Raw genomic sequence first — 71,704 nt, 5'->3', positions numbered from 1 at the left:
AATTTGAAATCACCAACACATAACTGGAATTAAAAAAAAAAAAAAAAAAAAAACTCAATATAAGTAAGTCTAATAAAAAGGGATCTGCAGAACAACCCATTAATATTGTTGTCTATATTGCTAATAAATGAAGCTTTTGATATTGAGCCATCTACTAATCATGCCCTAGCTAAAAAAAGAAAAAGGGAAAATTTCACTTTGGTGCCCTAAACTTTCAAGTCTCTCACTTTGGACCCTCAAACTTTCAATTTTTATCACTTTGGACCCCTTTGTTAATTTTCAACGTTAAACTCAAACGGTTTGACTTTTTATGTCCATTAAGAGTATTTGATGTAAAATCAACGTTTAACTCACGGTTTGACTTTTTATGCCCTTCAAGCTAACTAGAAAGTACCATAGCTTGATGATTATGTACATTAGCTCTAAAAAATTATTAAAGGGTAATTGACTCTACCATGTCAACAAAATAGAAAATCAACGTTTCTATTTCAAGTTGTAAAGAGTATTTTATTTATCAAATACTCTTCCACAATCATCAAGCCCAACTAGAAAATGTGAGCAGTGGATTCACATTTTCACTGGTAAAATATTGATTTTACATTTATTTATAGGATTCAGAGACTATTTAGGATTCGGAGACGAGAGCCTGACGGGTATGTACAGTACGACCTATATGAATCGTAGAGTCAACCTTTGAGGCCTGGAGGCATTTTGTAAAGAAGTTGGTAATTGGGCCTGTGTGCCCCTTTCGATATGTATGCCCTACGGGTTTGTAGATGGAAAATTGTAATGTAACATATAAATGCTATGAAATGCATTAAAGCTATGGTATTTTCTAGTTAGCTTGATGATTGTGGAAGAGTATTTGATTAAGAAAAGAAAAACTATATATAGTGCCTTTAGCTATAATGTTACAAGGTAACAGTGATATATTAGCACCACATGAGTTTAGGTAATTTTTCATTTTTTTTAAAAAAAGGAAAGTAAATTTGTGTATATATATTTTAATGTCCTTTTAAATTAATCAAACCACGTAAATGAAATCCAAATATGTCATCAACGATAATGTTGGTGTACGTCGTTTATCATAAAATGACATCAACTTTGACAATATGCATCGTATGCTTAACATGAAGCGATTTGTAATTTAGACCAATTACGTGAATTGACTTTTGCATTTATCATTTTTTAGTAGTGTGCTAAAACAGTTTATTTTCATTAATAGTTTTATTTAGTTAACAAATAAAGCCCTTGCAGAGCACGGGTCTACAAGTAGTTTCAAATATATATATATATATATATATATATATATATGTATATTTCAAGAGTGACATAATAAACAAAATGAGTAGTAATTAAAGTTGCTATATATCCGCATGCATCTTGTCTAAGTTGCTGCTAGCTCACGTGCGACGTCGTCTTGCACAATTTGAAATCGCCGGCCAACGCATAGCTGGAATTAAAAAAAGCTCAATATAAGTTAGTCTAATAAAAAAGGATGTGTAGAACAAACCCATTATATTGTTGTCTATATTGTTAATAAATGAAGCATTTGATATTGAGCCATCTACTGATCATGCCCTAGCTAAGAAAAGAAAATTAAATGTTACATAAAATGAAAGCCTTGTTCTAATGTGACAGTAAGAAAATTGATAAAGGATGAATCTGTAACACTCCGATTTCATATTGAGAAGATGAGTAATTTACATAGAGAGTGAGTGGTTTATAAGAGATGCTCATGAGTGTTAATCTCACATTGCTTAGTTATTAGGTGAAATTATGCTTTATAAGTGATTTTAGGATACATCCAAATTGACTAATCATTTTGGGGTGATTGCACCGATATAGCTGGCCTTTTTTCTTGATTTGTTACAACTGATATTAGAGTCACCTACTATTGCTCATGGGTGCTAAGTTAGGGATTTAAGTGGGAGAGTTTGTAACACTTTGATTCCATATTGAAAAGATAAGTAGCCCACATAAAGAGTAAGTGGTTTATAAGAGATGCTCATGGGTGCTAAGTCTCACATTACTTACTTACTCGGTGAAATTGAGATTTATAAGTGATTATAGTCACACATTGCTTACTTACTAGGTGAAACTAAGATTTATAAGTGATTATAAGGAAGCTCTAATTAATTGACTAATCGTTTTGGAGTGATAACGTAAATATGGCTAACGCTTTTTCCTAGGCACTATTACAAATGGAATCAAAGCCATATAGTAATGCACCATGTGATACTGTCATCACTGTATGATGTGGCCTTGATGAGGATGCCAGAGGTTTAAGGTGTTAGAGTCTGTAACACTCAATCTTATATTAGGAAGATGAGTAGTCCACATAGAGTCATAGAGAGTTGGTGATTTATAAGAAATGCTAGCTCATAGATGTTAAGTCTCACATTGCATACTTATTAGGTGAAACTGTGGCTTATATGTGCTAGTGCAGATGTAACTAGCACTTTTCCCTAGTCATTACAGTATATGTAGATAATATGCTATCCATGTGTGTGTTGAAGCAAGAATAGAGATTAGAGAGTAGGTACCTTTTACCTTATTCTGAATTTGAGATGATACCTTAGTGGTGCCTTTTGATGTAAACTTCATGATATATTTTCAAACAAGTTGAATAAAGCCGGTCCTCTTCCTCAAAAGCTTTGCAAAATGAATAGCACTCTTTAACAAGTTTATAGGCTGGGTCACCAGGGATAGCTTTACTGAAACAATTGAGAAATGCAAGAAGAATGCAACGGTCGTATAAATGTGGTCGCAATTTTGTTTTCTTTTCTTCACAACTTTCAAGTCTGGTATCAATGCAAGTAGTTAATGGACTACGAACATTATTATGAAGGTGAGAAGGAGCTTGAAGAGGATCACTAGCTTGCACCTTAATAAGTATGAGTATAATTAACTCCATTATCACTATAATTTCTCTCATATATTTCCCAGCCATTGAGTTTTTCTCACACTCTATAAATCTTTTGGTTTAATTGAAAATTTAACAAACAACAATTTATAGGGCTTAAAGCCTTAAACCCTGCCTTACATTGCCATTGAATGGTCAAATATATTTCAAACAAGAATATTTTATTTTGTAAGATTCGTGAGTACTTCTTGTTTAAGTTGTCTTTTGTTTAGGGTCATGAGAATTATTATAAATTAATATATGATTCATAGCATAGCTAGGCCAAGTATGTTGTAAGAGTGTAATTAATATTCTAATAAACAAGTGTAGAAGGATGATCCAATAGTCACAATTTACTTTCCCATTTAGAAGGTTATTGGAAAGAAAAACATAATTTATTAAAAAAAAAATATTGAATTCTTGCATACTATGGAGAGATATTTTTAAAAAAAGAAATAAATTTACTTGTTCACGTTAAACTATTTTGTGACTTAGCTAGAATGTGAATATATATATATATATATATTTTGACATGTCCGCACAAGAGGGGGAAAGGGAATTCGAACTATAGACCTCCGCTTCATCAGGCGTGGTCTTAGCCGATTGAGCTACCTTTTAGAGACAGAATGTGAATATATAATATAGATGCATTGATTCCATGCACTAAACAAATAGAGTCGTGATTCACTGCACGCGGTGTGCGTAGCACGCCCGTGCAGCAAATTTTTTTTTTTTTTTTTTTTTTTAAATTTTGGCACGCCGCGTGCTCTTTATCATTACACAACCAAATAATATAGCTAGGATGTGAATATATAATATATAATATATATAAAATATGTTACAACAGTTTTCAAAAATATTATTTGAATAAAAAGCCATTTGAAATTTGTGACTTTTGATCAAATTAATAAGATAAATCTTGAGTTTATAAGCTATTATTTTTTTAAAAGAAATGACAATGGGTTAACGTTACAAAGCAAGCTCGATCCCCAAGGAGTTATAATATAACTTTAAGTAATCCTTAGTAACTTTAAAAAAAAAAAAAAAAAAAAAAAGTAATCCTTAGTAAAATTGTTTTTAGCTATATATAGATTTTACGTACTGTCGCCGCCCTTTGGCCAAGCATGTTTGTAAGAGTGTAAATAGGATCCAATAGTGACAATACAGTACTTTCCAATTTAAAAGGTTGTTGGAAAGAAAATATTAGTTTAAAAACGTAATTTTTGTTTTATTTTATTTTTTTGTCCAATTTGAAAGAAAGTCATTATCAAGTATGTTATTTTATTTTTTATTTTTTGTTTTACTTTTATATATATATATATTTTATTCCAAAGGACACGCATCGCAATATTATTAGTATAATTGACATGACATAGTAACAGATTCCGTCCAATTTGATAACCGAGATATGTCTAGGGACCTATTTGTATTTTTTACTTATCTCAAAAAGTTTTTAGTCATTTTCTTTTTTTTTAAAAAGATATAAGAAATTAATTTCAGGGTCTTGGTGGATTTATTTTGAAGAGTTAAAAAAATAAACAAAATGAGCAGTAAAAGTCGCTCTAATATATCCGCACTGAGTCCAAGATCCTGCTAGCTCTCACATGCAACGCCTTATTGAAAGTACCAACGCATAGCTGGAATAAAAATTTAAAAAAAGAAAAAGAAAAAAAAAAAAAAAGCTCAATCAGTAAGTCTATATTGTTAATAAATGAAGTATTTGATATTGAGCCATCTATATATTGATGCCCTAAGAAAAATAAAATGAAACCATTCTTCTAATGTGACATTAAGAAAATGGATAAGGATGTATATGTAACACCCTCTGGCGTCCTACATCAGAGGATAGAGATGTACTTATATGTATACTTGCATCATTCTTGATAACAACGCGTTTTGAAGCTGTGATGGTAAAAACCTATCAAAACTCCATAGTTAAGTGTGCTTGTGCGTGAGTAGTACCAAAATAGGTGACCTTATGGGAAGTCTCGTTCGAATGAGCCAAAAGCGGACAATATTGTGTGTCATTGGGGTAGAGCTACATGGCGCTACTATCTTTACATACAATCGCAGTAGAAGAAAATATGTATACTTTTTTTTTTTTGTTAACAAAATCATAACTCACTCATCATCATATAATACGTACCATAACTTTTATCCGAAATAACATATTATAAAATTATCCAAAATTTTATTACAACAATATAAGACTAAAATTGTCTTGACATCAAATCAATAGATGCCTCAAGGGCATTTATTCTCATAATTTAAATAGACTCAACATGAGTAAGTTATTAGAAGGGTGATAGGCAGCTACTGCAAGCCTCGTAAGCCAAAAGCGTAGACAACATAAGTTCGTCATCTAACTTCTTGTCACCAACATTAGTAAAATTACCACCATTTTACAGGGAGAATGTGTGAGTCCACAACTCAATAAGTATAAAATATGCTGAGTACTATCTGTGTGTGATGTGAGCCCCTCTTTTTCATAAAAGTGTTTATTTTCTAAAACTTCATAGTCGTTTTGTAAATCATGTCTAGAGTTTTGTTAATAAATACCTATGAAAACCTCAAATATTTTCCTTTGAATTTAATATGTATCAAACCCCACATATCATATTATGGAATAGTAAAACAGTGTAATTAAGATAATGAAAAATACAAATTAAAAACATAAAACATATTATGGAATAGTAAAACAGTTTAATTAAGATAATGAAAAACACAAATTAAAAACATAAAACAATATATATATATATATATATATATATATATATATATATATATATATATATATATATATCATATCACGTGTTTGATTCACATAATATAATATCAAATTCATTTATCAGATTCCATATTTACATGCTCATTTTTCATTTCATCTTTTTTGTATGTCAAGTGTATACTTCCACTTGGCCGCTAGAGTTTGCTAAGTGTATACCCCCACTTAACCCTCGGGTTGGTACAAATTTATCTCTCTTATAGCTTTGAGGTGTTAAGTTTATAACTCCACTTAACCGCCAGGTTGGCTAGTGATTTTTATTTCCCCCTTACTAGCATTGGAGTGCTAAGTGTTTAACCACACTTAACTGCTGGGTACCATATTTTACAAACTTTTCACTTGTCTTGTATAATCATATTTCATTTTCCTTTAAAACTAATTTTCTTTTAACACATTTATTTAAACACGTGTAATATATAATGGAAACATAATTATATCCTAAAATATACAGGCTCAGAATCACACTAAAAATATTATACAGTTTATGCAATTAAACATTAAGCGTAAGGTCAGTAAGTTTTATATTTATTGGCTGGTGGACTCACACATTTTCCCTATAAAATTGTAGTAGTTTTACAGATGTTGGTGACAAGAAGTTAGATGATGACTCTTATGCTGTCTAGGGTTTTGGTTCATGAGGCTCCCAGGAGGCCTCTCACCATTTTAATAACTGACTCATGTTGAGTCTATTTAAATTATGAGAATAAATTCCTAAGTGGTTAGGGCATGTACTAGGGTATGGGTTTGAATCTCTGCAATGGAGAATTTTCACATATGCCTGATTAGTATTAGCCACCTTGGATTTTCATTAATGCCCTGGTAGGGCTGGGTCAGACTATGGCTCAGTCGTAGTTGAGTGAGCACTTGTGGTTCCCACTGTCTAGGCCCTTACTATGCGGCTCCCATCGGGTAGGTGCTACTATGACCACGCCCAGGTAGGATAGCCATAATTTGCCTCCCCGGCCTACCCTTTTTGTGATAATAGTACAAATGTGGCTAACGTTTTTTTTTGGGTCTTTACAGTATATGCATATTGTTGTGAGTGCACTTGTGAGTGTTGAATCTCATATTGAGAAAGTATAAAGAAAAAGAGTACTTAATATACTTAAGTGGACCCAAGCCCATTAGCTTAGACTTGTGGATTAGAGTGATATTCAAATATATATATTAATGCAGTCTTGGTAAAAATTTCCAAACCGTTTATCTCTCCAATACATATAATATGCTATTCATAAGTGTCTTGAATCAAGAAGAGAGATTAAAGAGATCACAGATGGTACATATAGATGATACCTTAGTAGTGCCTTTTGATGAAAACTCTATGATATACTTTCAAACAAGTTGAATAAAGCTTATTTATATCAGGGTGCTCCACCTCTTCATATAAAGTACCGCAAAATGCAAAGCACTCTTTTAACAAGTTTATACGCTGGGTCTTCAGGGCTAGTTTTACCGAAACAATTGGCAAAGGTAACATGAATGCAACTGTCGTATTCAATAGGTCGCATTTTTTTTTGCCTTTGTTCTCAAATTTTAAGTTTGGTATCAAGGCAACCAGTTAATGGACTAGGAACAAAATTATCAAGGTGAGAAGGAGGAAAGGCTAGGGACTTGTAGAGGATCATCACTAGCTTGCACCTTCATAAGAATGAGCATAATTAACTCCATTATCACTATAATTTCTCTCATATATTTCCTAGCCATCGAGTTTTTCTCACACTCTAGAAATCTTTTGGTCTGAAAATTTAACAAACGACAATTTATAGGGCTCAAACCCCTGCCTTACATTGCGCGCAATTGAATGGTCAAATATATTTCATACAATAATATTTTCTTTTCTAAATTTATTTCAAGATTCGTGACTTCTTGTTTAAGTTGGCTTTTGTTTAGGGTCATGAGATTTTTATAAGAAGGTTATTGGAAAGAAAATATTAGTTTGAAATGGACACATGCATATTTTCTAATGATCCTTTTGAGTAGTCAATATTTTAATACGATTTATAACACCAAATATTTTGTTTTGTAATGCCTCTTCACTCTTTAATGGGAATTAATACCGATTGAACACTTACAAGTTTGAAAGAGTTTTAGTAAAAATTATTTCTAAATTACTCTCTCTCTCTCTCTCTCGGTTTCACTGGGAATGATGGTGACAAACTTTTACAGAAAGTCAAAACATCTCTAAGAACGATCAACGACGTGATGGCATGTCATTCAAAAAGAAAATCAAGCATTAGAGGACTTTGTGGCAAGTTTGGGCCATTATCCACTGCCAAAAACAATGGATTTAATTTACTAGTCAAATATACATGTCATGTTTTTAGTATGTGATGTACAAAATATCCATTCAACCAACTTCAAGGTGGGAACGCAAACTTGGACGGGGTAATTGGGTTCAAACCATGGATTTTGAGGGGACGGTCAAGCAAACCAACTCATTAGCATCATAGCATGTTATGCAAATGACAATGGGAAGACATAATTGCCTGCCCTGTCACCTCATCCTAACTATCTCACTATTCTTAGTACGGAATCAAGCAACATGTAGCACTACACGACAGCTGATAACAGCCGCGGCCTGCTAATAAGCATGAAAGTCGTCACTATTACTTTTGGCAAGACTTTACCTCACCAGCGAACAACACCTGGCACAAGATCATGCCTCGTTAGAGAAAACAAATTAGACGTCAAACCTAACTAGGGTTGTACCCTGTCAGATGACGAAACCTGACTGGCTAAAGCCGTACAGGGAAAAAAGCACTCCACATAAAAAATGGAAGGCAACCATCCCAGTCCCAAGTATATATATATACACAGATCACACCCCATTGTTGATTACGTAAATTTCTCTTAGAAACACACAAAACTCCTTACTAACTTAAGTATCAGAGCTATCTCGGCCGTTTTTGTTTAAACATGATTGGCATGAGAGCGGTTTGAGTTACCCTTAAGCAAGAGTTAAGAGGATTGGACACGATTTCTCTCCATATACACAAAATCGATCTATAGTGAAAGAAGCAACCTATCAAAGTGTTGTCCTTTCCACAAGACTTCTCATATATGATGGTCCATATACATAATGAGCATTATATGGAAAATGCAGCACATTTTTTCAACACATCTAGACTGCACATGCACCACTTTCTTACGTGAAAGCGAAAATGTCTTCCACTAAACGTTTTAACTTTCTGGGATGCTCTCATCTCCCAACATGTGTCTTTGGGATTAGACCTAACCAATCCAAATGCAGCACATGGTTTTCCTGAAAATCTGTATGCCGCCGACAAACAAAACATACAAGCAACAAATTGACTTGTACAATCCCTTTAGGAAGACGGTCAACAAAATGAATAAGATTATATTCTTTAAGAAACATCCTGGCCAAGCACTAGATTTTGGACATTCTTCCTAGTTGGGAGACTCTTTTGTTATTTTATTGTCTAAAAAATGAGATGTGTTGTGGTTTCTGGTCGTAGAAAATGACATTCAAAGTTTGAATTAATTTAGTGTTAAAGGGGACCCATTTTGAATGAGTTGTGGTCAGTCCAAGGGAGTCAATTAATGGAGAATTAACTTCCCAATTGCGTCATGCATGAGCTGCTAGTCCATGAAACAAATCTAAAGATATAGTTTGAATTATTATAATAAACATGAATTTTTCTTATATATATCAAATCGGATTTGATTTGTTTCTTGTTTTTCATGTTGATAATTATGTTGCTGGGAGAAATTGATTAGCTAGTATTAAATTCATGGATATATGCCAATTAAGAGACCAATTGTTCTTCAAAGAAGCAAGTATATATGCACCAATATAATATAATGCTCCAATGATGCAGCACTCTCTAGGGTTGCTGCTGCAACCACTCATGGCATGATAATTAATTTAGGCCGATAACTCGCAGGCGGAAAAAGCAGGGTAAGAGCTTTTACACTCAGCTAGTCAAAGGTTATTTTGGTTAGTCGGGTGAAATTGTAGCTACATCCGGTTAGCTACGGTCTCGTCTAAAAATTGGTGATCAGTTGCACAAAAAAAAAAATAATAATGAAAAAGTGAAAGTGGATAGTTTAAATAGAGGGTGAGATGTAGGTGATTTGAAAAAGTAAATAGCTATAATGTAAAAAATAAAATAAAATAAAATTGTTGAGCCGAATATAAATGCTCTAACAAGAGTTATGCACAATAAATCCAAATGATTTTGAAACTAAGAGCCTGTTTGAGATTGCGTTTAAAAAATAGAGCTTTTAAGTCAAGTACTTTTTGACAAAAGCTTCATTTTTAAGCCAAAAGTACGTTTTGACAATTTTTAGGCTTTTTGGACTCTTAAAAGCGCTTTCAATTTTTTTTAACCAAACAAGTACTTTTTTTTCAAACGGATTTTTTGAGTGTTAAATGCACTTTTAAGCTTCTCAAATGCATACCCAAATATGCCCTAACTCGAAAGATAACTAGAATAAAGAGAAAACTTAAAAAGAAAAAAGAAAAAATCAATAAAATACAATGAAAACAAGTCCATATACATATAGCATGCCTTTATTTAGGTTACAAATCTAAATATAAGATTACTAAAAATCCTAATATACAAATTAAATATGAACTCCTAACCCTTAAAGGGATAAGATCAATTATTAATTATTAGAAATAGAAATAGAGACTTTTAAATCTTAATGAACAAGAACTCCTTAAAACATATCCTAAACCAACTAAAACTCCCAAAATAAATCCCTTGATCCTCTTGTGATCAATTATTCAATTCTCTCAAATTCTTGTGGCCTTTGATGTATACATATGCCCTCTTGTACACAATTTATTTCTCTTAATTATCGAGAAACTTTTCCTTACTCTTATACATATGACAAAGCCTTATTTATAAAGAGCTCATCCTTTTTCCCTTTTAATTGATAAATTTGCAGCTAATCGTTGGCAAGAAGAGAGAGTTGTTCAAGAAGTAGCTAGTTTAGTCATTTTGAGATATATACGTAATTATTGTTGACTGTATATATGTATTATAATGCTCCATATGCTTTTCATGAGAGGGACTAAACATCATGAAAGCTTCAATATGTGATGGAAATGAAAAGGGGAGGAATATTTCTTGAGATTTCATAGATCAGTGATTACACCCTTGACCAAATTGCAGCCTTGCGTAGGAGAAGAAATATGAGAAGCACATGGGATGAAAAGGGACGAACGGGTGGTTCATATATTGCTTCTGCTTTCTTTATCAAGTCAAGGTTCCTTCTGCTTTTGGAACTTCACCTAAATATTTCTACTTCAACAATTCTTTTCCTTAATTTTTTGTGCCTAAAAGAAAAATACCAAGTCTTAATTAATTCAAGTCAATTTGTTAGGAAGTTTGAACTTCAAATTTCTTCCAATTAGCCAATCATTGAGCAACTAATTCTCCAGAAAAATGGTCACTCTCATGCCTAACATGCGCTTCTTGATATCGATGTTTTAATTAGGAAGTTTGAACTCCAAATATCTTCCAATTAAGCCAATCATTGAGCAACTAATTCTTCAGAAAAATAGTCACTCTCATGCATGCCTAACATGTGCTTCTATCTAGTTTGTATTCTTGTACTACATATCACATGCTGTGGGGAACCCATGATATAAATATAAGCAGAAATATATTCTAAAGTTGATTTTTCCACGCATGATCAAAACCATTAATATTGCTCATACATTGACCGCACGGAACACGCCAAGCACAAAAAAAAAAAAGTTGAAAGAAAGACAAAAGGTTAGAAAGGTCAATCGGATGTCTGACAGAATGATCATCTCAGATACTTAAGTAAGTGAGAGTGGGAGAGAAAATAATTTGACAGAGTTTAAAAGTATACGAAAGCGTATATGGAGAACGGTGAATGGACATAGAATCAAAGCAATAAATACGTAATGAACTTTCTTAATTAGAAGAGAAACCAAACTTTTGGTAAAATTTGTGATAGCATGTGACATCATTTATTCTTGTAATTAGCAAATCATTGGAAAATTAATCCGTGTGATTAAGTGGCTACAACTTCTGTATATCAACTAACCTTTCAAAAACAAAAAATACCCATGCATGAGCCGAACATTATGAAAAATTTGGCGGCATTGCCTGGAAGTGAATAGAAGGTGGGGAGATATATATGGGTTTGCGTGGCAGCGCTGCCACTCTGTTCTGGTTGAGGTGGTTGCACCGCTACTATATAATACTACTCTAAAAATTATATTCACTTTTATAATACGTCAAAACACTTTTTCAAAATTTTGCATTAAATTTGTCGAAACGCGAGAAAATCCCACATCAAGTGGAAACGACAGATCATGAGTAGTTTTTGTATAACATAATTGAGCCTAAAGCCATAGATGAAGGTGGTATCTCAGCGTGTTCTATCAAACACTCTGATGATGATGTCTAATTACAAGATGGATGATTGGAGCCCTTTTACAAACTTTTTAACTTGATTTAACATAACTATGGGTTTACACCTTTGTGAAATGGTTAATAAACTCCCTTAATATGAAAAAAAAAAATAGATTATGTTGTAAAGTTGAGTATTATATTTAATTAATTATGTTTTCACTTATCATTTAATTTGTAACTTCATTCCAAATAGAAAACTTTGCTTCTTTTAGTTTTTTTTTTTTTTTAAAAAAAATAAAGTTTTTTTTGATACGTTTGTTGATCTCTTCCTATCTTTCCAAGTTGTCAAGAAGAGATAAGTATTCTCTTTAATTTACCTCAAGGAAAAGGTGGAAGATAGAAATGTAAGACGACAAAAAAAAAAGAAAGGCAAGTAGGATTTGTGGCTTTTGGATTTTGGCTTAAGGATGGAAAGACACAAGGAGACATTGATTAGAGAGGAATCAAAGTGGGGATAGGGAACATGATAAGAATAATTAATTATATTCTCAAAGGTTTTGTTTTGAGCATCCTAAATCAATTTTGTGTCCTAACAACCCCTCCAAGCACAGAACTTTTGTCTTAGTGGCATGATGATGAGGATGGAGGCCCTAGCTAACGTGGCTTCACCCACTTGCCGGATTATGATTCGTCGGTCCTCAATCTTCGGCTAGCCAATCGTACTCTCGAGATCGTGCTGACATGGCATCCTCATGGCATTTTGTTGATTCATGATTTTACTCGACCATGATCAATGGAAAGTGCAATGGGATCCACTGTCGCCGCCCTTAGAACCCTAAAAGGACACATGTTTATTAATCAAATTCAACATTTGCATTCCACAAATAAAGCATTTGATCAACATGTGGGGCTCCTATAATACGTGTAATTGGATGCTCTCACATCATTTCGTCTCTACTAATATAGCCTTGATTTCTTTATTAGTAGTGGTCGGTCTCCTTCTAGAAAGGGGTGCAATCAAATATTAGGTTTTTCACCACAAAAGAGAGGACAAATGTTACTAGGGTTCACACTTGAAGATCATACAAACCCCATCAAGGGAGGAATTGAGTGCAATATCTACATCAAATTCTAACAATCTTAATTTTATATTCCTACAAAAGAAGACTTGTTTGAGATTAATTAATAGAGGCCACCAATTGCCCTCCACAATGTGGTTTGTAATCATGTTATCTTCCTTTATACCATAATTATGTCTTGTTTTGATCCAATGAATCCTCCCAAAAGATTATGTGTCTTCTTTCCCTACAACTTCTAGCAACCAAGAGGATATCTTGCTCTCATTCTCACTCTTTAGAGAAGGTAATCATGCACCATTGAGTCACTAAGCCAATAATATTCTCCTACCCTAATCCCTAAAAGGAAGCCGTAAAATACCACTAGGCCTTCTAATGATGTATTCACACCACTCATACTACCACAAACCATTTCTTGATTAAGAAACACCAAAAGTTATGGGGGCACAAGTACTGGTGTAGAAGCCAATGAGATGGCAATAGTTTACCATTTTGTTTTAAAAAATTGTCCTCCCATTCCCTGGTTGGCACCATTGGATTCCAACCACCACGTGAGGGGAGAAATACTATAGTGCAATAAAAATACAATTTTTGGCCCATAAAAGTCTTAGGTGACAAGAGGCCACAAGCCCCATCCGTAGTTGTTGTAGCTCCACCCACTGATGGGACCTATGACCTCTCATCACCTAGGACTTTTATAGGCCAAAAATAGTATTTTTATTGCACTAAAGCATATTGTGCTGGCTAACATGGCAGTGTCACGTCACATGTCGTATCCATAAATTTTTTTGGAAGGCTGACATGATATTGTTACTTCGCGCTGCCACATAGGGCAAGAGTATAGAAAGTGGCCGTATATACAACATCGCATCGTATTCCAAACAAAGTATATCCTCCCATATATGCTGGATTTTCTATTGGCTGTGCATGACACCTCTCCACTTGTAAGATGTTGTCCGCGACATATATTTTTCTAACAGAAAATGTTCCTCAAAATGATGCATGTAGATTCATTGTCATCAGATCCATTTTTTTCAATCATGAATGCTGATGCCAAAAGCTAGCAGAGAAGATTTTGTGCAGAAAAGATAATGTGCTAAGCGATTCTATCTTGAGGACCACAAGTAAAAACTATTACAGGATTTTGTGCAGAAAAGATAATGTGCTAAGCGATTCTATCTTGAGGACCACAAGTAAAAACTATTACAGGACACAGTTTACTTTCAAGAACAGAACAAGTATACAAGAATTTTTGATGCCAAAGAAACAGGAGGTGACAGATTAATTTGCCCTCAAAAGGGGAAAGGGGGGAGATGCTGCTTACTCATGGAGTTGCAGATTTTCTATTGGTGGCTCAAACAAGTTGCAGCAGAAAGTGGAAAAGTGATAACTGCACTAGAGTAAATTAATTGCACACAAAAACATTTAAACAAGAGAATCTGACATAAGTGAACAAAAACATTAATTTCACATAAAAACATATAAACAAGAGAATCCTTGAAACTTGTCCGATTGATGGGAACCAAGGCATCAAAGTAATAGCAGAAGAGATAAGCAAAAGAGAAATCTTTCAGTGTTTCCTCCCTGCTGTTATCCCCATGTTCACTCTTCTAAAAAGGGTCCCAACATAACCAATCATCGTCCTTCCCCCCACAAAGCACACATCATCCATTTGAATTTCACGTGTTACATGGACCCTTGATACCCCACTGGTCCATCTCTCTTCCTGAGAAATGAATCAAGGCAGGCCCGCTAGTCTCTCTCATTCGATCTGAATGAAGATTCAGAGTGTCAACATTCCGACAACAATGGATTCAGAAAGAAGACAATCATCATTCATGCGAGTAAGACACGGGTATGGGCACACAGGTCATCAGAAGCAGAAAAATACGCCTTCTGGCAGAGAGGCTACTTTTTTCTAAATAAGGGAAAACTATCCTTAACTTGGCTAATGAAAAAAAATACACGAGACATGTTTGTCTTTGATGGAAAAGGTGCGTTTGTGGTTGCAACTGTTAGAAAAAGTGCAAAGATCTGTGCAATCTTCTTTCTTGTAACTTTTTCTCTCCAACTTGGCATATGTGTGATGGCTTCTCTTATAAACAAAAGGGCTTAAAAAGGAGAACTAAAAGAAAATCCTAAAACTATTCCACCCAAGTAGGCAGTCTTCATACGGATTCTCGCAGCCGAAGATACGTTGACTTAGCCAACCAAACCTTCCCCTTTAAATTCTCTCCCCAACCCTTCATTTCCTTGGCTCTTCCAGGCCTCTCCTTTTTCTTTAGCTCACAAAGAAACAAAGTTATAGGATTAAACTTCTTTCACCTTTGCTTCCCCCATCTCTTCTGACCAAAAAAAAAATATGGGATACCCACCAGCTAGCTTCCTCAGACGAAACAACATTCTTCTCATAAGAGGCTTCATGATCTTGTTCTTAAGCTGTGTAACTATCAGAATAAACCTTTCTTTTTCCAGCATCCCTTCTACATTAAGAGCAATTCCCCTTGATGGGCATTTCAACTTTGACGAAGTTCACCTTGCAGCCAGAGATTTTGGCAACAGGTACCAGTTCCTCCCAGCAGCAGTACTGCATCCAAAGTCAGTTTCTGATATAGCCACAACCATAAAGCATATTTGGCAGATGGGTCCTCATTCAGGGCTCACAGTTGCAGCGAGAGGCCATGGCCACTCACTCCAGGGCCAATCACAAGCACATCAAGGAATTGTGATTAACATGGAATCGCTCCATGGCCCAGATATGCAGGTTTCCGCTGGAAATTCTCCATATGTGGATGTCTCTGGTGGTGAGCTGTGGATAAATATCCTGCATGAAAGCCTGAAATACGGGTTAGCACCAAAATCATGGACAGACTACCTACATCTAACTGTTGGTGGTACGCTATCTAATGCAGGGATCAGTGGTCAGGCATTTCGCCATGGCCCCCAGATCAGTAATGTCCACCTGCTGGAGGTTGTAACAGGTTCGTGAAAAATAAAAAAAAACAGGCATACATATATATAAGATACAGAAATTGTGGGTGGCCAGGTTACTTCATTAGGTGGTCTTCACTTGACCTGAGTTTCATGGAGAAACTTAGCTATTAGTCATGAATTAATTTTCAAGATTAATGTTTATCATTTGCATACAATGGATACTTACTGAAAGGTGGAGCCAAAATGTGTGCAGGAAAAGGGGAGGTTGTAACTTGTTCGGAGAAGCAGAACAGCGACCTCTTTCACAGTGTTCTTGGAGGACTTGGCCAGTTCGGCATTATAACCCGAGCAAGAATATTGCTGGAACCAGCACCTGATATGGTAAAAATAAAATCATTTAGGCTAATCAATTTCAAAAGTAATGCAGTGTATTGTAACGACTCCCAATTGTTTGTGACACAATTCTCCATTTTGAACAGGTAAAATGGATTAGAGTGCTATACTCAGATTTCACGACATTTGCAATCGACCAAGAACATCTTATATCTGTAGAAAAGACGTTTGATTATGTTGAAGGATTTGTGATAATAAACAGGACCGGTCTGCTGAATAACTGGAGATCATCATTTAATCCGCAAGACCCAGTTCAAGCCAGGCAGTTCAAGTCAGATGGAAAGACTCTCTTCTGCCTAGAGTTGGCCAAATACTTCCACCTAGACGAGACCGAAGTAGCAAATCAGGTAGGCATGCAATGGCCCACCATCAGGGTAGATTTCCTAAAGTAACAGAATAAATGAACTATTAAATTATCAACAAATTTATATAAATCATTGGCGCTCACATATGTTTGTTTAATTATGCAGGAAATTGAGAACTTATTGTCTCAATTAAGCTATATTAAATCAACACTTTTCCAATCAGAAGTTACGTATGTAGAGTTCCTGGACAGGGTGCACGTGTCAGAGGTGAAATTACGGTCAAAAGGCTTGTGGGAAGTTCCACATCCATGGCTCAATCTTTTCATACCTAAAAGCAAAATACACAATTTTGCAGATGAGGTCTTTGGCAATATCCTTACAGAAACAAGCAATGGCCCTATCCTCATCTATCCAGTGAACAAATCAAAGTAACAGTTTCACAATACAAATCATTATCTAAAAAGATTCTCATAGCTTTTGCTAAGTGGTTGAATTATTTAATTCTGATTTCAGGTGGGATAACAGAACTTCTACTGTCATTCCAGAGGAAGATATTTTCTACCTAGTCGCATTCCTTACCTCTGCAGTGCCCTCTTCAACAGGAACTGATGGATTAGAACACATATTAACTCAGAACAAAAGAATTCTAGAATACTGTGAAACTGCCCATCTTGGGATGAAGCAATATCTGCCCCAATACAGTACACAGGAAGAGTGGCGGGCCCACTTTGGCCCAAAGTGGGAAGTTTTTGTACAGAGAAAATCTGCTTATGACCCATTGGCAGTACTTGCTCCTGGCCAAAGAATATTTCAAAAGGCAATAATGTTCTCATGACAGCAGCCGCAAAATATAACTTTTCTTTTTTAAAAGAAGAGGCCCTTACAGCATGTGGGAAAAAATGCCTCAGCCATAAAAATTGGTAAATATCATATTCGTACGACTTTTCATGTAAGATGAGTGTAACATGGAGGCTGCAGGGGCTGGTAGAAATTTCTTCAACAATCAGCTATTGATATGAATTATAGCTGCCACTGTGAAAGAAACTGGACATCACCAGCCCTATTAAAGGGTGTATATATCGAATTTGTAAAGACCAACTACTTCCTCCGATAATCAGTCTCAAAGACAAGATTTAATATTGTTTTACTGCAAAGAAATGTAACATACTCAAAACAAATGAAGGGCTAGTTCACGCAACACCAACATAAATTCAAGAGCGCGCAAAGTTAAAAACGGGCATATCCAAATGCCAAGAAGAAATTTATCCACTTGTTGCAACTTGCAAAATTTATTGTGGTTAGTCTAAATGCGCATATACCTATATGAAATAATTCAGTCATATTTTAACTAATTAGTATTTTCGCATCAACTTTTAGTTAACCTTAACCAGCATCATATTTACCATAGTGTGGCAAAAAAATCAATGGCAACTACAACAGTGATCATTCAGATTTTAAGCTAACAGATGCCTCCAACATTAACTTCCCCCAAAGTGATTACACACAACATGAAATAACATTAAATCAGTCCGCTCTTAATCAACCTTCCTTCTGTTTTATTATGTACAGAATTTTAATCACAATAATCAAAAGGACACTGATTGTGTACTTGGGTTGATTCCTGTAGGCGCTTTATAATGAATTTATCTATCAAAGTAAAAATCCTGTCAAAAAGACACATTTAATTTCTTATATTGGTGCTGTCAGACCCAAGTAATTCTGCATACTGTTTATCTTTATGAGGTGCAAGGTAAGGCAAAAATTCAATTTCAAGCAGGAATCTTAAAATATGCATTAGAGAAAGTAAATAGATTATCAAAATATATAACATAACCTTCTGGAGGGAAATGACAACAAATAAAAGAGCTTGTACTTATTAGTAAAAAAAAAAAAAAAAAGGAACGAAGAAGATATTGTGAACCTTAAACATTTGGATGAATCAAGTATAAGAACAGATTTAAAGATTAAAAATAAAATAAAAAAATTGTAAAAACTATATTCAAGACAGTGAATATTTATAATTAATGAAATTCATCTAGCTAAGAAGGAACTGAAGCAACTTCATTTTCCTTTTCACTCTCTTTTTTATTTATTCCATTCAGTCATTTGTAAAACTTGCAAATAAAGCAGTCAAAAGGGATAACCTAACAAAGATCTCATACTGAAACCGATTAATTTGATCTTTAGTCTCTCAGAATGTGTAGGTCTGTGTTTCTCTGGCCTTGCTAATAAATATTCTCCACGTTTTTCTTATCCTTGCCTTCTTAAGTAACTATCATCAGTGGAATGAATTCTTTTCACTAAATTCACATTCGGGAAAAAGAAAAAGATCTATCTCGAAAAGTGAACTCAAAAAGGAGTAATATTTCACTGTTGAAGAGAAAAGTGTTAAATTGTTCAAACAGTGCATGATAATGTTCAGTCACTGTGCTGTACCATTAAGTGTAAAGCTAGTGACACACATGGCTACCTTCAGAATTCCAGAATGCACTGGTTTGGGATTCTGGACTCTGCTGCTGAAACCACTCAAACTACCAGTGACACTTGAAAACTATAGTTATGACGTCATAAAGTAAGGCCCCAGTTTTCCACTGAACACTGAAAGCCTAGGCTTGGGAATATTCACAAGAAAAGGAGCCTACCTTATATAGGGTATGACAGTTGCTAAAGAAGAAGCATCTAAGTGGGTGTGAACGTAATTCAGTGGCAAAATCAAAGAAACATTGAAATTATTCAAGATGCTGATATGTTCTTCTATGATATAAGTAATCTTTATGTAAGCAAATTGGACTAGGAGTAGCAAGTTCTCATCCTATGGGAAGTACTCATCCATCAACATGAAGACTGAATTTGCAACATTTTTGTCCATAAATACCAGAAGCTAAAAATAACCAAGACCTACACGTACCTTAGAAAGTATGCAGTTTCTTGCATAAAGACATTGCTAATTTTCTGATGTTGCTTCTCTGGTGACAATTGCATGGGCTGTTGGAAAATCAGACACTAACAGAAAGGTCCATTTTCTTCAATTGTCAAAAGCACCTCAACTCAAACATTTAATCAGTGCCAGATTGACTAAATGGTACTCATAGCTATGGAAACAATTATTGATGATGAAAACAAAGCAAGTCTAACTCTCACAACTTCCCTCAGAACCCAACAATGGGCCAAAGAGCAAATATTCCCTCACTAAGTACACATCACAATCCAGAGGTCAATGGAATATGAATGACTAGTTTGCTGAACATACCATGTTCAAGTTGCCAATACAGAGAATTGAATTTAGTCCAGATTCCTATAATAATTGGATGGTGCCTCAACTGCACATTTTAATTTAAATCTATGAATATGCATATAGTCTGACTGATATTGTGATAGGAAACCCACAGAATGGCAATAAAATCCCACTGTATCAAGAAAAAAAATAACATCATATTAAACCACAGCCTTAAGATCCAAGCATCCTAGTGAAACTGAATTATTATTTGCACTTCTCTTTAAAAAAGGAATACATGGGTGAAAAATTCAAATAGTATTGTGAACAAGAATTAGAGCAAGATTTACCATTACACCAGTAATGTTCTAAGCAGATTATCAGAACAGCCGCCACACCCTCAAAACTCATACTCCTGCGGGTACATACTCTTTTTAGATAAAAAGAAATCCTCAGAAGAGTTGAAGTATCTGGGAAGTTTGAATTGAATTAAAGATTGAATTACTTATTAAAAAAAAAAAAGTATCTAGGTAGTTTCTTACAGTCCACTGCCTTTCCTAGCCCTCTTTAAGGTCAGCTTATGAAATTCTTTTAAAGTGTTTGTTTATAATTTTTTTTCCCAAATTCCACCTTTTTTTTTTTTTTTTTTTTTTTTTTTTGCAAAAGGATAGTCAAACTCAAACGGTTTCAACCAGAATCGTCCCTCTAATTGTCAAAATATAATTTATGACTCACTCCTGGCTTGCCAAAGATTTCCCATCAACAATTTGGCTCCAACAGCAAACATATCCAGCTGGCAACCATGAGGCCATACTTTCTTTCTAAGGCTCCAAATGTTTTTGGGGAAAGGAAAAGGATTTACTGTGGCATAGTACTTATCTATAGCTTCAAGTAATTAATAAGGTTTCAGGAGCTTAAAACGTAGTTGTAGTGATAGAACTATCTATAGAACAAAATAAAAATAATAACAATGAAAACTACAATAACAGGAACATTGCCACCACAGAAAACATTTCTGCCAACAGACCCTTTTCCCTCATACAGTGATGGCTTTTCATACAGTAGCATTCATTGAAAGCTGAAAACAAATATTAGAACACAATCAAAAGGCAATCCCAAGGGATTTCCTATCTATTTTCAATGGATCAAACAAAAGCCAAACATCTTTTTTATTTATATGTTCTGGGGCTGGCAAAATTCCTTCCGGCTGCCATCTTCCAAAGTTTGACCTGAAAGCTTTTGACATACTTGGGACATAAGAAACAAATATCGAACAGAAAATATTGCAAGGATTAACAAAGAGAGTAACATCAAAAGAAAAGTTTTAACATGAGAATGATGTTTCATACAAATAAATCAATAGATGATAGTGATTTCATGTATGTTTTCTTAGATTGCCTGTAAAACATCAATGATTGAGGCTATGTAAGCACATTTTCTTAAAATGAGGAATACCTCTTAGGCACTAAGTTTTGCAGTGCTCTTGTTGCGGGGGAAATGAAGAAAGTATAGTGAATGTGAGAACTTCTCTATAACAAATCAAGAATTACAAAGAAATTCTTGAGAGAAAAATAACATACGTAATTAGAGAGTATCAAAACCTATTGATGTTATAGTGGACATAAAGGGGATTGCCATGTTTCTCCACAATCAGCAAAATGAATACCATTATAGAAGAGAGCAATAGATGCTATGAACGTTTTTTTTCTTTTTCAAATGTTTGCAAGCCCTTCAGCATGATAGGGAGCATCAAATGAAGAAAACTGGTCATGCCCTTCCTAATAAGTTTTTACCATGCCAACCGACATAAACAAGTGAAAGACTTAAGACCACCACAACCCCAAGACAAGGCCCAGGGTGTCAGGACACATACATGATTAGAACAGTTGCAGAGAAAAAGAAATAGGGAAATAGAGATGCCTGGTTGCAGATGGAATTAGTAACACAGTTTCTCACCGTTAGCTAAACTGCACACTTTTGTACCGTGGAAGTAAGGGGAAAAAAAGTGTCTGCCATATAATTGAGTTTTAAGATGCTCTAGGCCAATACCATATTCTGCCATTTCATAAACAATATAATTAGATCTGAATTCTATACTTGTCTGCAAGTCCACTCCAAATGGGGTTTTACTTTATAGAAACATTCAGAATATGCCTCATTAACAGTAAAGATTTTATAACAGGAGAATGTAAAATACAGCAAATTGGAGGAGCAATTATTGTGATGATGTGCAAGTATCCCAAATTACACGCAAACAAAAGAACCAACTTGAAGTTGCTAGAGCACTATATGCTAGACTGAAAAACACTCCATTCAAGTTCAAAGTAACCTAATTTTCCTAGATTTTGTTGATCTAACTTGTGAACAAATTGTTGTTTTCTATGCCAATGAGCTCTAGTTCAAATGCCACCTCCTCTCCCTGTAAAAAGAAGGTGGAGAGTGTGGTTGTGGGTTCAGAACCCAATGGATGTGTATGTAACTTACCAGAAACTAAGAAGTTAAACAAATTGACGTTTCTTTTTTATATTCAAGGATCAATCAGATGCTGGGACATGGCATTGTTGCAACTATGATTAGATATGACTTTGGTTATTCAGCACTAGCATCTATCCCACATTGAGCAAATCACTTATAAATAAAATAAACTGAAAGAGAATCATGCTGTGATTCTAACTTACCTAATCTGGAAACTGTCAACTTTAGAATGGATTCATAATGTGCATTCATATAGTGTTTAAAAATGCACTACTCTGGGTGTGAAACGGCATATGACAAAGTGCAAAAGACTCCAAGGGGAAATAAAAAAGGTAGGAAAATTTAGCTCATGTATGTGTTAGTAATGGTTCAAGCATTGTTGGAGAATTATCAAAATCGCTCTCCGTGTATAGTATCACTGCACCTAAGCCAATTCAGCACTTCACCACATGGTTGACAGCCAGCTAGGTGGACTGTAAGCACAATGCACTGGCCTTTTCATCCCATTGAGAACCAAAATGAGTCATTGCACCCAAGAAACCCTACCACTTCCAAGAGAGTATAATATACCATATCATCATTTTCCTTCATTGCTTTCTTGGACCAACAAACCATATCTTATCATCCAAAATTGCTTCTCCACACACACCATGGCAGAATACCACTTGACCTCTGAATTTAGGGAAAAACACATTGTTCCCCAGTTCTGCTTTTCTTTAATTTCTTCCACAGAGAGACTTCTTCCAAAACTCTTCCCCCAGCCCAAACCATTTAGAAGGAAATAAGTGAAAGCCCAAATACCATTTTCCAAGATGATCCATCAATATTTCCCAAGCATCCTAACTATCCACCTAATAGCTCTCACCCGGCATTGAATCAAAGAAATGACATCAACCCATTTCAATTCCAAGAAAATCAAGCCAAGCAGACAAGGCTGTAATCTCCACCACAACCATGCCCATCAATTCAAGCATGTTCCAACTCCATCCCACTCTACTAGCATTATAAAATGCATAAAGTCTGCTTCTTTTTGGGATCACATCCTACACTTTTCCTCCACTTTCTCTTTCACCCACGTCTTTGGCTTCCAAAAACTATAAAAGTAGCCTACTTGTGGAGATATTGACAAGGACTATGCATATAAATATCAAAAGGCAAAAACCCGTTAGAAGGATTTGAAGAAATGGTATAAATACATACAATATGCCCAAAATGCCTACATATCAAACACATACATGCGAAGCTAACATCATTGTTTAGAGTAAACTATCACATGCGATTTCCCTTTGGCTACCTCTTGAAATACAGATCAAGAGTAAGAAGAATTGTACCCGGAGAAGGATTGCAATCAACAAAAGCTCTCAACTTTCAGTTAAAAAAAAAAAATCCCTCCTTCAAAACCTCTATGAATCAAACACCTATAGAACATTTTTTTTTTTCCCTTTTAATGACTGTTTTTTTTTTTTAATTACACTTAGCCTTAACTACCCCTGTTTGCAATGTGCCCCAAATAATGTTAAAAAAATTAGTTAATTTATTGTAAAACGTTTGTTATACTACATTAAATTTGTAAAAATACAATGTCTTTAAGATTTATTTTTTTTTTGGAAAAAAGGTTTAATATGAACCGAGTGACCAACCATCACGCATGAAATTTTAAAATTATTTAATAATAAAAGAGTTTAGGTTGAAATGATCAGTCACCCCCTATAACACAGGGGTAGGCCGGTCAACAAGCAAATTTAGAGGTGGTCAAATCATCTATAGACTCTTAAGAATGATTTAGTCACGCATTTTGACCAATTATGAGAATGTTTGGCTTAGCCTAAACTTTTTAAAAAATATATGTAATTTTATTTGAGAGTAAATTTTTAATTTCATAAGGATGAAGTTGAAAAAATGGGCAAAATTTGTACAATGACTTATTTGTTAAACATACATATTATATAAAGAGTTATTTATTTAATTTAAAAGCTTAAGAAATCTTTTTGTCACAATGTCAAAAAAGATGGACTAATTCAACAACTTTCCATATACTTCTATTGCTACCAAACCTTCTCTATCATTCATATTTCCATAGTATAGTTGTTAGTTGCACCTAAGTCTTTAATCTTTATCATCATCATTGACATTGTCAATGGAGTTGACACTAGATAATAATTAAGACAGATATTTTGTTCTCATTCTCCAAAACATGTTTTTAAGAATATCTTTTTTCAATCAGTTAAAAAAGTAACAACTTTTTTTTAAAAAAAAAAATAAATAAATAAAGGAAACAGATTACTCATACCAATTTTGGAAACACTTAATTACTAGTCCTATGCTGGCCTAAGTAGAATACAAGTCACCATAATTTGATTAGTAAATATAATTAAGCATTATAATAGAAATTTACTAAGCATTCTTTATATATATATACCTTAACTTTTAATAATTTTGCATAATTATTAAATAAAAATCCATCTTTCATCGTACAAAATTACAAATGGCGTTTTACTCATCAAGGTAACTTATCAAAGAGTAACAAATCTATCCTTCTTAAAAACAAAGAGTACCAAATCTATCTTACGTGATTACATCATCTGAGAATTTCTCCAATTCCCAAAAAAAACAAAAAATTCTACAAAATAAAAAATATAATGATGACGATTTTTATTGTAAGAAACCTAAAAAATGGCTTGTAAATAACTTGTCTCATAAAAAAAAGCTACAAAATAACTTGTCTCATGAGTCATGGCCTTCTAATTCTTTCACGAAAGCTCGACGTTCTTTGGGTTCTCTTGCATTTCACGCTGACCCAATTGGCCAAGCCAGTTCTTTGAAATGAATTTTCACACTCTGTTGCGTACCCATTTTGTGTTTCACGACCAATGTGTGAAATCTTGAAGCAAAAGCACAAGGGACAAAACCCACCTCTATTATGTCACCGCGTTGAAGACTCTGCTGACAAGAATAGTTCGTTTTCGCTTCCCCTTTCTTCATGTCTTGCGGTTTGGTTTAACGCTTTCTTGTTAACTGGTTTGCTGGGGTAGATGGCCAAAGCTGTAGGCTGAGTTTTCAATATTTTGGTTTACATGTTTGAATAGATATTGGCGATTGAACAGAGAAGTCTAAAACCCATTGGTTGAATCCTTTTGGATATTCTTTTATGTTCTGAAATTTCGATTTTTTGGATCAGTTTGTGGCTAGAAATTAGAAGAGTGGAATTGGTTTTGAATTTGGTGAAAACCCACCTATAAAGTTATTATTTTAATAGTTTTTTAGGCGGTGATGTGCTGGTTTCAGTTGTCTGGTTTCTGGGGTGCAAAACCCATATAATAATCAGAAGTGGGTTGTTTCTGAATTTGTAGAAATTGATTGAGAGTCAGAGGTTTGGAGGCTGGTAATTTGAGTTTGTAGCTTGAAAGAAATTTCCAGAAAGGTTGTGTTTGTTTGTGAGCATTAGTTGCTTTTCTCTAGCATTTGTCTCTGAAATCCTTGAGCTAAGTGTTATTGGTCGAAGAAGATGGTTGGGGCCACTGAAGTAATGCCTAATGCGGATTCCAATGGGTCAATTCTGAAATCAAATGGTGCTTTAGAGGAGAAGGTCGATGAGCTTCGTCGCCTTCTGGGAAAAGCTGAGAGTGATCCGCTGAGGATTGTTGCTGTTGGGGCAGGTGCATGGGGTAGTGTTTTTGCAGCTATGTTGCAAGACAGTTATGGTCATTTAAGAGAGAAGGTCCAAATTAGGATATGGAGAAGAGCTGGTAGATCTGTTGACAGAGCTACAGCTGAACACCTATTTGAGGTGATCAACTCTAGGGAGGATGTGTTGAGAAGACTGATTAGGCGGTGTGCATACTTGAAATATGTGGAGGCAAGATTAGGTGACCGAACACTTCATGCCGATGAGATTTTGAAAGATGGATTTTGCTTGAACATGATTGATACCCCTCTCTGCCCTTTGAAGGTTGTCACTAACTTGCAGGAGGCTGTGTGGGATGCCGATATTGTAATCAATGGCTTGCCCTCAACAGAAACCCGTGAGGTATTTGAAGAAATCAGTAGGTATTGGAAAGAGAGAATAACAGAACCTGTCATCATTTCTTTAGCAAAGGGTGTAGAGGCTGAATTGGAGCCTGAACCACGCATAGTAACTCCCACTCAAATGATCAATCGAGCAAGTAAGACTCCTTCCCTTTTTCTTAAATATTGTTATTTGGTTTTCTACAGCCATAATGCCTGGGTGGGATCTGCATTAAGTTCTAGTGTTTATCTTCACCACTTAGCAGAACTCTCTCTCTCTCTCTCTCTCTCTTTGTGAATAAATGGCTTATCATCCTTGTTTTATAGTTGTCCCTTTCTTTCCTCTTTCTTATCAATGGAGAAATGTGAATTGGCCACTTAATGCAACTTAGGTACCACTTATTGATCCATAAATTTTCTAGTTCTGAGGCCAAATCCCGCCAATTTCTGTTGACACAGTACTACAGTTTAGAAGTTGTCATATTGGTAACTCTCAATGAATGCATTTGATGGTTTCTTTGGGTAATAATATGTAAAAACTTAGTTTCCTAATAGGCATTCAAATAAATACTTAGATTGGCTTGAGTACAATCTTGAACCATGGGACCAGGTTGCATATTTAAGGAACTGTGGTAATTTACTCAAGAAATGATGACAGGTACTGTTGTAGTTGAATGGAAGAAGCACCATTTGAGCTAATGTGCTAATGTGACCCTTGGTTGTAGTTGAATGCTAAAACCATTAAGAAGACGATTGAAAGTATTGAGGTGGCAGGCTCAATGGCATTTACTGCTCTCTTTTTCTGACAATCCAAACTTTTTGGCTTTATGCTAGTTTCTGTTTGTTTTTGCTAGCTCTTAGATTGTCTTCCTTGCTTGAGATTGGATTTTGGATAATTTTTTTAAGAATGTCTAAGAAACTCTTAGAAAACTTGAAATTTTTGAGGAACTTATGAAAATTTGTGGATCATGTTTCTCATGTTCTCTCTTTGCTTTTTTAAAAGCCTTCTCCCCATAATAGTTTTCAGTCTTCTTCTACACTGTCATTAATATGCCCTTGAGTTTGCTATGGGGACAAATTATAAGGGTCACATATTTGTCTTTTCAAATCTTTTCTTGTAGTTTCTGTTGAAGGTCCTTATGCAGTTTAAGTTTATTTGACCACTCTATTTTTCTGCTGTATAAATCAGATTAGCTTCTTGCTTGAATTTCCATGCACTTACCTGTTACACTTTTTATCTACAAACAATGCTGATTGTTTTTTGGAAAATTTTTAATTTATAAATAGCTAAAATTAAGCAGAAAAAGAAGAAATTGCTCTCCATCACAGGTGAAATTAGGTTTTCTGTCAGTCTTACACTTCATTGAATTTTAATATCCTTTTTTGCGGCTCTTCCTTTCTTGTGGTACTTGCTTGGGGTTTCCTCTCTCTTAATATTGTATGGTTTCTTCCCCATCATACTCTGTTAATATATTATGCTTTGCAGCTGGTGTTCCAATGGAGAACATTCTTTATCTTGGAGGACCTAATATAGCCTCAGAGATCTACAACATGGAATATGCTAATGCTCGAATATGTGGAGCTGAAAAGTGGAGGAGACCATTGGCAAAGTTTTTGAGGCAGCCCCACTTTATAGTGTGGGACAATGGTGACCTTGTTACTCATGAAGTCATGGGAGGCTTAAAGAATGTCTATGCTATTGGGGCTGGTAAGATTCAGTTTCATAATAGTACTTCGACAGTTAGAAACAAGTTAAACAACTCTATTTATCAGGATCCACGACTGTTGATCTTTTCCTAATGCATGTTAATTTATTCAGGTTATTATGTCAATCATTTCCTAGTTGAGCTTCAGGCTTGATCCACATATAAGTTGCATTGCTCCTTCAAAGTATATTGTTGAAACTTGAAATTTATTTTGGTATGAGTCATGGCAAACTGCTCTGAAGAAAATTTTCAGAAATGAGACCTTATGCGTTTACATGACATATATGTCATTGAGAAGCTTAAAAGGAGGAAAATGAATATCAACTCTTCTATCTGTGCTTTAGGATGCTTAAGCAGAAAGTATCCTATATCTATATATATATATATATATATATATATATATATATATATATATATATATATATTTTTTCTGTATGTCGATGAAAATCTTAACAATATTCAGACATCTTTTAGTGCTTTGGAAATGTCTTATGGAGGGTTGGATCCGTGTTATACGTATAAGTTGTTTGCTTTGGTCCTACAAGTTTGACCAAAAACTTGAACCATATGATCATTGGGTGTCTGCCCATGCATCTTCTTAAATCTAGACATGGGATACAGCTACATTGAAATATTATACCCAAAACATGTATGTGCTCAAGTTTGGTAACATATTTATTTGAAGAAAATAGTGACTTCATTACATTATAATAGGTTCCATGATGAATAGGCATATACATATATGACATTCTTTGGTACATTTTAGGTGGACAATGGTTTTTGGAACCCATCTAAGACCAGACTCCTTTTTCTTCATTTGTTACTAGATAGAGTTTATCTAGGAACCCTTGTTTTCTCATTGATGAAAATTGCAATTTCTTGGGCTAGAAATTGTGAGGTCATTCCTTCACGTTATGAGTAGATCTGTTGCTGGCCCTCAATAACAGGGAGTTGGTTCTCTTGGATCCCTAGAGTGGTCAATCAAGACTCGAGATCTTCAGCAAAAGAAAAACTTCTTCATTTCTTTCGTACATGTCTAAGAATATAGAAGAAAAACACATTCGATCATTTTGATATCATGTTGAAGAATATTTAGTTTCAAAATTTCTGTAATATAAATGGTTTAACTTCTGTTTTGATTCCACAGGAATGATAGCAGCTCTAACCAACGAGAGTGCCACCAGCAAATCAGTATACTTTGCTCACTGTACATCTGAGATGATATTTATCACTCATCTCTTAGCAGAAGAACCAGAGAAACTTGCAGGGCCTTTGTTGGCTGACACTTATGTAACCCTGTTGAAAGGTCGTAATTCATGGTATGGACAAAAGTTGGCCAAAGGGGAATTGAGCCTTGAAATGGGTGATAGCATCAAGGGCAAAGGGATGATTCAGGTATGCATCTTGATCAATTTAAAGGACTGGTTAAGAAACAGACTCCAATAAATTGACATCGAATATGCTGAATGCGAATTGACTTGAAAACGAAGTTGCATAGAATATATGCTTTGTCTTATGATATTTTTTTCTTAAAGATTCTTTGTAAGTAATCCAATCAATTTTGATACCGTGTCGTGAGCATTACCGTACTTTGTTCCCATCATTACAAAAATATTATGTGGCAACTTATATTAGTATGCACTATACAAGCTCCTATAAAAGTCTCAGGTTTCTTTGCTGGCAGTGGCGGGTGAATAATCCCATCACTACCTTTTATTGTCATCGATAACCACTTTGTTCCATTTTTTTGGGTGTCTCAGCAATATTTTTGCCATTTCTTATTCCTCCCTTATGTTCCCTATACCTTGCAACAACAATTTACTTCCTTGTATTTCAGGGGGTCTCTGCTGTTAAAGCATTTTATGAGCTGCTCTGTCAGTCCAGCTTAAGTACACTACATCCTGAAGAAAATAAGCCTGTTGCTCCAGTTGAGCTCTGCCCCATCTTGAAGATGTTATATAAAATACTTATAACAAGGTACTCAACTCTCTCTCTCTCTCTCTCTCTCTCAAAAGCGCATGTGCGGGGGCATGCACACCCGTGATTAATCTTCGTGCATTTGGAAGTTGATAAAATTGCATTTCATATATTTGAATCCTTCACGTGTAGTGACCCGAAAAGTAAATATGATGCATCACTTTTGGTTACATTTTCAGGGAGCGTTCATGTCAGGCCATTCTTCAAGCATTAAGGGATGAGACAATGAATGATCCCCGAGATCGAATCGAGATTGCACAAACCCATGCTGTTTACAGACCTTCTCTTCTTGGTCATCAGCCTTGATAACAAATTGCTTTTGGTGTAATTTTGTCACTTGTCAGTGGATGTAAAAGTTTCAGTAAGCTAGTTAGCAACTTCTATAGTTTTTATTTTTATTTTTCAAAAAAAAAATAAAAAATGAAAAAATAGAGAGGATAAGTGTTATGTCATAGTTTCTCACATTCTGTTGTTTCAATTTCTTCAATTTTGGGGTATAGCTTTATCCAAAAAGAGTGAATGAAGTTGCATGATTTTGTTAGCTTCAGCAATGTCAACTGTAAAATTACCAAATCCCCAGGTAAAATTGTGAACCCCACAGCAGGATACTTTGATTGAAAAAATGGTGCTTTGCTCAAAAGTGAGTTAGAGCTTCACCTACCAAGTAAGAGTTAAAAGCTCTAGAGTTCTTTGTTTCACATTAAGGGAGATGTCAAAAACTTGTATATTCAGTCCAGCTTCTTGTGAAGTAATTTCAACATGGGAACTTCATAAATATTGAATCTACTAAGTTTTCTTTCTTCGGAGAATACAACCTCAAACAAACCAAAATGAAATAACAAACATAAAAAATAGAAAAATATATATATAAAGGAAATAGGCTAGGGGTTTGATGTCACTAATGGGAAGTACAATCATTGCGGCGGAGAAGGACAAAATGAGAATACATTAACTTCAATAGTATAATTGATTTATTTAGATAAATTATGCGTAGGTCAGTTAGCACTGCGATGAACTTTGTGAAAACATCATACATGGATATGATTTAGGAGCTAGGGGGCTTCATAAAACAAAAACAACATCTTGAGTGTTACACCCAAAAATAACATTATTAAGACCTTCCACCATTACATATCTAATGGCAAGTAAGCCAATCTTTAAGTTGATTATGAAGAAAATGAAGGATTCTCTAGAGTCTAGAAATGGTAAATTTTGAAACGTTAAGTTAACAAAATCTAAATCATTCAAAAATAATAGTCAAGATTTAAGAATTTTACTATATTATTACTCTAAAATAATCTCGAGAATATAAATCTATGATACTAATACTTATATACCCTATAGTTTATCCAACTTTTTTTTCTCATACTTTTTGGTAACCAACATCTCTTCGGTGATAAAACTACATTAAATTACGGATAAAGTTTTCTTTCAATTCAATCTATTAAACATGCATTTTCGATACATGTTTTTTTTTTTCATTCCAATTTAGAAGAAAACTTGTTCTTAAATTACTATTTAACTATAAATTCTCAATCACTTCATTAACATTAATAATTGAAATAATTTGGTCAGCTCCAGGGATACTATTTCTCATTTAACCTTTTCTTTTGTCATTATGGGAAACTAAATGTTATGTACAATGGAACGACGTCGCTTGGTGAAGTGACAAAACTGTCCATTTCTGGTATGGCAGAAAGGCAGGCAGAGAGAGCGTTAATCAGAGAGGAAGAGGAGTTCAGAGGGAGCGAGAGAGATGTCTCTGGTAGACTACGCTTCGTCCTCAGACGACGACGTATCGGAGTCCGGCGAAGACCACCAAAACGACCCAGAAGAAGCTCCAAACGACAATCCTCAGCTTCCTGTTTCTCCTCAGAATCAGTAATCCCTCATTCTCTCCATTTCTTATCTTATTATTGGGTTCTATGTGTTCAAATTGATGCATAATGAAAAAGTTTGTTTTTTGGTTTTGAAATTGATAGTTTTGGGTTTCGTAATTGAAGTACTTATTTTGTAGCGATGAAGGTTTTTCCTTTTCTCTGTTCTGCTCTGTTTGGTTGGTAAGATAATGTAAGAAAACGAAAAAGATGATTTTGAATTTTTTTTTTTTTGCCTGAGCACAACCCGTTAGCATTAGGTTTTGGGTTTTTAGTTTAGACCATGATTTTGAATTTTATTAATATTTAAACTCGAGTTTACTATTGATTCTCTGCATTTAGGGTAATGAGAACATTAATGGATAATGAAAAAATTATTTTGGATTTTCGGTTTCGCAATTGAAGTGCTTGTATTGTAAGAAAATGGAAAGAAGATTTTTTTTTTTTTTCTCGTGCCATGGAATCTCAAGTAATAATGACAAAAGTGAGTAGGTGATATAACATTCATGAGCTAAACTTATTCGCTTGAGCTTTTGGGTTTTGGGATTAGACCATGGTTTGGAATTTTGTTAGTCTTTAAACTCACTTTTCCCATTAATTCGCTGCATTTAGGGTATCATTGACACCATCAAATCAGCAACCACAAAGCACTTCTGTGGAGTCATCAGAGCAGCCAATCGGGAGACTTCCAGATGCTTCCTTTCTCTTGAACTCACCTGCTATGTCATCCAGTCTGTTGAATAGTAGTGATCACTCCTCTCGGGTTGCTGCCGCCATGGCTGAAAATGCATCGCGCAAGAGAGACTCAAACGGGTCAGCTTCCGCTCTTCTTCCCAGAAGAAAGGTTCCAAGAGGGACCTTACCTCATTCCAGGAATATTCCAGATACTGTTCGTGGTGTGCTAGTTCCGCCTCAGCTTAGTGGAAGGTCAGTTAGTAATATTTTGACATATCCATTGGTAACCTGGCAGTTTAGGGTTCTCTATATTTTTTAAGGTAATTTCTTATTAAAGTTCAAATTATTATTTTTAAATTAAATGGTTCAGATTTTGTATCACACTGTTTAATAATTTGTTAGACGCAATGAAATAAGGACAAACTTAAAATATTCTATAGGGAGTAAATGTTGAGGGGTAACTCTACTGTAAAGTTATCCTAAGAAATCTGGAAAATATATGGCTACTAAGTTTGGTGTATATATATGTACTTTATACGTGCACACACAATGCGTGCACCTGTGTGCTGGTGTGTGCTCACCGTGAATGCTTATATTTGGTTGTTCAATTTAGGTTAATTTCCTTTCTCTCATATTGGGTTTGAATGATTAAATGACATGAAGCTTGAATACAGATGGCTCTAGATTGAAGTGCCAGAAGGGTGTACATTACCTAAGTGTTGCTTCCTGCTGATGCATTGATTTTGAATTTTTTTTTTTTTGATAAGTAAGCCTATAGAACAGATCCTGTTCAAGTAAGGTCGTAATCAAACTCCATCATAATGACATATTATGATGGAGTTTGCTATATCATATCTATACCTCATTGATACTTTTTTTTTTGTTTGGTCAAGTGCATAGCATTAGGGTTGTATGATCCTATTACATTAAAAATCAACCATTACAAATATTTTAGCGAAGCGAGTTGTGTTAACTCTTCAGAGTTCAGACTTCTGTTTCATCAGAGTTTCAGCTGAGAAACCCTTGCTTTTACATTGTACTAAGTTCCTCTGGTTTGGGATCAGTTTTTAGAGGTATTTCCTTCTTTCATCATTTTCTCAATTGAACCAAGTATTGTGGTAATTTTTCTAGTTGCAAGTCTGTTGCTTAGTTACTTAGTTACTAGTGAGTTGAATTCTCTCCAATTCAAAGAGTTCCATCAGGTACTGGTCCTCTGTTTGAATCGAGGAATTATGCAGCAGCGTATATTTTCCATTTCCCAATTATTCAACCTGACTAATTGTTTTGTAGACAAAATTCAACCTTGTAAGGGCACCAGATCAAGGTAAGCCACATGCCTTACTGTTTTGAAGCATGAGTTACAAGCTCAGATTTATTTATAGATGTATTCACCTTATAAGAAACATGTTAACCATAAAAATGTTAAATGTGGCGAGGTGATCTTCCAAGGTAGAACTCATGGAAATATTAAACGTGCTGGCACCTTCACTGAGTGTTAGCTTCTACAACCACTTCTACATTTCCATCTCAGATAGGAACCGATGCACTCTGCTAATCTAAGACTGTTTTGAGAACTTAGGCTAGAAAGAAATAGGTAGCTAGTTGAATGAGAGCATAGATTCCTGCTTCTTTGATGAAGTTGGCTAGTTTGGTGCTGTGTCAGCCCTCGTCTGCTGGTTTTGTGAGACAAAGTCCCGCTATTTTTGAAGAGAATTTTCATTCTCTGGATGGGTAGCAAATAGAAGAAAACCTCTAGCCCTTGTATCAACTAGTTAGTATCGACTCTATAGATTTAATTTTCATTCATGACATTTGAGAGCATCACAAAATATCCCGGAGGCCTTGTATGATTTATTCAGATTTTACTTTCTTAAAGCTTGTTGCTTTTGGATTATTGTTCTATGTGCCTGGAAACTACCTGGTGATTATCCTCTCTCTTAATCACTACCTGGTGATTATGGTTCTATGTGCCACATGGTGTTATTAGATTGCTTTGATACTATTTGTCATAATCCAGGAAAAGTGCTACCCTTGATTGCGCCATATCTCTAAAATAAATGGTCAAGTTACAATTGTGGAGTCCATAAAGTCCAATCTCGCCTAGTAAAGAACCAATGCGGGATTTAGTGCCTATGAGCACATTTATAATATATTCTCTTAATATTGGTAGTCCATCTACCCAATATCCAACTCCCCTCCCCCTCCCCCCCCCCCCCCCCCAAACTTTCTCATTAGTCTCTCTACCCCTGCGTATACTACTTGTTCTTCTGATTATTCTCTCTACCCCTCCTTATACTACCTGTTCCATATTGGTAGTAGTTTTCAAGTTGCCAATAACTCTCTGCATAAACCTGCCAAACTATATATATAATCAGCCTTCCCAGCCATGAAAATGGTATTACATTGAACCCTTTTGTTTATCATGTGCTTCCTAAATCGCATTACTGCTTATAGATCAGTAAATCAATTGCAGATAGGTGCTTGAAAGCAATGTCTAAAGACTTCAACGTTTTTTTGTTGTGAGGTTAAGTAATTTTTTGCTTTATGGTTGCAGGGTTTACTAGGCATTTGATGTATTTGTCCCTGACCTCCATAAACAATGCCTTCATTTTTAAAATTTAGTTCTAATGATTCTGTTTGAAGGGCCCTGATTTCGGTTTCGATTGGATATACTAGCATTTTGTAGTATTCTTTTGTACCCACAAGCTTAAACTAGGCTGTGGTCATTCAATTTTAATCGAGAAAAGTACCATAGCTGATGATTATTTCTATTGATTTTTCCAGGAGCAATGTTGTTACGGAAGATATAGGGAAGCTTTTTGTCAGAAAGCATGCCGAACCCGAACCCGAACCCTGATAGTTGACACTGTTGTAGGGATAATGCCTCTCTGTAAACATTTGAATTTCTTGAAGATTTTGCATATGTAGAATGTAATACTACATAACATTGTGTTTATATCCTAGGTAGACTTAAAGCTTCTGCAGGATGAACTGCTGCAGATGATTTTTATGACATCAACTAATTGTCATCTTTATGCCCATTTGTAGAAATTTTTGGTTAACCTTCCCCTCCTAAACTATCATTCATTTACACATTGCGCCGTTGAATGGACACCCGTCACACTCAACCATCATAAATTATTATTCCTTAGCCCAAAAAAAAATCTTTCATTAGTCAAGATCGTCATTAAATTAGATGGAATATGCATTTTTTAGACATAAAAGGACGCAAATACCCTCAAATAAAAATGCAAAAAAAAAAAAACTAAAGAAAAAAAAAAACTAAAACTGAAAAAACGAATAGGGTATTTAAGTAAATGTAATTTCAAAACTTAAAACGTTTTCATCATTTTACATCCTTTTAACAATTTTAACAAATGGCAGGGCTTTTTTTTTTTTTTTTTTTTTGGGTAGGAAAATTGGTGGTTCAAGGAGGTTGAATGTGAGAGGTAGTAATTCATGGGGGCAATTTCTAAATAAATGGCAGTTTAAGGAGAAAAAGACAATTGAACCCTTTTTATTTTTTATTTTTTGGAGAATTGGAGTGCTACTGCCCCATGGAAGATGGACAAATCTAGATGCATTGAATTAATTGCAAATTTTACCAGCTGCGCCCTTTTGAGTTTTAATGAATTTCGATTACTTAAATAATAATAATAATAATCCTGTATGTATCACTCCACAAATCAATTTCCACCCAAGAACTCAATGAATTGAATATATATCAAAATTGCCAAAAAAAGAAGAAGTTTCAAATCAACCCTCAAGTGTTAAGTTTCTCACTCCAAACTACATTCTTAGCTAAACTTTATATGAGTACTGGATATGCAACTGAGAGACCAAATAGTTGAAAATAACAAATAAGGAGAGACTGTAGAAGAATCTTAACACTTTGTTCCTGCAAAATTTGTGGAAGGCTCTTGGTTCAAGAAGAGCTCACCATTGACCTTTATTGGAATCCTCCATTTATTCGATAGAATATAAATGAATTCACCTGAGATATGATTTTTAGAATTGGATACTTCACAAACATCCATCATAGTCTTTCATGCCAGCTCTGGACCATCGGGGAGTGGTTCATAGCCATCATGATGCTCAGCAGTGTTCTGGGTTGGTCCAACAGGAATGCATTTTATAATGACAGCAACAACTAAACTTGCAGCTCCAATTAGGACACTGGTTAACCACAATTCCCAGCTAAGTGGCACCGTGTTTGCAAAAGTGCCTAAAAATTCCACTATTATGATTTGGAAACCTACTGTGGAGACCATGACAATCAGGAAAACCCAACTGTCAAACATTCCTCTGAAAACATTTATCTTCTCCATATCACGGCTGTTTATCTCATTGAATACCTGAAATACAGAATCAAAAAGAAGACAAGTCACTGTTTGATCAGAATTAACAGTTTCAACTCTGTGGTCAGAGAACATGTTGTGCGACTTTAAGACACTAATGTTCCTTGAAAGTAGATGTTTAATCGTTTTTACTCAATCCAGGGCCTGCAATTCTTAAGAAATAAGCCGTGCATTCAAAATGAATGGTTTAGATCTCGCCACATGAACCTTTAAAGAAAATAAAAACACAAAGTAAGTCATTCTAGGCGGTCGGAACACCCTTTGAGGTAGTTGGCCACTCAATGGGAAGGCCGACCATCGTTTTTTACTTTGAAGGGATGGTATGCCACCTCAAGGGGGAGGTTTCGGGTTGTCCAACTACCCCTCACAAAGAGAGGGATCTCCGTAAATTGCAAGAGACCTCAATCCTTTGGCCCTATAAGACGGACTTCTTTCAATTTTTTCTTTTTCTTTTTTTCCTGATTTCATCCTTGGATTATTGATTAAAGACATTAAGGCAATATATAGAAAGGCCAAGTTAACTAATTGCAACAACAAATTTAAGAATAAGCAAACAAGGAACAATAAATGGTACAATTTTCAAGTCTAGGATGGATCTCTTCCTGCATGAGTAATCAGAATCTGAAGCTATGAAGACATGCAAAAGGAAAAGCAAGAGTCCGTTCCGCTTTACGGTTTTAAAATCGCATTTTAAAACATGCAATTTGAAAACGCAATTTTTAAAAATGTAGTTAAGCGTTTAATAAAATCGCAATTCGATCTTTAAAAACATGTGTTTTTAAAAACGCACCTCCTTGCTTTACATTTTCAAACTGACATTTTTTAAAAACGCACTTTCAAACGAGACACTTTCCATAATTTTACTTAAAAACGCAATTTTTAACTGCGAAATTGCATGCCAAATCAACTCTAAATCTAGCAACAACAAAAATTTCAAAACAGAATTGTGTAATATGTGCTCCAGATGGTGCAATACATGTGCTTCATTAGAAGATGAAAAAACTCTATACCTGGCAAAACACAAAGGAATTGAATATGACTGTATTGAGAATGGAATTAGCATCTGAGCCAGAGAGCTTAAGAAGACGCTTCCCTTCAAATTTGAGAATCAAAAGAACAAGAATTTGATAGATGCTGTGAGCGATAATATTCCTCCACATGATCCTAGTGATGAATTTTGTATTCCTCCCAATTGGGGGTCTTTTCATCAGCCCATCATGTGGAGGTTCTGTAGCCAGTGCCAATGCTCCAAGAGTGTCCATGATTAAGTTTACCCAAAGCATTTGTACGGTTGTAAGAGGAGCAGTGCCTTCAAGTTAATTCACAAGATTATTAGTCATCTGCACTAAAGAAGACAAAGGAGTACCAAATGAAAAGAGAAAGTTGAATGCCTAAGAGCCGGGTTGCAATTCGTGTTCGCGTCTCTGGTTCGGATCGTGTCGAGATAGGGCTGGAAGACTATATAAGTCAACCACCATAGTCTGACGCCTTTAATTAAATGGTTAAGACCCCTAAACCTAAACCTGCTAATTTTGTATTAGCTTCGTGCCGAATTTGCGAGTCGTGTCAAAAATTGTCACGTGTCGTGTGTTGGGTCATGAGTCATACCACAAATTGCCAACCCTACTAAATGGTTGGCACCATTGATGGACTCACCTGAGATGCATGCACAGATGAAGTTGAGCATGAGAGCAACGACATTAACTGTTAACTGGAACTGCACAAACTTTTGAATGTTAATATAAACTGCACGACCCCATCTGGCAACATTCACTATAGTGCTAAAGTTATCATCCATTATGATAACATCAGCATTTTCTTTTGCCACCTGCAACAAATGCAACTTGGTTAATTCTTCAGCTAACAATAATAACAAAGAGCATGCACATTTTCTTATGCATGTGACATATGCACATTGTTTACAGCGAAAAGGATATTTCAGTTAGACCTCCACTAGGAAAACATGGATGAAAATAGTGTCAAAAAGTGAATTTTTATATCACCTGTCCATCAAATCAATAATGATAGATTGAAATACTGGACCCTCTAAATGAAACATCAGACAAGAGAACACTATTTCCACAAGAGATTCACTTCCAAGGCTGCCAATAGGCTATAAGACATCATTTAACATCTTCATTGAAACAGAAAACCAAAAAAACAAACACTAGACATCATTTAACATCTGTAACAAACCTCTGTTCCTGCTATGCCCATGGCAAGTCCAATGTCAGCCTCATGCAATGCAGGAGCATCATTGGTCCCATCACCAGTCACTGCCACAACTTCTTTATACACAGTCCTCAACTGGGTTACCAGGGTGTGCTTATCCAAAGGCAGTGATCTAGCCATTACCTGCATACATAAAACAAGCAATTTTAGAATGAACTTCTGCTAATTAGCATTTAAGAATGTTCATTAATTAAGCAACTGTGAAACCTGTAGTTTTGGAATCAACTCCTTCATCTCATGTGGGCTCTTGCTGCGGAATTCAGGCCCTTCTATTGCCAGACCATCTTCTGTCAAGATACCACATTCTTTAGCTATGGCTTTAGCAGTATTAATATTATCACCGGTGACCATCCGCACGGTAATCCCGGCGGCTAAACAAGTCTTAACGGCTTCCTTTACCCCCGGGCGAACAGGATCCTTAATTCCAATAACAACTATTAATGTATAACCATCATCAGGTATGCTATCCAGGTTGGAAGAGTCCTTTATATCCCTGAAGGCTATGCATAGAGTTCTGAGAGCTTCACAAGCAAAGCCATTTATGACATCTGTGATGTTCTTTCTCTGTTCTTCAGACAAAGGAATGGCTTCCCCATCAGCATTAATAATCTTATCACACGTTTTTAAAATTATTTCTGATGCACCTTTGCAGAACGCTCGAAAGCCGCCGCCGCCACCAGGAAGAGCCACAAGAACAGACATCTTCTTTTTGATTGAATTGAAAGGCTCAACCTTTACTATCTTATAATCCTCGCGATAACCATTAAAATCACCTCCCAATAGCAACCCAAATTCCATAAGTGCGGTCTCTGTTGGAGTCCCTGGTAGAATATAAATTAAATGATTAAATTTGTATCTTTCTATAAGCTTAAACTTTTATGATAATTGATAATTTAACATAGTATCAGAATAGAGGTCTTGAATTCGAATTTCTCAATTAAATATTTCATGTGTTGGCCTTATTAATTAAGGGTGAGTGTTAGAATATAAATTAAATTATTAAATTTATCGATTCTTATAATGTTAAGCTTTTGGTATAAGTTGTGATTTAACGGTACCTATGATGTTTTGCTTTAAGTCCTTCCCTTTGACTACCTCCGAGCTAGTATTCAGAAAAATCGACTGCAGAAGGTGGTTAAATACTCTTTCAGAGACTGAGGTCTTTAGCACATCCTCATTCCCTTTACTTATCTGCATACTTTTTCCACAGATCCATATTTTGTTCACAACCATATGATTTGTGGTCAACGTTCCTGTTTTATCAGTGCAAATGCAACTAGCAGAACCCATTGTTTCACATGCAGAGAGATGCCTTACAAGTGCCATATCACTCATCAGTTTTTTCATTGCAAAGGCAAGACTTAGAGTCACTGCAAGAGGCAATCCCTCCGGAACTGCAACAACTAGTATAGTCACTGAAATAGCAAAGTAATTGAGAATCTTCATTGCATCACTTGCAGACCAGTCTGTGATCATATTGTGAAGTGCCTTCTCCACTAAAAACCTTGCAGTCAGAACAAAAAATGTTAGCACTGCAAAACCCAAACCAATCTTCCCAATAATGGTTGCCACTCCATTAAGCTTCACCTGAAGTGGTGTCTCATCTTCTCCCCCTTCACTCAGAGTAACCATCAATCTTCCCCATTCAGTCCTCATACCAACTGATGTCACAAGCATTTTACCAGACCCATCTTGCACTTTTGTTCCTGACAGAAGAAAAGGCCTGCCTTCGGCTACATCCACTGGCTCACTCTCCCCCGACAAACTCGATTCATCAATCGATAAGCTATAGCCCGATACGAAAACGCCGTCGGCGGGAACTTGATCTCCAATTGATAGATGAACAACATCTCCAACCACCAAATCATAGACTGAAACCTTCTGTCTGCACCCATCTCTGGTGACTTGAACAATTATATTTTTCTTCTCCTTATCCAATTTCTTGAATTGCAAAGACTGCTTGTAGTCACTGATTGCAGTGACCAGTACTACTAGGAGTATGCAGAGTAAAATTCCTAACCCATCGTACAAACCCTTTGGCCAACCTTCAGTGGCAATTCCAACACCTATCGAAATGACAGCACAAACAATGAGGATAAGTAGAGTTAAATCTTGTAGGGCTTCCCAGACAAACATCCAAAAACTTCTGGAAGGTTTCTCCACATATCTGTTTAAACCATAAATATTTTGCCTGACGGGTATGTCACTAGAAACAACACCATCCTTCAAAGACACAGAGAGGTCTCTTGCTAATCCTTCAACTCCTCCATGATGCTCCAATCTTTTGGCATCATGGGGACCAACGATGGATACTAGTTCATCAGGTTCAATGCCAAATCCAGCTTCCCTAACCTCTTTAGAGAGCCTGTAAGAAGCTTGCTTCCCAGCTGCATAAGGTAAAAAAAAAAACATGTGATTGAAGGAAGGAAATAGACGTTTGGATAAATCAGAAGTTACAAATACTCGTACATGTAATAGTGCTGTCAATGCCGCCAATGAAGTGCAATGCAGCCTTGTTTACGCATATAGCTACTCGTATCTTTTCCTGGCCACAAGTAGTAACAGCATAATGAGAGCATGCCAAGGCTATAGCAAATCAATGTAAATAATGCGGCATTTGGGATTATGCAGAAACTTTTTTTAAAAAAATTTATAAGTAACTTATATTCATTCAAAGAACATTGGGGTGCAACCCTAGCAGACATGAAGTATACAACACACCCCTACATTATAGCAAAAAGAAGAACAGAATTCCAAAAACTTAAAAAAATTAGATTCTGGCAAGTTATTTCATGCCACTTTCTCCATCTATAACAATCCATACTTACAATCTTCAAAGCTCCTTGAGTTTCGCTCTCTCCAAATACACCACATTAAACACAAAGGAGCCACTGCCTCCATATTTTCTAAAGTACAACGGTATGCAGAAACTTTTTTAAGCTACAAAATGCATATGGTCTAGAATGTGTTCTTAACTGTCACAGCAATCCTCTGTATCTGAATCATCATAGCTCCAGAGTCTTATATCTTGTGGTTCTAGAGATGCTTTTGGCATAACTCATTATGTTTATAAAAAACAATGAACCAACAAAACACTCTCTGAAAGTTCATACGCAAGATAAATACATAAAAGTTCAGCTATTCTCAATGTTAATTTTATGTATTTATCACCTATGGGCTTTGGTGAGCCCCATATATAGGTAAATGTTCAAGCATGCATTCAAAGGTGTCCTGTTGCTTTGCTGGCCTTGAGCAAAGCAAGTATTATATATCCAAAATGTTTATAAAATGCATTCGTCATTGTCAAGAGAGTTTAAGAAAGTTGGTCGGTGGTCAGAAAGAAGATTTTTCAGGCACATGCATAGATGAAGTCTTGGACGCGGCATTATGAAAGCAAAGAAGAAAATGGGCACCAATTACGGAAACGTATGAGTGGGGGAAACACTACGTGTAAACAAAGACTCAAAACAAGATATTTGTGGTCGTCGCCAACTTGGCCACTATGGCGTCCAATTCACTGCACAATTTATAAATAAATATCAACTGCCCCGCCCCCGTGTTCAGGACTCCTGAAACACAGAGTATAATACTATTTAATAAACTGTTATACGAATATCATATAATCATAAGATAACATGACAGTGAAAACTAGGCTTTGGATCAGTAAGAGCTTGTAAAAAAAAAAAAAAACTAAAAGCAGATATTCATTGCTCTGTTATCCCAATTGTATGACAACCGCGTAACAGTCTACTCAAACAGGACACCTGAGCTGGTCAACTGTTGTAGATGATGACTTCATTAGGAAAGTTTTGTGCATTTGTTTGTAATTTTTCCGTTAAAGAATCGAAAGATAATGTTTTCAAAACGTGACAACATGAAAACAAATTGACATTATAAATGATTGAGAGATCTTATCTTTGTTTTTTCGTTTTTCTTTTTATATATAGAAATCATATCAATATATTATTATGTATAGCTGTATACGGCCTCTCCCATTTCCGTAGGCCAAAAATCACAAAAACCATAATTATCAAAGGAATTACCTGCTTAATTTGTTCTGATAATTAGAAGAAAAAGATGAAGAAAAGTTATTTCTCGCTCCCAAATTATTAGGAGTAAATGCTTGGTCATGATATAATATCTCTTCTTTTTTGAGTATCATTCTATAATGAGAAAAGGAACAAAAATTCCTAGGACTAGATTCCAATTATTTGTCAACTATAGCAAATTTGCTGAATACCACCATCACCAAGAAATTACTTAAACCTTACCAAAAGGAAGAAAAAAAAATACATTTCACACTAGGATTTATTCTATTTGTCATAAAGTCTACGTAGATAACTAATTTACAACAAGAACCAACGAATTAGGTTGCTTTGACAAGAAGCAATTCCTCTTTGTCACTCCATTTGCCCATTTAAGACGCAAGAAATTTTGGCAAGAGTAACGCTCTTTCACACTTATTTATTACACCTATTTTACACACAGTTGATGTGACGTATTTTAAGTAGCTTCTCATGCCAGCCACTTAAAAAATCAAAAGGGTCAATCACTTAAAACTCGCCATATCATTTGGTATGAAATAGGTGTAAAAAATATCATTACTCTTTTAAAAATTATATTCAAATTTGGGAAATTAAAAAATATATATAAAGTTCGAGGACGCCAAATAAGAAATCAAAAACAACTTTAAGACTCCCCCTTTGAAGAAGAACGATTCTAATGAACCTATTCTAATATTGGTCATGGAAGCCTCTAGTCGATGGTAGAAAAATTATTTATAAGCCAATTAAGTTGAGAAGCCTCCATGGAGGCTGCTCAACTTGGCTTATAACTATAAAACACATCTACAAGGAACCAACCTGAAGCAAATCAATGCCCGTACGTGAATATATAGCCAATAAACTTTGAAGACTACGCCATTTGACCTAGCTAGCCACCAAATCTTTTTGTATTCAATGCGCATGCATGATGCGCCAACCTAAAAATAATTGTCAAGTCTCTTTTATGGGTGGCCAATCATCTCTCGAACGGTAAGGAAGTGGTCACGTACACCACCCCAAAGTCATCAGGAATAGTCATGATTATCTTCATATAGCATCAAGAAAACACTAGAAAAACCAAATGACGAACCGTTGTATTTTCTGTTAGTTGTGAATGATTTTTTCATTTTTTCAGAAAAATTTGACTCTGACTTTTCCACGTTCAAAGCAGATATCAAACACAGAGCGTTGAATCCAAGAAAATGAGCAGAAATTGCATGTAAGCGCGTCATTGGTTGATATGAAGGCATTTGAAAACCTATCCGATCAATCCACAAGAAATCTACTGTAATTTTTTTTTTTTTTTTTTTTTTTTTGCAGATAAACAAAAACCATCACTCATCTAAACCCATTGTAACAATTCAATATAAAGATTTAGAGCATTAAAAAATAATAATAATAATAACCAAAACCACATAAACAATGAAAAATATATTTCCTTTCCTTTCATTTGCATTAACTTTTTTCCCAGCAACCAAACAAACAATAGGCACGTTAAAAAAAACCTGCTATATCGATCGTTCATGATCTAAAACAGAATTTGCAATATAACAGAATGATATTGATCGTTTCAAGCACAGAGAGAGAGAGAGAGGCACTGAAAACCTGGAGCTCCCGACGCTTTCTTTCGGTTTCGGCGCGCTTTGCGAGATCGGCGACCATGCGGAACCTGCGACGGGGATTCTTGACGACGGAGACGGCCAATCTCCATCTCCTAATGGCTTCATCGGACGGCCTCTTGGGCTCCACGTCGAAGTTCTCTCTCAAATATCTCTCCATTTATTGTTCAATGCTAATACGTAGTCTCTCTTTTGCCTATAGTCTCTCCAGGATAGGAAGACGCGCGTCAAAGAAAAGTTAATGGAGTAGAAGTAGGGTTAGGGTGTCATGATCGACTATGAAAGGAAATATTCAAACTGCGTGATTCGTGAATATGGCGAGAGAGAGAGAGATCAAATTTCTTTCCTATACATTTAAGTTGACTAATATTATTCCAAATGATATATATATACACGTGATCTGCAATTATAGTGTCATATATATAAACCATACCAGTTATTAAAAATTATTTTGTTTAGCTACTCTAGATGTGGCCCCACCCTCAAATTTTTTTTTTTTTTCAGGTGTTTGGATGGTCCTTGTTACATAATAATAATAATAATAATAATAATAATAGAAAACTTCACTTTAAACTCTTAACCTACCCGACGTTTTGAGAAGACCTTCTTAAATTTCAAAATTAAACTCTCAATTTCACCCCTTGAACTTTTAATTTGATGCAATGTACCTTCTGTTAGTTTAAAAGTGATAAAATGACCATTATACTACTGTTTTTTCAAAAAAAAAAAAAATCAAATTTATCCTTAATTTCAAATTTCAAATTTAAAAAAAAAAAAAAAAAAAAAAAAAATCATAAGGTGACCCACGGTTGGGTTTTTTCTTCATTTTTTTTAAACAAAAAAAATCAAAGTGTAATTTGATCTTTTTAGGGGTTTCCGTTAGGGTTTAAAGGAAAAAATTGACGGAAGAGAATAAATTGTATCAAATTGAAAGTTTGAGTGGTGAAATTAAAAGTTTTTGAAATTTGGAGAGTATTTTCAAACGCATAGTAATTCAGGGATCCTTTGTGAAGTTTCCTTAAAAAAAAAAAAAAGTTTTGATATTTAGCAATCCTGTGGTGGCTGCCAAATATGGTTGGCACCCGAACAATTTCTGCCAAAAGTGCCTATTTGGTGGCCACCAAAACCATTCTAGGTTTTGTTTGGTAAATGAGTTGGGGTTTCCTTTATTACTATTCATCACCATTTTTCAAAAAACTCAATATCAAAATATTCTAATTTTTTCACTTTTTATATCACATCATTCATTTTTTTATTATTATTCAAATAAAAAAATTACTACAAAATAAAACTTTTTCACTTTTCCATACCATTTTTTTATACCAAACATTCTTACTTTTTTTCATATCAATCTACATCAACTACAGTGTATAGGCCAACTCATTTACCAAACAGTACCTTAGTGACCTACGAGAGTCGCTAAATCACTATTGCGGTGTTTACTACTACTAGGTTGCTACCACCATAGAGCCTAATCCCAAGAGTTTTTTTTTTTTACATTTTTACTTTGTAGAAACACTTTTCGGTTATTTATTTTTCAGAAACACAATTTAAAACTTGACTAAACGAATTTTCTCTTGTTAACCCCACATATAACATTCTTCTTTTTCCAAATCAATTCCCAAGTTTTACGTCTTCACAAAACTTTACCAAATCAACCCTTTATTTATTTTTCCTCTCTATAAGTAAATAAATGGGAAAAGAGAGTGGATGACATGTCACATAACATGTGACGTGTGACACGTCACATAACATGTGACGTGTGACACGTCGGAAAAAGGTGTGACACATCGGAAAAAGGTGACGTGTCACGTCACTTTTTACTGACGTGACAATAGTGATATGTCAATAAATTTATTAACGTGACACTACTGCCAAATTAAAAAAAAAAAAAAAATTATTGACGTGGCATTATACCACGTCAAAAAAAAATTATTGTCGTGGCACTACTACCATGTCAATAACTTTACTGATGTGGGACTACTGTCACGTCAATAAATTTGTTGGCGTGGCACTATTGCCACATCAATAAAGTTGCTACTACCACGTCAATAAAGTTTTTGACATGTCAATAAAAGATGACGTGTCAAAACATGACGTGTCAAAACATGACACGTCAAAAAAGAGTTTTGACGTGGCACTTTTTGCCACATCACTAATTGTGACACATCAAAAAATCCCTATTAGTGACACCTTTATTTTTAACGTCCGACACACGTCACTAAAATTTAGTGACTTGTTAGGCTTCTTGACACATCAAAAATGGGAAGTCAAAAAATCATGTTTTTTTGTAGTTAAGGCCCAAGGAAACCTTGAAAATACCCTTAATTATGAACTCACTTCCTAATAACATGAGCTGAGACTGATCTATGAGCCAATGAAATCAAGTCTCAAACAACTCAGAGAAAAAAATTAAATATAGTGTCAAACAATTAAATATCAAATTGTCTAACTATTTGACACAAGATTTAGCTTAATTTGTCAAAGTATTTTATATTCTTTACCTACCACATTGTACTCTACTTGTACTTTAGAGAGTAGAATACATATACTTTACAGATTCGTATAATTATAGCACAAGTACAATAAGTCAAGCCAATCAAAATTTAGGGCTTCTTTGTGTGTGTTTGGTGGATCCAAAAGTACGTTTAATACTCAAAAAGTCCGTTTGAAGAATAAAGTACTCGTTTGGTAAAAAAATTAAAAGCGTTTTTAAGGTCCAAAAAACCTAAAAATAGTCAAAACGCACTTTTGACAAAAACTTAAAAATAAAGCTTTTGCCAAAAAGTAATTTTTAACTTAAAAATTCTATTTCTCAAATACAATCCCAAACGTACTCTTTGTTGTAGTGAACATTTTCTACCGTGTAATAGCCATTTAATTTTTTTCTTTTTTCTTTTTTCTTTTTTCATAAATGCATTTTTGTTGCCTTCGATTTGAAATTTCGACAAATAGTTTATGAATTTTATAAAGTGATTAATTGCTCCCTAAGTAAGAAAAAAATGATTCCTACCAACATTGTCAAAATCTGTTAACATATCACGGCAACAATGTGTCACGTCAGCACTAATCGTAGTATCACACATGTTATTTATAATAAATTAAATACATATTTTTTCTTAAAAAAAAAAACAAAAGTCTCCTACTCTGCTCCACCGTTCAAACCGACCCGCCGTCCACTTTAACAGAACCAAACATATGTACGCATGTCAACACAACAGTCTACAACACAGTTGTTGGCTGTTTGTTTTGAACGGCGTGCCGCGTGGATACTGTGTCCCTTGAAGACGAAAGGCTTGAAAATAGTTGTTTGCCAAGAAAGAAACATTGTGAAGGAAAATTGGATCTTGCAAAGTCAGTTTGATTGGGTGAAAGCCAGGTGTAGTACTCTGCACTTAGTTTATATATTATTCTAACAAATAACTATTGAATTAAATTGGCGTGATATATATTTTTGGTAGAATTCACCTCTTAAAAATTGACTTATAAAAAAAGTGTTTAAGAGTTTAACATATCACCATGCTCCGCTGCTGATGTCCACAGCGGCTTACTCTATCGACTGTACACTAACCCGATAGTAACCATTTTATTTTTGCGGCTTCACTTATCTAGCAGAATTCAATGTCAATGCATATATAATACCAAAACATTTTAATACAGCCTGTAGGCCAGTCACCAACTCCATGACTCGACTATAAAACCGCAACTCATTCAATTCCATACTCAATAAACTGTGTCTGATCCCATATTCGACGAGGTAACTGGCTCCGATACTAAATGATATAAACTTGAGATAAAATTAACCCTTGAAAACAATATTTCTTACAAGTTTATACAAAATGAATTAAATAGTCCGCAATAGTGGTAAGTTGGTAGCATCAAACATTTTGAGAAGACTAATGCTACAAATTATTCTTTTATCTTACAATCATTTCACCTTGTTGACCCAGTAATAGTAATTACCTTTTCGAATTTTTTTTTTTTTTAATAAAGATTAATCTAAGGGGATTTGGCTTACATACTGTTATTAAAATAACAGCATGTATACTGTAGTTTAATCAACGGTCAAGATTAAATTTCTTAAAATCTCTCTTCATTTTCTCTCTCCTATTAAAAGCTTCTAAAAATAAGTTAATTTTAACTTATATAAAAATAAAAAATTGCTAGCTAGCAAGCCTGAAGGTGGCCGAAACAACCCCAAATGCAGATATGTAATTTGCAACTAATATATAGAAAACAATAAAATAGAAAAGATGCCATGTGACTAGAAATAAGATCATCCATGATCCATGTACAAAACAAGAAAGCTTGGTTTACTGTTCTTCCAATGGAATTTGCTTGAAAAAAATTCTGGATTAAATAATTGATATTACAAAAAAGTCTATGAACTTGCACTCAATTGATGTTTTCTTCATAGTTTTGATGATTGTAGACTTTGTAGTATCCCATCCTGGCCTATCAGGTGATTTTGTGGCTGTATTGGGTCATTAACAAGCTGTCTGGTATAACTCTTCAACGCAGAAGTGATTACTTACAAATAATAGAGTACCCTTTATCCATTATACACCAAATAATAATTTGGATAATCTCTAAGATGATGATCAAGAAAGAAAAGATTGAGACATCTTAAGCCCAAGTGGAAGACCCACTTGACTAATCCTTGGGATTCATGGCTTCTTTTATTTGCTACTTTTGATGCTAATTAGTACTAATAAGATTGTTGGAAATTAATCTTATTAGTACTACTTCCTATCAGAAGTAGGTTGTCCCCCTCTTCGGCCTTTTCTCTTAACGAATTATTTAGTCAAATATTTTCATAATACTGTAAATCACATTTTTATTTTACAATTATCCTACAATGCTGATATGGCAGTCCCAATCAACTCATGGATCAGTCATTGTTTAAAAAAAAAAAAAATCAAGGGTTGGATAGAACTACTAAGTTAGCATTGGCTTTTGTAATGACTGCATAAACAATAATTAATCTTCCATTTTATCTTATAATAGTCGTACTTTGGTGGTATATTTTGGAACTAATTCTTTTTAAAACGATAACACATACATGATTAGTGCTTTCCTTTCGATCGTTACATTTAAAATAGACCCTAGTGAGGATGGAAGGAAGAAGCACAATTGGGCTGATTCCTCATATGCATCTTCTTTGCAACTTGTCTACAAAAAATAAAATAAAAAATAAAAAATAAAATAAAAATAAAAAAGCCCATACAGTCTCTCCAAAACCACATTGCTCATTGTAAGAAGGGCTTCGAAAAACCATTAGAAATGGTCAATAATACGTCTAGACCTTAATGGACCAACATCAATGGGCTCTCAAGCCCTCATGTTCCCCTCTTTCCTAATGCTAAATCTCATTTTTATTCTATAATTATTTCACGAGGCTGACGTAACAATTTAAATTAACTTTTGAATTAATTATTGCTAAAAAAAAAAAAAAAAATCAAAAGTTTATTGAGACAAATTAATATTGTAAAATAATTTTAAGACAAAAATATAATTTCTAACGTAATTCAAATCAAAATAACCAAGAAAAAGGAATCAAATCAAACCTAGGATTCCTTTTGCCAAGTAGCTTTACGTATAGTAAGGTGGGAATGATTGATTCAACCAAAGGAAGAAGCAGAAAACAAGGATTTAGGAAAACGTCAATTCCTTAGGACAGTACATGGAAACAAAATAACAAATATTCCAAAGGAGCCTAACAGTCTGATTTATCCTCATTTAATAAGAGTTAAATTGATTTTATATATATATATATATATGAAAAATTTATGAGAAAAATTCACTTTACTCCCCTGAAGTTTTAGGAATTTTTCAATTTGAACCCCAATGTTTAAAAATTAGCAATGTACCCCCTTAATGTTTCAAAAATTTTCAATTCAGACCCTCCGTCTAATTGGACGAAAATCATCTCACGTGCGTCTCAAATGGGATTTTGATGTCCTTTATTCCAATTTTGCCCTCATTAAAACTTATGAAATTATGTAATTACCCTCAATTTTATAGGTTTTAATGGGGGTAATTACATAATTTCATAAGTTTTAATGAGGACAAAATTGGAATAGAGAGCATCAAAATTCCACGTGAGACGCACATGAGATGATTTTCATCAAATTAGACGGAAATTAGTAACGAAGGGTCTGAATTGAAAATTTTTTAAACATTAGGGGGGGTATATTGCCATTTTTTAAACATTTGGGTTTGAATTGAAAAAACCCTGAAACTTCAGGGGAGGGTAAAGTGAACTTAATCCAAAATTTATTTATGAAACAAATATATACATTTGCAAGCAGAATCTAGAGATGTAAATAATTTATCCAGCCAAAAATGCCAAAATTTCAATTAATATTGATTTAGTCCCAATCTAGTTTTATATCAGACAAATTTTGAAAATCTCTTAAATTCAATATTTATATTATCATATGTTCTTAAATCATGTGATTCTCACCTACATTTTTAATAGATATCCTCCTACCGATTCTCTCATGGAATTTAAAAAAGCTGTAGTATAATCTCATGTGGTTTATGTTACGACTGTAAGGTTTAAGGATTTAAAATCGAACAATCTTAAAGCTTTTGGATCAATGGTTTTTTTTTTTTTTTTTTATAACACTTTTGGACCGATGGTTATATTCTTAACAATTATTATCCGAGTAGGTTAGTCCTCACGAGTTTAAGTCGCGAAGGAAGTGATCTATAAGGTAAGACTAAAAAGTCTTTGTATTATGCATCATGAACATAATTCAATGAATATCGATAAGTTCGTTAAATGAAACCGCCAAAAAGAGAAATGATTACCATTGAACCAGTGTCCATAAACGTTGAACCATGAACAATTAGTATCATAGCATTCCCTAGCGTCACAACCTAGTAAATATGCCTATATAACCCATTTTAAGGAGCATTTAGTACTATTATTTTGATGAACTTAAGGACCATTTACTTTGATGGAAAACTTAATTGCTTAAAATCATGAGCAAGTTCATGCATTTTGTTGTTTTTCAAAACCCTACCCATGAATGCCATTTTTGTCTCCTCCACAAATACCCAGAACCGTATGCCATTGTAATACCAATGCGGACAAGCACAAGTCTCCATCAACTTAGACAGTGATTATCTCTATGCAGAAAACCTAGGGCCACGATTGCAAAACACCAATGATGACTTTCCAAGAAACCAAACAGGGGCTCGAGAAAACCACTCCTTCCTCCCTTCACTCACTATCAAGGAAACACCGCCTGGTCTCCCATCCATTACGGCTCTCCCTACGTGTCAAATACCACCAATTTGACGGCTTGTACTTATCCACAGCTGCGCACCCTGTTCCTCTTTTTTCCCACTTCTTCACCTTTCCCCACAAACTCCAATGTTTAGCAGTTAAAATATATGGAAAGAATAGAAAAAAATCACAATCCCCCGCCACCCCCCCCACTGTCAAATTTTTTGTCCCACATCGAAAAGATTCTTCAATCAACCCGTGCACTTTTGTCATACGTGTGGGCATCTACATCTGCTTTCAGATTTGTGCATGTCCTTTCCTGTCAAGGAGGGAAAGGAAAAGCTAGGCATATATATACATGTATATATATATATATATCTCACTCACATGGGTGGGTTTGGGTGGATAGGACCCACACAACCTGGCATCCTATAAATTAGTAGGACCTACATGCAGTAGTTGGACCCACATGCAGTGTCAGCAGCTCCCCATGTGATATTGTGCCTGGTGGCCCTCCTTCTTTCCCCTCCAATAATGGCAAAATTAAAGACAGACCCCACTAATAATGAAAGAGCCAAAAAGAAAAAGAAAAATAGAAAAAAAAAAATAACAATGGTAAAATAAAGGGTGGTAACAAAGAGACAAATTCTTCTTGTAATCAACAGGCAATGAACTCGTAAGAGAGGTGAAAGAGATGGACAAATTAGGACTAAAAACTCATATCACTTTTTCTTTCTGATTTTCTTTCCAAATCTCTCTTTTCTGTCTGGTAATCTAAAGGGTTGATACTGTGTATAACAACTAGTACTACAAATAAAAGAGTAATACATAAAATGGTAGAGATTTTCCACATTTGTACTTGTTATAGTCTTGAAACAGCAATGGGCTGATTGTTTCCTTTCCTTCCTCTCCTTCAGCAATCAACCCTTTTCCAACTCTAATTTTACCCTTTATGGGGGGGGGCTATCAATCAGGCTTGTAGTTATATTCGCTTTTACCTCTTTTACCTCTGCTTCTCTGGCTTCTTGCTTCTGCTGTACAAAGATTTGATTACACCCTAAAAACACAGACTATGAGACTAGACTAGATTTGGGATTTGTTTCTGCTAGGGAAACAATGGAAGGGGAGAGAAATTACAGTGCCAGAAGTTACTAATACACATGGACTCTGTGATTCTGTCTATGTTCTTTCTTTTTTTACCTGTGGTTCAACTTCAACTACAGAAAATAAGAGATGAAAATAGTACAACAACAACAACAACAAAGAAAGGAATGGGTGACCCACTTCCTTTACTGCCTTTTACGTATGCATTTTGTATGGTAGTAAGTAGTATAGTATTGATGACGATGATGATGGCAGTGAGTGGTGATGGCGGTGGATTCTCTACAGACCTTTGTTTGATATGAGGGGGTTTGTTTGGTTATACTTCTCAACCTTCCTGCAACAGCCAAAACAAAAGAAAACAAACCAAAACCAACTTCATTTAGAATACAAAATCACATTGTTATTATTATCATTTGCATGCTGAAGAAAACAAATAAATCATGCACTCTAGATAAGAAAAGAATCCTAAGTTCATTTACCTGACCATAGGAAGCTAAATTCCAATAGGTCCTCCGGTGGTGCCGGCATACATTCCAATGGCTCCATGGCCGGAGGAGAACCTGAAATGAAACCCCATTTTAAATTTACAGACATTATGCAGAATAGTAGAGTTGATGGCAATGAATGGGAATACCTTGGAATTTGGCAGTTAAAAGATTTGAAGGCTGCCATATCCAGTGTAGAAGAGGCAGGGAGTATTGATGAAGTAGCCAATTTATTGTTAGTACATGGAGCTGAACCATCTGGGGCATTGCCCTCGCTAGATCCATTGGCAAAGGCAGACATGAATTCTGCACCCGCTTTGGTTGGAGATGCAAAGGGACTATCAGGCAGGTTGTGCTCCAACAAACTGCCCACAATTATGATATAAACAATTGAAATTGGAGAACCCAAATTGGGAAGTACATAAAAATTCTTACCATGTCTAAAATAGAAATGTAATACAGATCTAAGAAACAAAAAAGTGTTTTTTACTAATCTGGGGCCTTTCTTTTAGCCTTAATGAGAAAAGCTCCATACCATTCTTGTAAATCACTTTCTTCATGAGGGGGACTATGCTTTCCATTGGCATTCTCACCATTATCAGTCAATTCTTTGCCAGCAACAGTGACTATCACTGTCTGTTGCAACTGCAGCTGATCTGTACAAGCAGCTGCAGCACTAGGAGAATTCTCTGCAACAAATTAACAATTGCAATCCTGAAAACTTCATTCTAATTCTTCAAAATGTAAGCTTAGCAATAGAGGCTATAGAGCATTTTAGAGTAAAGATGTACCTTCCAGTGCTTCTGGGCTGCTCTGCAATGAAGAAAGAACAAGATTTTGACTAAACGGGCTTGGAGACTGGGTAGGGGACGGAACGGGGCTGCCGGCGGAGAGTGCGCGATGGTGCTGATGCTTCTTCATATCAAGAAGCTGCAAACCCATTAACCTTCTACTTTGAAGTTCAATGGCTTGCTGCAAGTCAGCTTGTTCCTCCAACTTCCTCCTCCACAGCATGTCTTGCGTATTGTAAAACATTCTTGCTCCTTTAAATTAAGCATTCAAATAGAGAACCAGTAAGTTGAAATTTAGGTATATCTAGGATTCACGTGTGAAAGAAACAATGGGAATGCGACGAAGATGATAGTTTGCTTACCGAGCTGAAGATCATACGGGTCTCTAGAATCAACTCCAGTAGGAGTGCCACATGGTGAGAACTCTCCCCTCTCCACTTGTTGCTGCTGTTGCTTCCTGCAAACAACAAATTCAAAGCATGTAAAATTAACCAAAAATGCGCAGAGAAAGAAGCTAACAAAATGAGGCGAGTGAGAGAATGCCTGTACTTGTCTGGGACTTTTCCCTTCTCCTTGTAAGGCTTCACAAGCACACGAGCATCACAAACAAAATGAGGGTTCCCTTTGGCAAGAATGAGCTTCACAGTCTCCGGGTAAACAAAAGTAACAAAACCAAACATCCGCTTCTGCTGGTACGGGATTCTCACATCTTGAACAGGCCCATAAATGCTTCAAACAACAAAAAATAAATCAACCAATTCAGCAACACAACAACTCAAGCTTTATATGTCACGAAATAAGAAACAAACCCAATAGAGAACCTGAAATAATTTGAGACATCTTCTTCTCTGAAAGTGCTGTCAGCTGGGAAAGTCAAATAGATCTGCCTCGACGCCGGGTTCACCACTCCGGCACCGCCGTTCATCGAAAAATCGTTTCTTTCTAGCCGGGACCGCCCAAACTTGTGAATATCGTCACCCATCATTAGAGCCGCTGCCGCCCTGCTGCATGTACTAAAAAAACAATCAAAACAAGAACTATTCAAAAAACAAAACCCAATCAGAATCTAAAAGCTAGTATACCTGTGAGTATCATTTTGCTGCTGCTGCTGCTGCTGCAGGAGCATATTCATGCACTTTGGAGAGTAAGGAAAAGAAGCAGAGGCCATGAGCTGAGAAGCTGCAGCCAGTCTTTGTTGCTGAGCAGATTTAGATCTGAGAATTTCTTGGCACTGGTCCATCATATCAATCTTGTTGGGCGAACCAACCATTGCAGAAGCATCAACGGAATCTCCAATTCCTCCATGTAAGAACCTGCAGCTGGTTCCATTCTTGCAGTACCCTCTAGCAAAGTAGAGACAAGGTTTCCAGCCAAACCCAGAATTCGGGTCCTCTGTTCCCAAGCAGACATCGCTAACAGAGTAGCTTCTCCGGTGTACAGAGCCTCCCCAATAAGGAAAAAGCAGAGGGTCGCCACCAGCACCAGTTGGACTTGAAGATAAGTCTGATGGAGGGTAAAAAAAGTCTTGGTTTTTGGGGGAGCCATCGTTGAGGAAAGAGAGCTGGTCTTGGAGCTGAAAATCATCGATTACGTCGGTGGCTGCAGTTCCATAGAAGGGTAGAGAGCAAGCAGAAGTGTTCATTGAAGAGGAAAGAGCTAAATTGTTGGGACTAATCAAATCATCTGGATTTTGAAGCTCAGACAAAGCAGCCCAAGTAGCTGAAGTAGCAGAAGAAGAGGAAGAAGAAGAAGAAGAATGATTTGGGATGCTTAAAGGAGGAGGAAGATTAATCCCACCCAGAAGCCTGTTGGGAGAAGAAGTAGTCTGCCTGGAGAGAAAAGGAGATGGAGATGATGGAGTTGAAGGAGCAGACGGAGTGATCGAGGAAAGTCCCAAGTCTTTCCGGGCTTTGAGAATCACTGAGTGAACAAGAGCCTCAGGACCAAATGCTAATCTAATCATTTCCTTCTCACCATGGTCTTGAATGAGCAGAAGACCCATGATTTTGGATGCATTTTCAGGGTCTAAGTTTTGGATTCTTGAGAAGACAATTCTTGTAGCTTCGTAACCATCCATGGGTGGAAAAGGGTTGGTGCTAAAATTTCACACGGCAAACAAACCAACCAACCAACCCTCCCTCCTCAAGTTTAGTTCTTTTTGCTCTATCTCTCTCTGTCTGTACAAGTAAACTTTCTTTCTCAACCACACACAAACCCTACCTAACAACTTGTGAGGAACAGGACCAAAGTGTTTCTCTTTCTCTTATTCCTGCAAAGCACCAACAAAGAAAAGGAAAAGAAAAAGAAAGTTGAGTGTTAAAAAGGAGTATTCCCGTGTGGTTTGATTAAAAGGAGACTAGAAGATGATGCTGAGAGTTGCCTTTGTTAAAAGGAAAAGGAAAAAAAACCAAACCCAAAAAAATTAAAAAAAAATGAATACATGGCAGTTGAATTTCTCTAAAAAGAAACCATAAGAGCAAAAGTTTGCAGGAACAAAAGTTGCAAGAAATAGCAACAAAGTGAGTATATATATAACTCTTCCTTTTCTCTCTTCTTTTTTCCAAATCAAAATTGAAAAACCAGCTGTGGCATGAGAATACGACTTACCCATGAAAGGTCTTCTTCTTGTTGCTCTTTGTTAGTACCACTCTCTTTCTCTTCAAACATAAGATAATAATAGTCAAACTTTACTACAAAAGCCAAACCACCGCCTTGTTTCTAGGCCGGTTGCAGAGGCTAGCTAGTTGCAGCAGCAGTAGCACAGAAATCATCAATTTCCTTCACTGCTGATGGCTAACGCTTTCTGGGGTTCTGAGCAAGCGCGCAGTGAAGCTGAGAGCTACCTTAGATTTTCTCCTCTCTCTCTCTCTAAAACACCCACACTCTCCCTCTCTCTCTCTCTCTTCTTTGAAAGTATAAAACAAAGACGGGTAGGAGTGGTAGTGAGTAAGAGAGAGAGTGTGTTTGTGTTGTGGCCTGTGCTTTGAGTGGATCCAGATCTGTGCTTCAAATAGTGCACGTTCTCACTTGCCCCTAGCCTCTGACACAGTCTATTTAAAACTGTGAACACTTTTTTTTCTGCATTTTTTTTTCTTCTTTCCCAACCGAGTGGATATATTTATTATATATATAAATATAATCAAGACCAGCCTCTCTGCAATTTATGTGAATCACACGGTCCAATTGGAATCATGATGAAGAGTTTATGGGGCCCAGCTGATATAGAGGGTGGGAAATTGGCTCATCATGCGTTGCTGTGGGAGAGTCAATGCCTCTCCAATGAAATTCTCACCCTAAAAGAGAATTCCATTTGCTTTTCTTTTTCTTTTTCTGCAGAAGAAAAAGAAAATGCTGCTCCATCTCATGAGCACATCATTTGGGATAGTTTTTGGTCATGCCCCACCAGCATATGCTCTCCTCTCTTTGCTGCTACATGGGGCTCTTCCTCATTCCCTTAAAAATAATTGTTATTATGATGAAGATTATGATATACTATAATGTCTAATTATGTAAGAGAGAGAGAGAGAGAAAAGGAGGGAAAGATTTGTTCTTTTGATGGTAGAAAATTACAAAAGGTATGGGGATTTGTATAGGATAGGAGCATGGTTCTTGCATTTTTGCTTTCTCGGTTGTCGTTTTTAAGATGCCCCCCACAACTTGAATTCTCTCTCTCTCCCTCTTTTTCTCTCTCTCCAAACACTCAACTCAGGCTCTTGTTTACAGCACAGAGTTCAATCACTTTTCTTGATCTTTTTTATGGGTTTTTTTTTTTTTTTTTTTTTTTTCAAGATGAAATGTACAAAATAGAGAGAGGAATGAGTGGTTTCCTCTGGGTGGAGAGTAACAAAAGTAGTTGGAACTTAAAAAAAAGTATGGCTTTGATGAGAGAGGAGGAAACCATGGAGCTTCCACATGGGGTGTGGGCACTGCACTCTTAAAGCAGTGCATATCACTCCCTTTACAAATGAGCTATTGCTTATATATAATATGGAATGATATGGCATGTGATTAATTCTAATTTAAAATTTAAAAAACATTGACATTTGCCGTTAGAATATACAATTCGAATGTCTGTTTAATAGACTGAATTGAAAAAAAAAAGGCCAATCCAATTTAAAGAAAATTTTTAACAACTTTCATCTTATCATCTCTAAAAGGTATCATTAACTTCCACTTCTAATTTGTAAGTCATAATTAGAAATACATTGCTCAAGCATTCTCTTTGGGTGCAAGTAAATGCATTGACCAATACCATTTTCGGCTACTCATGAAACAATAAGTAGGCTAATCAAGATGTTGAAAAACCCACAAAACCAATATGCTTACCCCTAAACCAACCAATATTGGTCTTTTTTTTTTGACAATTTGGTGTCCTTTTAGAATGTTAAGAAAACTTAAGCCGTTAATTGATTGACAATCTCATATTGTAAATGAGAAAAGAACATTGATCAGAACTAAAATTTGAAATTAAGGACAAAATTAAAAGTAAAGATCTTTCAGGTAAAAAATTAATTTTGAAGGGTCAAACTTGACCATAAAAAATTGAGCGGTTCTACTCCTAACTAATCTCTAACATAAACATCACACAGACGGAACACAACAAAATAAGTAAAATGTAAATTAAACGAGTCATTGACCAATGATCTTAAAGAAATAAACGTACAAACAATTCAATTAATCAACCTTTCAACAATGTAAGTCAATTAATCATTTTCCAAAAATGAAGATTTGCATTCAATAGTATGAACAATCACACAATTGTCCAAATCGATTGATAAGCACCCATATGAGATACGACTTCATTCTCCAAGGGGGGTTTAGTTAAGTAGAGCGTGATAGTCACACGCTAAACAAGCGCGTACCAGTTGTCCATATGTGTTGGGCTCTCCTGTCTCCAAAATACTATGGCTTTTAGGTGGTCGGATCAGATATCAATTATCAAACTGTTCTTCTCTCTCTATCATTTCGGGGTGTATGCCAAAATGGAACAAGGTGGTGGCAATCAAAGCTTAATTGAAATTATTAGTCAAGAAATACTTTAAACACTGTTTATATGTCATTCTTATTAAATTTAACACTAGTTTTTTTTTTCTTTTTTCTAATTTATTAAACTGTCATCTGTTTGATTCTCCCGAGCTCAATTACGTCATGGAGTAAACCGGGTATTTTATACCATTTAATAGGAAGCAAACACCTCAACTTGAAATACCAAAAAATAATAATTCTTTACATTAAATAATTTTAGTTGTTTTGACAAAATACGCATTGATAAAATCACTACAGCCACTGTCTTTGTTAATTTTGGAAATTTCAATATTGAGAGCTAGGAGGTGACAGAGGGTTTTAGTGATGGGTGTTGGGCTAAAACAAATAAAAAAATCAATGTGATTTATTTGAATTAAAGATACAGTGTTTTCATTCTCATTGTATTTGATATTTGATTTGTCAAATTTCTATTGAATGCTATAAAAAGAGATTTTACACTACATCCTGATATAATGGGCTCTCTTAAAAATTTGGTATACAAATACAGACTCAAATTTTCAGTAATTTGTTACTCAGATTATTAGCAATTCAAACAATAAATATAAACGGCCCACCTTCTTAAATAGATAATTGGGCAAGCCAAAAATTACTTCAACATGAGAACTCTGGATTAACTGCCTCATATTTACTATTCGATAACAATACATATAGTAAAATTGTTGGAAATTAATATATTATGGAAATTACATATTTTAAGGATAAACATGACTTTAATAGACTTTATTAAAAATAAAAATAAAAAACAATTCATATCCAATTCCTTGCAAATTGGGTGGCATGGTATGGTTTGAAACCCATCTCAATCCTATTTTCTTCCAAAACGTCAGAATCCAAGGTGGGTGTATCATCAACAGAAACTCAAGCTCATGAGCTGACAAAAGTAAATATTTTACTTGTGATAAATCTGTTTCAGATCTGAAAAGGACTTGTAGTCATTGTTTATCTATAATTAATTTACAGTAACTGCGTTAAGTAAGGTAAAACTTACCATATTCTGCATTCAACAAGGCATTTTGCTGTAAAAAATATGCATCCAAAATCCAAATATTGTGGTTTAAGATAAAAGTGATATCTTATCCGTTTGTGATTCAAGAAAGTGTCATTGGACCCAACACATTTAATAATGTGTCAATATTTGTTAGAATAATGCTAAAAGCACATTTTTATTTGAGAATAACTTCAATTAGGTGTAATGTAAATTATGTATTTTGCACATTCCAGTAGAAAGTAGACACCCCAAGTTAAAACACCAAATAATTTTCCTTCTATTGACAAAATGCCCATTAATAAAACTATCGGAACCACTGTCTTTGTCGTTTTGGAGACTTCGGTATTGAGGGTTCAAAGGTGTGTGGACGTTGGGTTAGAATGAATGAAAAAATTCATAAGATTGATTTGAATTAAAGATACGGTGTTTTCATCTCCATTATATTTGATATTTTTACATAATGTATCAAATTTCTATCGAAGGCTGTAAATAGGGTTTTACACCACATCCTGATAGAATGAGTTATTTATTTATTTTATTTTATTATTATCTTATTTTGTTGATGTATGGTGTCAATCCACTTTTATTTTTTATTTTTTTTCTTTTATAAAGGCAGGATAAAAGTGTGATTTGTAGGTTTACTATGTTTGTTAATTGTTATACAATGATGGTAGGAAGAAGTTGATTTAAATGTACCTTTCTTACTTATGAAATGCTTAATAATAAATGAAATATCACTTTCTAAACTACCCGTTGACTGACTAAGTTTTCTCCATGTTAAATGAGAACAAAGAAAAATATTAATTTGCAATGGTTATCTCAACAGATGGTCCATATTGAATATTGATATCAACAGGTGAAATTTAAAAATAAACAAGAAAAGAGACGAAATGTTTTAAATTATAAGTTATCTCAAAAGCTTAAATTAGTTAATATTTTAATTCTTTTTCTTACGCGTAAGCTCGTTCAAACTTTCTCTCAACAAATGAAACTCAACACGTAAAATATTTTAATAGAAATGATAAGTAAACGTGGAGTTATGGTTCGATTTTTGTTATGATACTATGTTAAATTATTAGTTCTTCAAGCAACTTAAACTAATAAAAAATTGATGAATTTAATTTATTATTAATTAATTCTTTAACAAAAGAGAATAGTCCAAATGGCTCCTAATAATTATTCAAATGACTCCTAATTTTAGGTGTTAAAATGTTTGGCATACCTAGCCAGCCCAATAAGCATTGGGTTGGGTGGAAGATTACGGTAAACCCTATCCATTGTTCAATTAGGTGCCTTTCGTTGGACACAAGATAAGGAGGAGGAAAAAAAAAAGTGTCTTTGCACAAATGGGTTACTTTTGGGAATATGATTTATTTTTTATTATTTTTTATTATTTATAGTACAGTTGAGATGACTTATTTTGTGGTTCAAATTAAATTTGATTGATCTAATTGTATACATATTATCATATCTTTTAAAATTATTAAATGACATGAAAGACACTATTAAATGGAATAAAACAAAATTTGAATACTAAAATTATTCATTTTCATTTCACTTGAACTTGATAGGTATGTCTTTTCCATGGATGTGTGATAAGCACTGAATATTGCACATTCAAGTCTCTTAATTTGCATATGTTAATTCTTTAGTATTGTTATTTGTTTGATTTTTGTTTTGTTTTTGTGTTTCAAGTTTTATTTGGCAAACCATTGAAAATCGGGCTTAAAAGGCAAAAACTGGAGGCATTTTGGACTTGGGATCGAGTGCACATCTGTAGAATCGAGTGCACACCTGCGTTCGCGCGCACATCAGCTAAGCTCGAGTGCACATCCGTAGGATCAAATGCACATGGCCCCAGAATGCGCAGACATGTGTTTTGACAACTTGAAATTAGGTTTTTAGTTATAGCCCTATCTTACGGGATTCGTCCTATTGGGATTGGTTATTTTATTATTGATATTTTTTGTCACAAAAATACCACATCAATGTGTCAAGTCATTTAAATTTAATAATCTGTAAAAATAAAAATAAAAAACGCAAATGACATTGTAGTATTTCTTACAATCTTTAATATATATTAAAAAAAATTCAACAGGTTAATTTTTCTGCCTTTTTTTTTCTTTTTGTTTTTGCCAAAAAAAAAAAAAAAATGATGACATGTTATGAACCAAAAAATATAGATTATTACGCTGATGAAGGGGATGTTAAACGAGCAAGCCATTCGCAAGCAAGCTCGAGATCGGCTCGTATAAGCTTGGCTCGATTATTAAATGAGACGTTTCGTGAACACAAATACTGGCTCGAATATTAAACAAAGCAAACTCGGTTCGACTCGGTTAGACTTGTGAGCAACGTGTATAAGGCTCAAATTGGTAGTTGTTCACATAGTTGCTCATATTAATATTAAAAATTGATGATTTTTTTTATTTATTTATTTTTTTTCATAATAGCATCATTTTATTATAAAAGGATGTATATCCTCTCTCTTTGAAACCAAGTGCCTTGTTGTCTTGACTAAAGCTCCATACTCGGCTAACTAGGCTAAACAAATGCTCATATGCAAGCTAGCTTCTTGAGCCGTTTAAGAGTACTTGAAGTTTAAATTTATAATAAAAAAATAAATTAAATATAAGAACCTGGGGCGGCTCGGCTCGGCTTGACTTATTATGAGCTCGAGCTCGGGTTTGATTTTTTGGTTCGTCTTTAAGCTCGGCCCGAGCTCGAGCTCGAGTAAAATTTAAACGAGCCGAGCTCAAACAATGAAAGATCACTCAAGCTCAGCTCGTTTACACCCTTAGCTGATCCCTGATCACAAAAAAATGCCACGATTCCTCTACTTTATGTTATCTCAAATCCATTATTTTCATGTTACTAACTTTAGCATCGAAGGTGATGTCTTCGCCCTCACACTCTTTGTGCGGCGCTCCACCATGACATGTTTACTATCTTGCAAGGTTCTAACTACCGTGAGTATCATCTGCATTATACATCATTTAAACCTTTTGAGAATAACACTAGGTAGTTAGAACACTGGGTAGTTAGAACAAAAAAAAAAGGGGGGGGGCAGGTGGTTTGATGACTTTTGGACCTTTTGGTGAGATTGGAGATTTGATTTGTCTTATTCCTAGCCCGTTTACTCACAAGTGTGTGTTGAAGTCAATTTATATTCACAGTTGAAGCTCCGTTGTGCAAATGAAACATCTCATAATGATGAGAGGGGCATGGCTTTGCACATATTATTCTATTGTCATAGAAGACACCATAATTCAATATTTATGACCAAAAATCAAATTCTTCTTAAGCATACCATATAAATTTTCTAAAAGGTTTTCTTTTTGGTGTGATGCTTTATGGCATGCACATAATTTTATAATAAAACGAGTACTACATGAAATTTATATAAATAATTAATTTACTTTTATATTACAACTTTTATATAAATTCATCAAAAAGCAACGTGACAGTTTATTGGACACTTATCACTTTAATCATTAAATAACTAAATTTATGTGCAAATTTCGTAACTTAATTCTTTCTCCATAAAGACACAGCCACTTGAATGAATTTATAAAAAAAAAAAATTATAGTAAAAGCTGTATTTTTTTTTTTTTATTAAATTGATCTCGCATTCATATCATTAATGAGAAAAAAACTTGACCAATGCGTTTAGATAATACGTTGAGGGTTTTAAAGCGCATCCTTTGCTAGCTTATGAGCTGAACCATCCACTTCTCTTCCAATTGTCGTTCGGAATTCAACACCATTCTCACATTGTCAATTAATTGGCCATAACGAGACCCATTTTTGTTTTCCGTTCATAAAAGGATGTAATTTTTTTTTTTTTTTTAAAAAAAAAATTAATTAATTAATTATCTCTTCATTGATATATAACAATTAAATTAGGCAAAATACTTCATATAATGCTAAAGATACAATTTGAAATCTTCACAACTCAAACATTATCTATAACATACTCAATAGCCTCTTGAACTATTATAAAACAATATCTATGAAAAGTCACCGTCCCAATCAATTTCAGATTTACAACAAATTTCAAAGAATTACATCTCTATCCGCTGCCAGGTCATTGATAGCCTAACTATAAAAGGCTGTAATTTCAAAGTATGATAGATTGCACTTTATTGAGCCTCAAGGCCTACCCCACTTAGCCTATATACCCAAGCTTAATTAACGGAGCAAAGATTTGGGGACATGAATTTGTTGCAATTGCCTAGTCTACTCTCTACTCTTGATTGTTACATTCTCAAGTGATTGCTCAACTGTCATTATTAAATTATTGAATAACTACGACTTTTATACACGGCTCTTATTCTTTGCCAGCTACCCATTTTGGAAGTCAATTTCAATTTTACATTCTCATCTTTGCATTGCATCTCTCTAAACTCTAAAGGGGGTAACTTTTGGTAATATATTATATTTTTAAAATTATTAATTATTCCAAAAAAAAAAAAAAAAAGTATAGGTCGTAAAAAATAGTCGATTTAGGCCTATTTGGTAAAATTTTTACGACAGTTAATTGGGAGGCATTTGGATCCCCTCTAGTCCATTTGATTCTTGTTAAAGAAGGGGCAAAATTGTCCAAAAAGTTTTTTTTTGACAATAATGCCCCTATGCTAAAAAGAACTGGTTCCTCTCCAGTCCATTTAGATAACTTTTAGTATTATATTATATTTTAAAAATTATTAATTATTCAAAAAAAAAAAAAGTACACAGGTCATAAAAAATAGTTGATTTAGGCCTGTTTGGTAAAATTTTTACGACAATTGGGAGGCATTTGGATCCCTTCCAGTCTATTTGGTTCTTGTTAAAGAAGGGGCAAAATTGTCCAAAATTTTTTTTTTGGACAATTTTACTTCTATGCTAAAAAGAACTGGTTCCCCTATGAGCCAAATGAATTGGAGAGGATTCCAGTTCCAACTGCCATACATCAAAAGAGAAGCAAATGGTGTAGTACTGCAATTCCTTACAATATCAATGCTAAATCCACCTATTTCGTTTTATGCTGAGATTATTTCCTTTACTTCAACGTCATGAAACTCACATCAATGTGAATGCTACTGAACTATTTGTTTGGAATCAATTTCATTTTTTTTATAGGATTAAAAAAAAAGGAAAAAAAAAAAAAAAAAAAACTCCTCCAAACTATTACCCATTTTTCATTTACGTATCTAAAGGGTCTAAACTACTCAAGTCTAAATATATCATTTAGATACGTCAAATTACCATATCTTTTGTCAAAAAAGCATACCCATTAGCATCATATGTGAAAATTGATGAAAAAGTGGTCACGTGCACATGACCACTTTGACGAAATTCTTTTCGCGATACCCCCACTTTTGACCATTGAAATACCATAATTGCCCCTTTATAATTATTAAAAAGTAAAATACTTACCCAAAAAAAAAAAAAATGGCTTACCAAACCATAGGGGTAAAACCACCCGCTTTGGATTTTAGAACATGGCCGAGCACTCCAATATTTTCATTCATTTTAATGCTGACGGAAAGGTTTTTTAGTTAAAAGATAGTAATTTGACGTATCAAAGTGTTATACTTAGTAATTTAGAAGCGCAAATGAAAAATAGATAATAATTTGGAGGGCTAAAGATGGCCAATCCAATTAAGGTAATTTTTCTTGTGAAGGCAGACGATTTCCTCTAACAAACCAAAGTCCAAGAGAATCAGAATACATGTCACAAACAAGATCGTGATTCTGCAACCACAAAGACTAGAACCCCTGAACATATGGTTGGCAAAGCAAGTATGTTAGGAAATTTACAGAATTATAATGGAGATGAAAATGTTATGGTTGGAAATGGAGAGGTTCTCCAAATCACTCATGTCGGAGAAATAAATATTAGTTGATTATGATCTACATCAATTAACTGTCTACATTGCTAGCAATTTCGGCAGTTATTTGCAAGAGATCCTGTATGGTTTAACATATATAGTTTTAGGGGAAACTATATTTACCTCCACTAACTACCATCATTTTTGCATTGTCGGGTTACAATGTCTCATTCTGCGATTCAAAATGACAAAAATACATTTTAGAAGATGAAAACCGACTTCTCCTTAGGTTAGAGGACGGTAATAGTAGATTTGAGAGGACATTGTAAAATAAATGAGAGTTAGAGGACAGTAAATATAATTAACCCTATTTTTTTTAATATCATACTATATGGCTTAATACATCCATCTCTTCTGTTAAAAAAAAAAAAAAGGGGGGAAAAATATAAATTCAGTCTTCGTAGTTTACCTGATTTGCAATTAATTCATTGTAGTATCAAAATTGACTCAAAGGTCCTTAGGTATGCTAAAAAAATAATTTAATCCCTACAGTCAACTTCCGTTCACTGACTTAACATATTCTAATAGCGTAAAACATTAGAGTCAATATAATTATGATACTTGTCTTATTTAAGTCAGTGTCATACTAAAGGAATTTGTTAAATTAGTGGACGAAATTTGATTGTAGAGACTAAATTATATTTTTGACATATCTCAGAGACCTTTGAGTTCATTTTGATACTGTGGGGAGTTAATTGTAAATCAGGTAAATCATAAGGACTAATTTTACATTTTTTCCAAAAAAAAAAACCTCCATCTCCTGTTAAAGTTCCAACATTTCTGGAAAAGAATTTAGAAGACTTCTTTCACTTTCCATATAACAACTCGCAATAAAAAGATAATTTCCAAATAGAATTTAAAATATTTCTTTCACTTTCCTCAAATCCAAACACAAAGATCCACTCTAATTTTCTTTTATATGTAGGAATTAATTTATCCATCGTGCCTAGTGGTGGCCCGCAAATGACGTGGAACAAAAATGAAAAAAAATAAACCAAAGAGACTGGTCTTCGACTTAGAAATTCCACCCTCTCTCTCTCTCTCTCTCTCTCTCTCTCTCAACAAAGAAAAAGGAAAATAATAATTGTAATATATTAGCAAGAAATTAAATAGTATTTCTTTAAAGTATAGTCCTGCGACCCCACTCTAATGACCTAATTGAATTTAATTATTATAGTAACTATCATTTGTTTAAGATAACTAGTGGGCTACAAAATACAAATTGCCTAGTTTCTTGGACTATACGCATATCATCAGACAATAATACAAGAGTAAGTAATTGATATAATATAAAATTATACCAAAATTCAAATATTTAAATTTCTATTAGTGCTGTTGATTTAGCGGTTTGAAAATGTACGATTTGAAAATAAAGATTTCAAAACAATTGATTTCTTAAAATGCAGTTCGACATTTGGTCTTTAAAACTGCACTTTAGTGAGCTTTTTAAAATTCACCCATTTGCATGCATCGTGAAAACGTGAAATTTTTCATGTTTTTGTACTGTCATTTTTTTTTTTTTTTTCAAACGCACTTCCAAACATGCCATGTTTTTGCGATTTTATTTAAAAGCTACTCAATACACTGCATCAAAATATCTATCTCTAAACATAATCGTCAATTCACCATTTGTTTTAAAAACTTAAGTGGATTAGAAATAGTAAATTAGAAAATTTTCACTTACCACCCATCATATTTCATTACTTTAAAAAATATTAATTTAAGGTTACCATCTTTCAGAAGTATGTAATGTCAAACATCTCATAAAAATTCAGCATTAAATCAAATGGTTGAGGAGTAAAATCCTCAAAATACCTCAAAGATGTTTATAAAATTACAAAAATACATTGAATTTGGAAGAATTATTTTGAAAATTTTGATGTGCTCGTAACTCGTAAGCAACAAGATTCGGACTCACAACTTTTTGCTCTGAATCCGATATCAACAAACCTAAACTTTTGAGAGAGATAAAGGATGATTCAACAATAATTTAAAATCATAGGATATGAAAGAATGATGTTTTGAGACTTTTACAAGAGAAGCATGCAGAACAGAACTGTTTGACAAGCATGCGTATGTGTGGGTGTGTGAGACACAGAGAAAGAAAGAAAGGGAGAAAGGGAGTTTGAGAAATGAGATGCAGCCGCCGTATATGTCAAAGAGAGTGGAGCTTATCATTTTGCTTTGTCGTTTGCGGGTACAACGTCTTCTTCAGCTTCAAAGCAAAACAACTTTATATTGAAGCAGGACTTGTATTTATTTGTATATATATATATATACCTTCAAAGCTCAGCTCAGAGAGAGAGAGAGAGAAGAGAGTCTCCAATAAATGGCACAATCAAGTGGCCCGCATGATTGAATCATCCTCTTCTACCTTGGCCTACCTTCTGATCACCCCTCTTTAATCATATGCAGGAGGGAAAGACTTTCTTTTGCTTGTCTCGGCACGCCTAGGCGGGACTAGAAAATTTTTTTTCGTGAATTTGAATTTACATATATAGTTTTTTTTTTTTTTTTTTTTTGAAGTGTATTCGTGTTAATTTCATGTAAAGTTGTATGTCATGCATAACTTGTTAATTGTATATAAAAGTTACATCTCTATAAAATGGTCCTTAAAAAGAACTTCTTATTCAAATGCAAAAGTTTTTCTAGTTTGCTATAGACATCTAGCCATTTAGGTGAAGAAAAAGTCATTATTGACAGGCTACAATCTAAAAATATAAGAGAAAGCCTGCATACTATCCTTAAACTATCACCCGATTGATAATGTCTATATAAACTTTCAATTTAGATAATATCCTCCAAAACTACAAAAAAAATTGTTAATGTACCACCCAATGACGAAAATACCCTTAATAAATTTAATAAATTTTGTTTTTGTTTTCAATTTTATTATTGTATTTTTATTTTATTGAAAAATATTTAGGGTTATTTTTGTCTTTTTGCTAGCTTTGAGGGATATTTATGGAGGACATTGTTACAATTGAAAATTTAGAGAGGATATTATGAATTGAATGATAGTTTGAGGAAGTATGTGAAATTTTTTCTTTTATATATATATATATATATATATATATATATATTAAAGTTTGTTTTTTAGAGTTGCTAAAGACCCCACCATATTAGTGAATAAAGAGGGTTTTCTTTGCTGGTTGTGTCAGATTAAGTGAGGTTTTCTTGATGTGTATATGAATATGATTTTTGTGTGAACAAGTGGCCAATAATTATAGGGCTTTTAATATCATGACAGGAATAAATCACTCTCAGGTGAAGTAAAGAGTGTATGACCTCATGGTATTGATGTTATGATGTACATCACGTATGTAAAAAAGTAGTACTGTTCTTATGTATATATGTTTTAAAATGTTATATATATATATATATAGGACCCTTTCATGTACTTCCCATACAGATGTGTGTATGTCAACTTGCTCAAATTGACAGCTACTGCATATTATGGAAAATATGTCAGCTTCCGTTCACATTCGGCTCATCAAATTATTATTTTTTTTTAATTTTAACTAAAAAATTACTTTTTAATTTTAATTAAATATTATTATTATTATTTCAAAATAGTTACATCTCACTTTCTATTTTAGCTACCACTTTTATTATTTGTTCTCAAAGTTTTCTTTAATGAAAGGCGAGAGTCCAATGCTCACAAGATTTAATGAGCGCTTATGTTAAAGTATATAGCCAGATGCGAATGATTTTTCATCCAAATTTGTTTGACAGCGAGTCAAAGCAACCGGTGTGTAAATGGCTCTTTGCTTTTTCCTTCTCTCTTTTGTTTTCTCTTTTCAAATTGAAAACATTACCAAACAACCTAAAATACAAACGTTTTTTACATTTATTACACCGCAGAACATTTTTTTCAAACAAAAAGTTCCCTCTAAAAAATATAGAGAAAGAAGCTAAGACTCTACAACAACAGGGTGACATGTCTCTCCTTCATCCATGTTTTCATTTTTCTTATCACCTTTTACAAACAGGAATTGGCTGCTGGATTTGGGACAGTGACTTGTCTGTCTTAGACTCTAGCTAGTTTAGTTTTCATCCATTAATCCATGGTCAAGTGACTCCACTTTTTGGATTAGTGTCTTTTTTATTATTATTATTTTTTAAAATTTTTTAAATTTATTATTATTATTATTATTATGTTTTAATTTTTTATATAAACAAAGATATTAAGCAGAATAATAAACCTGAGGAGGCAACCACCAATGGAAACGACAATAATTAGAAGCCAATCTTGAAAATTAGAAGAAAGACCTTTGCAAACGAACTTTCTCGTCAATTTCAAGGAAATAGCTCCAAAATATATGGTTAAAGCACAATAATCACGTTCCTTAATCTTGACGTCAGATATCTAATTAATTAAACGGAGATTAATTGATCATTGGAAAAAAAAAAAATCTTTAAGATTTGTTTATGGTTTTAGCTATATATATATATATATATATATATATATATATATAAAAGGGAGGGGAATTTGAACTAGTAACCTTCACTTTATGAGATGTACTTTTCAGTCGATTAAATTATTCCTTGGGCACATCTCTAAATTTTTTGTTGAACCATGTAAAGTATTTTGGACACTACAACTTTTACTATAATTTCTTTACAAATTTATGTGTAAATTCACATAAAACTTGACAAATAAATTTAATTGTTTAGTGATTAACAGATCAAGTACTATATAGACTATTACGTCAATTTGTTAGAAATTTGTATAAAACCCATAGTTATGATTCATGCTCCTTTAGGTTCTTTAAATTCTGGCATAGCCACCGAAACCGTTGCAGTCAATTCAATATTAAATTACTCCAAAAGAAATTACCCTAATCATTATTCCCTTACAAATACCACCACCATTAGCCAAAAAGAAAAAGAAAAAGAACAACATATACATGCATGCCAATATGATGTTCTTGATACCAAACCCAAACTTGTCTCATTGGTTTTTGTTTTCAAATGATGATCATAGACACTTGATAAAGAAAGAAGGCAAATTTACTTGTTAATAACAACAATATGAACATAAAGCAATCAACAATGAGGCCGGCTAGCTTCTCTATTATTTTGAAGGAAAAACAAAAAAATTATTAAAAAAAAGAAAAAGAGAGAGAGAAAAATAAAAAGAAAAAGGAAAAAGGAAGTGGCTGATCAGGTCGTCATCTACTTATATAAACTCAAAGATGTGAAAGAGATTATTAGTAAAATAATGATAAGCTGGAGGAAAGGT

General features: G+C 34.5%; 5 protein-coding genes across 7 annotated transcripts; 3 read left to right on the top strand and 2 right to left on the bottom strand.

Annotated features, from left to right (window-relative positions):
* The first annotated feature begins 14,471 nt into the window (after positions 1-14,471).
* LOC132168126 (cytokinin dehydrogenase 6-like) lies at positions 14,472-18,604 on the top strand. The gene is made up of 5 exons (XM_059579214.2): positions 14,472-16,103; positions 16,310-16,437; positions 16,536-16,796; positions 16,920-17,182; positions 17,268-18,604. The coding sequence occupies exons 1-5, from the start codon at positions 15,485-15,487 to the stop codon at positions 17,587-17,589; spliced, it is 1,593 nt and encodes a 530-aa protein (XP_059435197.1). The 5' UTR covers positions 14,472-15,484; the 3' UTR covers positions 17,590-18,604.
* A 6,563-nt stretch (positions 18,605-25,167) lies between these two features.
* Positions 25,168-30,527, top strand: LOC132167075 (putative glycerol-3-phosphate dehydrogenase [NAD(+)] 1, cytosolic). Its single transcript, XM_059577970.2, has 5 exons — positions 25,168-26,606; positions 27,935-28,156; positions 29,302-29,549; positions 29,992-30,131; positions 30,311-30,527. The coding sequence occupies exons 1-5, from the start codon at positions 25,949-25,951 to the stop codon at positions 30,435-30,437; spliced, it is 1,395 nt and encodes a 464-aa protein (XP_059433953.2). The 5' UTR covers positions 25,168-25,948; the 3' UTR covers positions 30,438-30,527.
* A 1,306-nt stretch (positions 30,528-31,833) lies between these two features.
* On the top strand, positions 31,834-35,724 carry LOC132189224 (uncharacterized). The gene is made up of 3 exons (XM_059603849.2): positions 31,834-32,012; positions 32,621-32,935; positions 35,468-35,724. Exons 1-3 carry the CDS (start codon positions 31,888-31,890, stop codon positions 35,538-35,540), a joined length of 513 nt encoding a protein of 170 aa, XP_059459832.2. The 5' UTR covers positions 31,834-31,887; the 3' UTR covers positions 35,541-35,724.
* Positions 35,725-36,387: 663 nt separating this feature from the next.
* LOC132186438 (calcium-transporting ATPase 4, plasma membrane-type) lies at positions 36,388-45,242 on the bottom strand. The gene is made up of 8 exons (XM_088513052.1): positions 44,922-45,242; positions 41,737-41,818; positions 40,332-41,660; positions 39,481-40,094; positions 39,238-39,396; positions 38,698-38,869; positions 38,052-38,350; positions 36,388-37,038 (listed from the first exon to the last, which is right to left on the bottom strand). Exons 1-8 carry the CDS (start codon positions 45,093-45,095, stop codon positions 36,730-36,732), a joined length of 3,138 nt encoding a protein of 1,045 aa, XP_088369178.1. The 5' UTR covers positions 45,096-45,242; the 3' UTR covers positions 36,388-36,729.
* A 7,558-nt stretch (positions 45,243-52,800) lies between these two features.
* On the bottom strand, positions 52,801-57,573 carry LOC132176274 (Zinc finger (CCCH-type) family protein / RNA recognition motif (RRM)-containing protein). 3 transcript variants are annotated; one of them, XM_059588437.2, is made up of 10 exons: positions 57,160-57,573; positions 55,635-56,821; positions 55,374-55,565; positions 55,102-55,281; positions 54,915-55,009; positions 54,553-54,804; positions 54,297-54,450; positions 53,911-54,126; positions 53,756-53,836; positions 52,801-53,610 (listed from the first exon to the last, which is right to left on the bottom strand). In XM_059588437.2, the coding sequence occupies exons 2-9, from the start codon at positions 56,627-56,629 to the stop codon at positions 53,770-53,772; spliced, it is 2,151 nt and encodes a 716-aa protein (XP_059444420.1). In that variant the 5' UTR covers positions 56,630-56,821; positions 57,160-57,573; the 3' UTR covers positions 52,801-53,610; positions 53,756-53,769. The 3 variants fall into 3 exon arrangements, with proteins under 3 accessions (XP_059444420.1, XP_059444428.1, XP_059444435.1); XM_059588445.2 differs by having other exon boundaries at positions 55,374-55,556; XM_059588452.2 differs by having other exon boundaries at positions 55,374-55,553.
* Positions 57,574-71,704: the final 14,131 nt, after the last annotated feature.

This window comes from Corylus avellana, chromosome 2 (assembly GCF_965113065.1).
Source record: "Corylus avellana chromosome 2, dhCorAvel1.hap1.2, whole genome shotgun sequence".
NCBI classification, from domain to species: domain Eukaryota; kingdom Viridiplantae; phylum Streptophyta; class Magnoliopsida; order Fagales; family Betulaceae; genus Corylus; species Corylus avellana.
The sequence above is the reverse complement of the archived record's forward strand: the minus strand, read 5'-3'. Positions and strand labels throughout refer to the sequence as shown.

Excerpts from the sequence above, each read along its gene's own strand:
- LOC132176274 (XM_059588437.2), bottom strand. The coding sequence starts at position 56,629 with ATGGATGGTTACGAAGCTACAAGAATTGTCTTCTCAAGAATCCAAAAC. Across the intron at positions 55,010-55,101 it reads AAGGGAAAAGTCCCAGACAA|GAAGCAACAGCAGCAACAAG; the intron begins GTACAGGCATTC and ends TGTTGTTTGCAG. Across the intron at positions 54,127-54,296 it reads GAAAGTGATTTACAAGAATG|TTTGTTGGAGCACAACCTGC; the intron begins GTATGGAGCTTT and ends AATTGTGGGCAG.
- LOC132168126 (XM_059579214.2), top strand. The coding sequence starts at position 15,485 with ATGGGATACCCACCAGCTAGCTTCCTCAGACGAAACAACATTCTTCTC. Across the intron at positions 16,438-16,535 it reads TGGAACCAGCACCTGATATG|GTAAAATGGATTAGAGTGCT; the intron begins GTAAAAATAAAA and ends CATTTTGAACAG. Across the intron at positions 16,797-16,919 it reads AGACCGAAGTAGCAAATCAG|GAAATTGAGAACTTATTGTC; the intron begins GTAGGCATGCAA and ends TTAATTATGCAG.
- LOC132186438 (XM_088513052.1), bottom strand. The coding sequence starts at position 45,095 with ATGGAGAGATATTTGAGAGAGAACTTCGACGTGGAGCCCAAGAGGCCG. Across the intron at positions 41,661-41,736 it reads CAGCACTATTACATGTACGA|CTGGGAAGCAAGCTTCTTAC; the intron begins GTATTTGTAACT and ends TACCTTATGCAG. Across the intron at positions 37,039-38,051 it reads ATTCCTTTGTGTTTTGCCAG|GTATTCAATGAGATAAACAG; the intron begins GTATAGAGTTTT and ends TCTGTATTTCAG.
- LOC132167075 (XM_059577970.2), top strand. The coding sequence starts at position 25,949 with ATGGTTGGGGCCACTGAAGTAATGCCTAATGCGGATTCCAATGGGTCA. Across the intron at positions 26,607-27,934 it reads TCAAATGATCAATCGAGCAA|CTGGTGTTCCAATGGAGAAC; the intron begins GTAAGACTCCTT and ends TATGCTTTGCAG. Across the intron at positions 29,550-29,991 it reads AGGGCAAAGGGATGATTCAG|GGGGTCTCTGCTGTTAAAGC; the intron begins GTATGCATCTTG and ends CTTGTATTTCAG.
- LOC132189224 (XM_059603849.2), top strand. The coding sequence starts at position 31,888 with ATGTCTCTGGTAGACTACGCTTCGTCCTCAGACGACGACGTATCGGAG. Across the intron at positions 32,013-32,620 it reads CCTGTTTCTCCTCAGAATCA|GGTATCATTGACACCATCAA; the intron begins GTAATCCCTCAT and ends CGCTGCATTTAG. Across the intron at positions 32,936-35,467 it reads CCGCCTCAGCTTAGTGGAAG|GAGCAATGTTGTTACGGAAG; the intron begins GTCAGTTAGTAA and ends TGATTTTTCCAG.